Here is a 72089-nt window from a genome sequence, read left to right on the forward strand (position 1 = left end):
CAGAAGCTGAGGCGAGAAAGGATTGGCTGGATTTTGAGGGAAGAAACTACCTGACTTTGATTACCACTTTGCAGTTCAGGCCCAACATAATTTGGGGGCCCAACATAATTTGGGGGCGGCGTGGGGTGGGGGAATAATGTAACCCGTGAGTTAATAAAGTCATTGGTGTGAAAATGTAACTTAGGGTTAAGCATGTACCTGAGGAGGATGAAATTGTACCGTGGAGGGGGGTGAAATTTGATACGTGACGAGAATAAAAATTTGATACGTGTCGGGACTAAAAGACAATAATAACAATGTTTTTAATAAAGATGTTCTGCTGGTTAACAAGCTAAGAAATATATATTAGTCACAATTGCTCTTATTATTAGCCTTGACAGCAGAACGTATTGGGCTTGGAGGTGAAGTTGGTGGAGGTTTACTAATAATACCAATCTTTATTAGTGCCACAAGTAGACTTCCATTAACACTGCAATGATGTTACTGTGAAAATCCCCCAGTTGCCACACTCCGGCGCCTGTTTGGGTAGACAGAGGGAGAATTCACAATGTCCAATTCACCCGACAATCACGTCTTTCGGGACTTGTGGGAGGAAACCAGAGCACCTGTAGGAAACCCATGTAGACCCATGGGGAGAACATGCAGCCTCCGCACATTCAGTGACCCAAACTGGGAATCGAACCTGGGACCCTGGCGCTGTGAAGCAACAGTGCTAACCATACTTGAAGGTAGAGGTGGAGGAAGTGGGTGAGGGGGCAGATGTAGATGTTAATGTGCCAGTGGATTTTAAAAAAACAATCGGGACGATTTTGCACCTCCATTCACCGTGACTGTAAAATCTCACAAGAATCGTTAAAAAAAGTGGTCGGATGGGGTTTCCATGGGAGAGGGGTGGTTATGTGGGGGAGGGGTTGTTGCATGGGGGCAAGGTAATTCCACGGACAGGGATGGCCTGGTTTGGAGTGTTGTTGCTTTGGGGAGAGGGTTCTGTAGGGGGCAGGGTTGGGGGGGGGGTTGTTGGCGAGGGTTCAGGGTGGGGGTGTTCAGAGGTGTTTGTGGGATGTGGCGTTCAATTTTTAATTTTTGTGTATCAGGGCGCCGTTTTTAAAAGTTAAGCTGCTGGCGGGGCAGACTCTGCCACCAGTGTTACATTGTGGGAACCACCCCCTCAACTTTTTTCCACCATTTTTTGGCACTATGGTGGGGAAGTTGCCATTGCGGCTGGTGGCTTCAACAACATTTCTGTTTCCTGCCCACTGCGCCACCCGGCCAAAAAATGGGAAAATTCTGCCCGATATTATTTTTGACTGCTTTGCCTTTTGCGTTTCAATCCTCGAAAGTCCTCAGTAAGTAGCAATAAGCAATGTCAATCACTCTATAAAATACAATGCTGCGTTCCATCTTTGTGTCTGTTGCCATTTAAACAAATGTTCTTCAGCTGCTCATATGAGGTCTGCTATCATCCTCGGTGTGAATTGAACCTTTTTAGGCTCTTTGACCTCTTCCCCTTAACATTCACGTGATTTTATCAGTTCTACCAATTCTTCTGTAGCGAGGTCTGCTCGATGAGACTGAAGCAACTCCTCCACTTCATCTGTGGTCAGGTCTTCAAATTCCTCCTCTCCAACTTCCTTTGTCAACTCAACAGTTTTGGTTACTTCGGCATCCAGATTGGGAAACCCTGCAAAATCATTCACAGCCTCAAGCCAAACGTTTTCCCAGCAGGCATTTGTGGCCGATTCTCAAACTTCATCCCATGTGTCCTTAATTAGCCATACTGATAGAAGAATATTGAATTCCTTCCAACAGTTACAATCCGTGGTTAAAGGGTTTATTTACATAATTCTGAGAATGTGTCCGACAAATCTCAGGGTGTTGTGATTGCAATGATCTCTTAATCCATTGGCTGCATCAGTTAGGTCATATTTGGGTTTAAAAACCAAACGACAGCATCGGAAAGGCTATTTGCCAGAGGACGTGGATGCCCAGGAGCATTATTAAGGATAATTAGGACATTGAAAGACAAGTTGTTTTTCCTCAATTAAGCCCCAATTTTACGCAGAAAGTAAATTCTAAACCGGTCTTTCAACACTGCTGCCGGAACCCAGGCACTGCTGGTAGCCTTCCAAAAAAACTAGTAGATTAAATTTAATTATCCTTAATACACCGAGCATTATTCAAATTAATTTACAGGATGTGGGTGTCGCTGGCTAGGCCAGCATTCATTGCCCATTCCACCACCCTTAGAAGGTGGTGAGCTGCCTTATTGAAACACTACAGTCCATGCAGTGTAGGTACATCCACAGTGCTGTTATGGAGGGAGTTCCAGGAATTTGACCCAGCCACAGTGAAGAAATGTCGATATATTTCCAAGTCAGGATGCTGTGTGACTTGGAGGGGAACTCCCAGGTTGTGGTGTTCCCATGTGTTTCCTGCCCTTGTCCTTCTAGATGGTAGTGCTTGTGGATTTAGACGGTGCTGTCTTAGGAGCCTTGGTGAGTCCCTGGAGTGAATCTTGAAGATGGGACACACGGTAAATCCACAGACAGGGATGGCCCATGTTGGAGTGTTGTTGCTTTGGGGGGGAGGGGAGGGGGGGGTGCGGGGAGAGAGAGGTTGTTGGCGAGGGTGTGTTGTTAGTGGAGGGAGAGAATGTTTGTGGATGGGGTGCCAATCAAATGGGCTGCTTTATCCTGGATGGCGTTGAGCTTCTGGAGTGTTGTTGGAGCTGCACTCATCCCGGCAAGTGGAGAGTATTCCATCACACTCCTGACTTGTGCCTTGTTGAACTGCTGTAGGTGAGCAAGCTTTGGGGAGTCAGGAGGTGAGTTACAGCACTGCAGGATTCCTAGTCTTTGACCTGTTCCAATAGCTATAGTATTTATATGGTTAATCCAGTTCAGCTTCTGGTCAATGGTAACCCCCAAAATGTTGATAGTGGGGGATTGAATGTTAAGGTTTTCTTATATATAAACCAGCATTGGTTAACACTTAATACCAGCCACATTGGCAATTAGTAATAATAATAAGCTTTTTATTGTCACAAGTAGGCTTACATTAACACTGCAATGAAGTTACTGTGAAAAGCCCCTAGACGCCACATTCCGCCGCCTGTTCGGGTACACGGAGGGAGAATTCAGAATTCTCAGCTGTTACGGGAATTGAACCCACGCTGCTGGCCTAGTAAGAGCATTAGCCTGTACTTTGTGGCTTTAAAACCAGGCACTGCCCTTTCTTCTTTGGCTATGCAAGTTATAATTGCTATTTTCTTCCAAAACAGGTCAGTTTCATCTGTGTTAAAGAACTACAGTGGCTGGTACCCTTGTTCCTCATTGCATTTCTGTAGCACCTTGGGAATCTCTCCTGTAACTGAATGGTCAGTTGATGCTGCCTTCCCCAGCAACTTCATATTATGAGGGCCATCATACTTTGCAAAGTCACCAAACCATTTAGTGCTGGCATAGAATCTCCTGGAAACTGAAGTAGAGGCTCTTTCATCTTCATCAGTGCCACCACCCGCCATGACCCTCTTTACTACTTTTGGTAAAATTCAAGTGCCTTATTTCTATTAATTGATTCACTGACTGGTATGTTTATTGATACAAGTTCTCTACCCTCACGTTAATAACTTCTCAGTTTCTTCCAAGTGTAGATCTCTCCTACTTACCGGGCAGTTCATCTGGTGGCACAGCGACCAGAAACATTTAACACTGGACCTTATTTTATCCTCAGACTGGCTACTGTAGATTCATTAACACTGCATTCCCCAGCCAACATAACCACACTGCACCTTATTTCAGCCTAGCTCATGTTGTTACTTTTCCGGCAAGGGTCACCACATTCCGAGGGAATTTCCTGCTGGTTCAGATTTACTCATTTTTCAAAAATGGTGACTTGACGTTTCCCTGGATATTGTGGTGTAGACACAAATTAAATCCTAACAGGGGCGGGCCTCAGCGGTTAGCACTGTTGCCTCACAGTACCAGAGACCCGGGTTAGTTTCTGGCCGTGGATCACTGTCTGTGTGGAGTTTGCACATTCTCCCCGTGTCTGTGTGGGATTCCTCTGGATGCTGCGGTTTCCTCCCACACTCCAAAGTTGTGCCGGTTAGGTGGATTGGCCATGCTAAATTGCCCCTTGGTGTCCAGGGATGTGCAGGTTAGGTTTCAGGGATATGGTGGGGTGGGCATGGGTAGACTGCTCATTCGAAGGGTTGGTGCATACTCAGTGGGCTGAATGGCCTCCTTCTGCACTGTAGGGATTCACTGATTCTATGAATTATGTACACCCACCTTCAAACCCCCTGGCAAGAAACATGGCAGAGGACACACGTGCATGCAGGACTCACCTTCTAGTCCACCAAATCCAACATTGACACCTTCCATTATTATTCATTTAGACACTTTTCTGTTTCATGGCATTTTTCCCCCAACTTTTCTTCCAGTTTTTATTCTCTGAAAACTACAGATAACTGGACCTGCTGTTGGCCAAATGGTGTTCATAATGAAATGAAAATTGCTTATTGTCACGAGTAGGCTTCAATTAAGTTACTGTGAAAAGCCCCTAGTCGCCACATTCCGGCGCCTGTCCGGGGAGGCTGGTACGGGATTGTCTGGTCCCGTCTGTGGTGGGACCTGTCGCAAGTGAGAATGGCTACATTGGCATTCCAGCCAAAACGGCATTCATTTTCTGCGGCACCGGAAAATCCCAGCTGCCAGTGAGGATGGAAAATGTTGTTAAATGTTGTGCACGGATAAGCAAATTGACTGTAATTATCTGGTGTCAAGATTTCCATTCCCAATACTGGCAGCTATGGAATGTTAATTCAGTTTAAATAAATAAATCTGGAACAATTAGCAACGGGCGTGTCCATTTCCCCATTGGGTTGCCATAAACACCCAACTGGCTCACTAGGGAAGTCACTCTGCTGTATTTAATCAGCCTGATTTACATGTGGCTGGAGCACCACAGCAATGCATTAATCCATTACATCGCCATCCCTCTTCAGTTCGGACGAAGCGCCGCGAGGGACTCGAAACGTTCACTCTTGTTTCTCTCTCCACAAATGCTGCAGGACCTGCTGAGTTTACCCAGCATTTTCTGCTTTGTGTGTGTATTCCACAACAGATGTGGCTGCCCCCTCCCTTGACTGTTTTCTGCGAAAACCCAACCAGCAATTAGCAACGGGGCCACGCCCACATCCTGTAAATGAATTGAAATTCAAAAACTCTTGACAGCAGGAGAGCATAAGAAAGGGGCTGGTGAGCTGCACTGCTAGAGTGCTTCCTCACATCAGTAACTGGGAAAGGGGGCTTCCCTGGGAACACCGGGGCTCACACTACATAGAGAGGGACATCTGAACACTTCTAGTCACTCTCCCTGTGTGTGTGTGTTGGATTGTGACTGACGGAATTGACGCTGTCTGATTGAATGCTGCTTCAATGTATAAAAGGTTGATACAGGGGCTGAGCGCAGATGGAAGCCTGAAGCAGCCCGACTCACACTCGGCGTGAAGAAAGCCCGCCAAATCCAACACTGCCGCCGCTTAGAACCGCACCACAGCAAGAGAAGGAAAAGAAAACCCCTCCAACCTCCTGTCTATTTCTACTCTTCCTCAGATCTTGCCACCGGCCAAAGTGAATACCGACGAGGTTTAAAGGATGCCATCTTGTGAAAACCTCACCTATGTACACCAGGATGGCAGGGTAGTGGTCAGCACCTTACTTTTCACCACTGGACTGATCGGCAACATCATCGCCCTGGTCATCCTGGGCAAACACAGGCAGCACAGCAGGCACCAGGTGTCTGCCTTTTATGTTTTAGTCACCGGCCTGGTGCTGACTGACCTCTTCGGGAAATGCCTCATCAGCCCGATGGTATTCGCTTCTTACGCCTCCAACCGCACTCTGACCGCCCTGGCAAAAAACAACACCCTGTGCGGCTATTTCTCCTTCTCCATGTCGTTCTTCGGCTTAGCCTCGATGTTCATCCTGTTCGCCATGGCCCTGGAGTGCTGGCTGTCCATCAGCCACCCTTTCTTTTACCAGCAGCAGTTCACCAAGCGCCGGGTGGTCCTGATCTTTCCCGCCGTTTACAGTTGCTCCCTCTTGGTTTGCTCCATGCCCCTGATGGGCTTCGGGAAGATCAAGCAGTACTGCCCAGGGACATGGTGCTTCCTTGACATGGCCCACGAAGGCGGCACCCTGCCTTTCTCGGTGCTGTACGCCACCCTCATGGTGATCCTGGTCTTTGCCGTGATGCTGTGCAATGGCTCGGTCGCCTTCAGCTTGGCCAGAATGTACCGCAGGCAAAGGCGGATGAGCAACGTCAACCTGAGCGGGGGAACCCACACCCGTAGCCGCTTCACCCACTCCACAGAGGTGGAACATCTCATCCTGCTGATTCTGATGAGCATCATCTTCCTGATCTGTTCGCTACCTCTGACAGTAAGTTCCCCCTTTTCTCTGTTTGGCCTAGTTTATTGTTTTTTGTTTAAAAAAAGCAGTAGCAAAAAAGCAAAACAAACGTTGTTTATACAGGCGAGCGCCTGGTGCTGCTGGTGTTAAGAGTCCGGCTGTTGCCAAACGCGCCTCAGGTAGCTTGCTCCACACCCAGGCGGGAGCTTGACAATAACCAGTGCACGTATTTCGTTTTGAGTTCGTATCGACGCAGGTCTTTGAAAGTGGCAGAATTAAAAAAAAATAAAGTGTATGGGGTCCTGTGTTTTCTAATGGATGCAGATTACAAAAACAAAACGCTAAAACTTTGTAAAAGCTTGGTAAAATCCCAGATGGAATATTGTGGGCAGTTTTACGCATTACACTTTAAGGAGGACGCCAATACTTTGGAGAGGGCGAGGAGCGGGTTTAAATGAACCGGAGTGGTTAAAGGCACAAGAACAGAAAATGCTCGACTACCAGCAGGTCTGGCAGCATCTGTGGAGAGAGAAGGGGGCTCACGGTTCCAGTGTGAATGATTCTTTTTGTTTCAGCATTCGTAGTAATTTGCCTTTTTTTTGCTGGCGATTAAAATCTCCAGTTCAGCGCAGAGGCGAGAGAACTTTCTCTCCAGGAAGCAGGATGGGTGATGGGGGAAATTTGATAAAGGCATTCAAAGCGGGTTTTGATGTAGTAAACGCAGAGAAACTATTTTCAGTGGCAGAAAATTCAGTAACCAAGTTATTGGCTAAATAACTAGAGCGAACCTGAGGTGTATATGTTTATGCAGCGATTTGATTTATTATTGTCACATGTATTAGTATGCAGTGAAAAGTATTGTTTCTTGCATGCTGTACAGACGATGCATACGGTACATAGGGAAGGAAGGAGAGACTGCAGAATATAATGTTACAGTTATAGCAAGATGTAGAGAAAAGATCAACTTAATACGAGGTAGGTCCATTCAAAAGTCTGATGGCAGTAGGGAAGAAGCTGTTCTTGAGTCGGTTGGTACATGACCTCTTTCCTGACGGAAGAAGGTGGAATATAGTATGCCCGGGGTGCGTGGGGTCCTTAATTATGCTGGCTGCCTTTCCGAGGCAGCGGAATTCATTAACCAGATTGCTGGGTAAACTCAGCAGGTCTGGAAGCATCTGTGGTGAGAGAAACCACAGGGTCCGTATGAACCTTCTCTGTTTTCATTTTAGACTTCCAGCACCATCAGTATTTTGTTTTTTATTTGAATGTTTGTTTACGCAGCGAGTTGTTTTCAGATGGATTGCAACTAACGCGTTATGGGAGCAGATGCAATAAAAGGGATTTGAATGAAGATTTGAAGGGGGAGCTTTTGCAGTGAAGCCAGCGAGAACTAATCAACCTGTTAACACCGAACACCTTTACATTTACGCTGTTCCTGATATATGTATTTCTACATGTCACATCATTATAGTGTCGATTTGCCCAACATAATACAAGTTAAATCTTGAATTCAAGGATCCTCCGATGCGATATGTTTTGGCCAGTGAGACACTTTTCAAAACAAAAGCAAATTACTGCGGACACTGGAATCTGAAACAAAAAAAACGAAAATACTGGACAATCTCAGCAGGTGGAGAGAGAAGGGAGCTTTTGGCAAAGAGTCATCCAGACTCGAAACCGGTAGCTCCCTTCCAGTACCACAGATGCTGTCAGTCCTGCTGACATTGTCCAGTGTTTTCGGTTTTTACTTTCAAGGTAATAATAATCATTATTGGTGTCACAAGTAGGCTTACATTAACACTGCAGTGAAGTTACTGTGAAAAGCCCCTCGTCGCCACTTTCCGGCACCTGTTCGGGTACACTGGGGGAGAATTCAGAATGTCCAATTTACCCAACAGCACGTCTTTCGGGAGTTGTGAGAGGAAACCGGAGCACCCGGAGGAAACCCACGCAGACACAGGAAAACGTGCAGACTCCGCACAAATAGTGACCCAAGCTGGGAATCGATCCTGGGACCCTGGAGCTGCGAAGCAACAGTGTTATCCACTGTGCTATCCTGCTGCCCCAACTTGTGATTTCTCAGTAGGAACATTTCCACTATTTCAAAAGTTTTTTCTGCCGTGTCACTTTGTCAGTGCTGTGGAATGGATCACTTGCCTCCTGTATACTAAGGGACTGGGTTGAGTAAAACAGCACAATCTTTACTTTGTGCTCACATCAAACATTTTACATTAAACCTTTGACAGGAGAAATTTGCCCCATTCTATTGGAATCAAATATCAAATCATTTGTAACATAACAAGATAAAGAGTAAAGCTCTCAATGATGTGCCGTAGTTCCAACCTCAGTGTATCTACGAAGCTGATAGAAAGAAGACTTTGATCCAGATAATCTGAGATTAAACATAAATTTCACAAGTAGAAGTACAGTGTGCTAATAAGATTAAAGAGGTGTGAATTGTCTCAAGCCAGTGCAGTCCTGGTTTGAGACAATTCACACCCCTTTATCTAAGCATTGTCTTGCATCTTTGAATTTGTCTATATATATGTTTCTGGAACATACCTCCTCATTCACCTGAGGAAGGAGCAGTGCTCCGAAAGCTAGTGGGCGCGATTCTCCACTCCCCAGGCCGGGTGGGAGAATCGCGGGAGGGCCGCTCTGGCACCCCCCGCGATTCTCCCCCCCCCCCCCCAAAATTCATGTCGACCCGCGATTCTCCGGCCGAATGGGCCGAGCGGCCTGCTGTTCCTGACCTGTTCACGCCGGCAGCAACCACACCTGGTCGCTACCAGGATGAACATAGCGCGAAAGGTAAGTTTGGGGCCTGTGGGGGGCGCAGAGGGGATCGAGCACCACGGCTGGGCTCGGGAGGGGACTGGCCTGCGATCGGTGCTCACCGATCGTCGGGCTGGCGTCTCTAAGAGACGCACTCTTTCCCCTCCGCCGCCCCGCATGATCAAGCCGCCACGTCTTGCGGGGCAGCGGAGGGGAAGACAGCAACCGCGCATGCGTGGGTTGGCGCTGGCCAACCTGCGCATGCACGGCTGACGTCACTATGGCGCCGCCGGCCGCGTCATTATCGGCGTGCCACCTTGATGCCAGCGTCAAGGCCCGGGGCCGAGTTTTACAAAACGCCGCTCCTAGCCCCCCGCCGGGGGGGGGGGGGAATAGGGGGCGAGGAGCGGCCTCTGCTGCCGTCGTGAAACACTCCGGGTTTCACGACGGCGTCGGCCGTTGCGGAGAATTCCGCCCAGTGTTTGAAACAAACCTGTTGGACTTTAACCTGGTGTTGTAAGACTTCTTACTGTAATTTATTCGTGATAGATTGGCTGAGAATTTGGAGAAATATGAACTGGGCTGAGAGAGCTAGCATGGATTTGTAAAGGGTCGATAAGTCCAATGAACCTGGTGGAATTGTTAATGAGGTAACAAACATGGTAAGTAAGGGAGTGCTGACGTTCTTTATAGATTCTGAGCGAGAGTGTTTGCGGTTTTAGCCAGGATATTGAAGGAGGAGGTGGACCCGGACCCTTTGGTGGCGATATTTGGGGTTTCAGAGAAGCCGGAGCTCATGGAGAGGAGGAAGGCCAATGTTGTGGCCTTTGCCTCTCTGATTGCACGGTGGCAAATTTTACTGGAATGGCGGTCGGTATCGCCACCGGGGGTAGCGGCTTGGCTGGGTGCCCTTTACGGCTTCCTGCGGTTGGAGAAAATAAAGTATGAGTTAAGGGGCTCTGCGGGGGGGGGGTTTGAGAAAAGGTGGGGAATGTTTGTGACTGTGTTTGAGGAGCTGTTTGTCGTGGGGAGGGGGGATGAAAAGGGAAAATATTTGTACAGACTGTATAGTTGATTGCTGGGAAGAATGTTTCCCAGGGTTTTTATTTGCTGTAACCTGTTGAATGAAAAAATGAAATGAAAATCGCTTATTGTCACAAGTAGGCTTCAAATGAAGTTACTGTGAAAAGCCCCTAGTCGCCACATTCTGGCACCTGTTCAGGGAGGCTGGAGCGGGAATTGAAACGTGCTGCTAGTCTGCCTTGGTCTGCTTTCAAAGCCAGTGATTTAGCCCTGTGCTAAACCAGCCCCTGTTTTGATACGTTTGTATTAAAATACATTTAAAAAGAAAATGGATTTTCTTCATATGGGTTGCCAAAAAACATTTGACAAAGTTCCACATAAGAAACAGTTAACAAGATTGAGAGCACATTGAATATGGGGATATATTTTTCGCTTGAATAGGAAATTGGTTAGGAACCAGGAAATTGGTTTGGAACCAGGAAAATGGATACATACTCAAATTGGTGGCCCCGAAGAATCTGGAAAGCATCCTATCTGGCCGCATCACAGCCGGGTATGGCAACTGCCCAGGACCGCAAGAAACTTCAGAGTCGTGAACATTGCCCAGTCCATCACACTGCCTCCCATCCATTCTCCATCTACACCTCCCGCTGCCTGGGGAAAGCAGGCAACATAATCAAAGATCCCTCCCACCCGGCTTACTCACTCTTCCAACTTCTTCCATCGGGCAGGAGATACAGAAGTCTGAGAACATGCACGAACAGACTCAAAAACAGCTTCTTTCCCGCTGTTACCAGACTTCTAAATGACCCTCTAATGGACTGACCTCATTAACACTACACCCTGTATGTTCATCCAATGCCGGTGCTTAGGTAGTTACATTATATACCTTGTGTTGCCCTATTATGTATTTTCTTTTATTTCCTTTTCTTCCTATGTACTTAATGATCTGTTGAGCTGCTCGCAGAAAAATACTTTTCACTGTACCTCGGTACACGTGACAATAAACAAACAAATCCAAAACAAATATCAGCTGTTAGCTATATTTAGAAATACTTGGAAGGAGTAGAGAACTGTATATCTAAATTTGCCGAAGTTATCAAGTTAAAAGGTGAAATATCTTGTGGAGATAGGAGCGGTGTAGAAGGTGTGTATGTTATATTATAGCTGAGAAGGCAGACCCCATATCAAGAATTGCAATCACTTCTAGGTATAGCACCTCAGGAAGGGTACTTAAAGGTTATATTACGGGGACAGGTTACATAAGCTAAGATTGTAATCATTTGAATGTCGAAGATTAAGGAGTTATCAAATTGTGCTGTTCAAGATGATTATAGGAGTTGATGGGATAAATAGTGAGAAAATATCTTCTTTAGTAGGGCACTCCAGACCGGAGGAGCATAATCTTAAAATGACTACTGGATCGGTCAGGGGTGAAGTTATTTTTTTATGTTAGGGGATATCAACTTCCATAGAATACCTACAGTGCAGGAGGCCGGATCTCTAAAAATAATGAGTCAGAGTGCAGGGAGGAGATAGAGAACCTAGTGGAGTGGTGTAATGACAACAATCTCTCCCTCAATGTCAGCAAAACTAAGGAGCTGGTCATTGACTTCAGGAAGCAAAGTATCGTACACACCCCTGTCTGCATCAACGGGGCCGAGGTGGAGATGGTTGACAGCTTCAAATTCCTTGGGGTGCACATCACTAATAATCTGTCCTGGACCACCCACGTCGCGCTACGACCAAGAAAGCGCAACAGCGCCTATACTTCCTCAGGAAACGAAGGGAATTCGGCATGTCCACATTGGCTCTCATAAATGTTTATAGATGCACCACAGAAAGCATCCTATCTGGCTGCATCACAGCCTGGTATGGCAACTGCTCGGCCCAAGACCGTAAGAAACTACAGGGAGTCGAGAGTCGTGAACACAGCCCAGTCCATTGCACAAACCCGCCTCCCATCCATTGACTCTGTCTACACCTCCCGCTGCCTTGGGAAAGCGGGCAGAATAATCAAAGACCCCTCCCATCCAGGTTATTCACTCTTCCAACTTCTTCCATTGGACAGGAGATACAAAAGTCTGAGAACACGCACTAACAGATTCAAAAACAGCTTCTTCCCTGCTGTTACCAGACTCCTAAACGACCCTCTTATGGACTGATCTAATCTTTTCACACATCTTCTTTACTAAGTAGTACTACACTCCCGTACACTCCACTTGATGCCTGTGTCTATATTTACTTAGTGTATTTATGTATGCCCGATGATTTTTTTACATGGATGAAACGATCTGTCTGGACTGTACGCAGAATAACACTTTCCACTGTACCTCGGTACACGTGGCAATAAACCCAAATCCAAATCTTTTTGGCTCTTCGGCCTGCACCAAATCTCCAATAGAGCACCCTACCTCAGCCCACTCCCCCTCCATATCCCTGTAACCCCACCTAAACTGCACATCTTTCGACTGTGGGGGTAAACTGAAGCACCCGGACGAAACCCATGCAGATACGGGGATAATGTACAAACTTTGCAGTCAGTTAGCACTATTGCCTCACAACGCCGGGGACCTGGAATTGATTCCGCCCTGGGCCCTGTCTGTGTGGAGTTTTCACTTTCTCCCCATGTGTGTGGGTTTCCTCCGGGTGCCCCGGCTTCCTGCCACAGTCCAAAATGTGCAGGATAGGTGGATTGGTCATGCTAAATTGCCCCTTAGTTTGTTTGAGTGTGAGTGTGGCTATGCTTGAGGTGGTGTAATGCCCCGTAAACTATATGGGCAGCACGCTGGCACAGTGGTTAGCGCTGCTGCTTCACAGAGCCAGGGACCCGGGTTCAATTCTGGCCTTGGGTGACTGTGTGGAGTTTGCACTTTCTCCCCGTGTCTGCGTGGGTTTCCTCTGCGTGCTCCGGTTTTCTCCCGCAGTCCAAAGGTGTGCAGGCTTGGTGGATTAGCCATGAAATAATAGCCCTTTAGCATCCAAAGATGTGCAGGTTAGCTGGGGTTACGAGTGTAGGGTGGTGGAGTGGGCCTAGATAGCGAGCTCATATGGAAGTTGGTGCCAACATGGCGGGCCGAATGGCCTCCTCCTGCACTGTAGGGATTCTGTGGTTCTATAAGTCCCTGATGACAGACTAGCGACCTGTGCCAGGAATAATTAGCTACAGAAACAGAAAAATATCTGGCCTATGCAGCACCAAGCTGCGGGTAAGTTGAGAGAGAGAATTACATCACAGAACGTGAATGCTGACACACAGCGAGATGATGTATAACCTTCCTGGTGACTCAGCTGGCCATAGCTTTGAATGGCCGAGTGGATTATAGTTTTGATTTTTGATCCATGCTTAATTAGTTGATTTAAACAGTATACATGAAAGTTGATCTTGGTGTCCTCCGACAGGAGAAGACTGATCGATTTCCTTGCTCTTGATTGCTCTTCAGTGACACATCCTGGAAGTGAATGAGTGTGAATGTAGGGTGATGACTGGTCGTGCTTGCCGCAATGTACTTCTGGGAATGAGAACTGATGACACTCATTACTTAGGTTCACACATAAACAATGGCTTGAGAGAGTGGAATGGATTCTGCATACTGAGAACCTTACCTCAGTATAAATCAGCATCTCCAACAGAACTGGCAAGTAAAAGAGGAAGAAAAAAAAAATTAGATGTGGATTATCATTCTTGGAATATATGATAACGTGTTAAATTGTTTTCCTGGTTGTCATATACCCTGGATAAGTTCCTGAAGTCCGAACTCATTGATCATTTGATTTGAATATAATGCTAACATTGATTTGAAATAGTTCATTATTCTACAATGTCTTGTGGGTGATGTACGGTGTTTAGCTGTCGACAAGGAGACCTGATTGTGGCTCCCAGTCTCCCTGGCAGTGGTATTCATTTTCCCCTAATGGGGTACGTTTGTCAGCTCCTGTCAAGTCATTGGGGGAAAGAGGAGAAACAGCTTTAGTCTCTTCCTATATTAGGAGCCAAGGTAAGTCCAGGTTCAGGGGTCTGAGTGGGAGCTGGATTCAGGAAGCCGGGGGAGAGTTAAAGTGGGGTGGTGGTGATGCACCATCAATTGGACACGAGACGAAGATGTGATCCAAACAAAAGGCTTTAATGCACAAGATGTGTGCCCGGCAGCAGACGTACAAAAGAATGGCCGACTGCCGGAAAGCACGGGTTCTTATATCCCGCCTTGTAGGCGGAGCTACGTACCTCTCAGCCAATCGGTTGAGAGGCACATGACTTACCCGGGCCAATGGGCAGCGAGTCCTCTGCACCAATAGCAGCTCACTTCTAAGGTACCGTAATACCCCTAGTCATACTACCACATTCACCCCTTGTTGAAAAGGAAGCGGGGGGTGGGAAACGTGGGCATGGGGGGGGGGTGTCGAGAGTATGTGAGACTGGTAGTATGACTAGAGATGTTTAGGCCGTACCGTTGCATCAATGGCTGCCCACTGACCCATAACTAATGTGCAAAAGGAAAAAAACAACAACTATGTATAGTGTGCATAATCGGGGGGGGGGGGGGGGGGGGGGGGGGGGGGAATGGGTGAACAGGTAAAGAACAAACGAAAATCACAAGAGTCCATCCGCAGGCAGAAGTCCACCCGTAGGTCACATCAATTCAATCAGTCGAGTGGGCGCCTTCGATGTCCTGCTTGACCTGCGTAGCGGTGCCGGCGACGTTGGAGCGGTGGCCGTCCGTGACTCCGGGAGCGATGATCTTGTTTCTGTGTCCGTACCCCTGGTCGGAGCTAGCGGGGGCCAGGCCGGGCGAGGGGGTCCCTGTCCGCTGAGCTGTGGGTGTGTCGTTGCTGGGGGCAGTGGGAGGGGGGGGTGGCTGGTGCTGGGTGGCATGGTCGAGATCCGGCGGGTGCCAGGTCCCGGAGGGAGACCGTGTCCCGTCAGCCGTCGGGATACTCCACATACACGTATTGCGGATTCGCATGGAGTAGCTGGACTCTTTCGACCAACGGGTCCGACTTGTGCACCCGCACGTGTTTCCGGAGCAGAATGGGCCCGGGGGTAGCCAGCCAGGTCGGGAGCGGGGTCCCTGAGGAAGACTTCCTGGGAAAAACAAGAAGACGTTTGTGAGGCGTTTGGTTAGTGGAGGTACAGAGAAGTGAACAGATTGAGTGGAGGGCGTCTGTGAGGACCTCTTGCCAGTGGGAGACTGGGAGATTTCTGGACCGTAGGGCCAGCAGGACGGTCTTCCAGACCGTACCGTTCTCCCTCTTGACCTGTCCGTTACCCCTGGGGGTTGTAACTGGTTGTCCTGCTGGAGGCGATGCCCCTGCTGAGCAGGAATTGACGCAGCTCGTCACTCATAAATGAGGACCCCTGATCGCTATGAATGTATGCGGGGTAACCGAACAGGGAGAAGGTGGTATGCAGGGCTTTGATAATGGTGGTTGTGGTCATGTCGGGGCAGGGGATGGTGAAAGGGAAACGGAAATACTCGTCAATCACGTTGAGGAAGTACGTGTTGCGGTTGTTGGAGGGGAGGGGACCTTTGAAGTCCATGCTGAGACGTTCAAAGGGGCGGGAAGCCTTTATCAGATGCGCTTGTTCAGGGCGGTAGAAATGTGGTTTGCACTCCGCGCAGATGTTGCAGTCCCTGGTCACTGTCCTGACCTCCTCGATGGAGTAGGGCAGGTTGCGGGTCTTTATGAAATGGAAAAAGCGGGTGACCCCCGGGTGGCAGAGGTCCGCGTGGAGGGTTCGGAGGCGGTCCACTTGTGCATTGGCACAGGTGCCGCGGGACAGGGCATCGGGAGGCTCGTTTAGCTTCCCAGGATGATACATGATGTGGTAGTTGTACATGGACAACTCAATCCTCCACCGCAAGATTTTATCATTCTTTATCTTGCCCCTCTGTGCATTATCAAACATGAAAGCCACTGACCGTTGGGCTGTGAGGAGGGTAAACCTCCTGCCGGAAGATAGTGCCTCCAATGTCGCACAGCTTCAACTATGGCCTGTGCTTCCTTCTCGACCGAGGAATGGCAGATTTCGGAAGCGTGGAGGGTACGGGAGAATAAGGCAGCCAGAGCAACATCAGACGCGTCGTTCTCGACCTGAAAGGGGAGGGACTCGTCGACAGCGCGCATCATGGCCTTTGCAATGTCTGCTTTGATGCGGCTAAAGGCCTGGTGGGCCTCCATCGACAGGGGAAACGGGTGGACTAGATGAGGGGGCGGGCTTTGTCGGCGTAATTGGGGACCCATTGGGCGTAATATGAAAAGAAGCCCAAACAGCGCTTGAGGGAGTGGGGGAGGGGGAGCTCCATCAGGGGGCGCATGCATTCGAGGTCAGGGCCTATCACTCTGTTACGCATTACGTAGCCGAGCATGGCTAGACGGTCGGTGCTAAACACACATTTATCCTTGTTATAGGTCAGGTTAAGGAGTTTTGCGGTATGGAGGAATTTGTGGAGGTTGGCGTCGTGGTCCTGCTGGTCGTGGCCGCAGATGGTGACATTGTCGAGATACGGGAAGGTTGCCCGTAAACCGTGTTGGTCAACCATTTGGTCCATCTCCCTTTGGAAGACCGAGACCCCATTCGTGACACCGAAAGGAACCCTTAAAAAGTGGTAGAGTCGCCCATCCGCTTCGAACGCAGTGTACTTTCGGTCACTCATGTGGATGGGGAGCTGGTGGTAGGCGGACTTGAGGTCCACCGTGGAAATAACCTTGTACTGCGCGACCCTATTGACCAGGTCGCAGATACGTGGGAGAGGATACTCGTCCAGCTGCGTAAGCCTGTTGATGGTCTTGTTGTATTTTATATTTTCCCCGCGTCTTGACTGTGATAGAGAAATTCAAACAGCATTCATTAGATAAGCAAAACTGAACTTTATTCACTAATTAGAACTGCTAGCAGAAATAGGCTGATACTTGGAGTCGGAAGGCAGTCAATTACAAACTGCGGAGTCCGTCCCAAGTCTGCGCTAGTACAGAAAAGAAGGCGATTCTTATACATTATAGGATCAAGATAACATGAATACAGCTTGGTCAGGAATTTGATTGAAAGTAAAACATAAGTAATAATCGTTACAATGGCGTCACCTTCTGACCTTTAGGGGACTTGAGTTTCATATCATTATCTTGTCTTTGTTTTAAGAAAGGGAAGAAGTTGTTTACATACAGAAAGAGACAGTTGTTCAGCTTGTTATGTATAAAGATTACTTCTAGCTCCAAGCCTTATCTAGACTCTCAGAGTCACCCAGTTCCCAAGACATGCTGACCTCGGCTGTCTCTGTATTCTGGGCCTTAGGTTATATGAAAATCAGTTTAAATTCACTTGTACCAAGAAGACTTGACTAGTTTTCCCATCATGCCATTATTTGCTTCACACAATACTACACTCCCCCCTTTTGTCATATCATGACAACTAGCTAAATAGGTATATCCATGATTCGTTTGAAAATGCATTTACACAAGCAGGAAAGCAATCCTATCCCTAATAGCATTAGTAGCAGTAGAATAAAGACCTTAAAGATCCAGTCAAATAATCCATGACCCAACAACCCTAGCCAACCCGGCGGGTTATAGTCGTGAAATTCACTGCCAATTTCTTGAATTTGAGCAGCCTGTTTCTTAATATGGTCGGCCAGGTTAGTGATATTTTCAGAGCCATCTGGAATGTAAGTACAGCACTCTTGGCCTATGATAGCGCACGTTCCTCCCTGCGAGGCTAACAGATAATCCAAAGCCAGTCGATTTTATAATGCCACGGTCCGGACAGCCACTAGCTCAGCTGAGACCTCGGCCAGTGCCTGTCTAGTGTCCCTGGCTTCTGTTGCCATTACGTTTGCCAGATGTTCCAATGCTGAGGCCATGTAGATCAGTTCGTTCATGCCTTGCCCGTTCCGTTTTAGAAATTGATCTTTTTGCTCGCGAGGGGGAGTGCTTAAGGGTGGATTGGTGATGCATTTGGGGTATGACATATCCCAAAAAGCAGGATCCTGTCCAATCCATGGGGAGCCACGGATATGCTTTAGTGCCACATATGAAATAGGTTCCATTGTAGGCTGTAAAATCATCAGCTGATGTCATCCAGGGGATTGTATTGGTAGGTTGCATCTACTTTGCCCCATTAACTTTCCTTTCCCTGATTTATTAAAACATACGGAACCTTGAACATTATACGAGTGGACAGTGAGGGAGGGTGGAGTCAGGGCATGATTATAGTTAGGTTGATACGAAGCTGAAAATTTAGTCATGTCATAGCCAGCAGATTTCCATATTTTCATATTCCCCCTATCTCCCCTGATCCTTGTTTGATTTTGTCATAAAATCCATTCAACTGTTTGCGGTATGAAAGGGGAGAGATTGGAGAGGTATTCCTTCCCTTGAATGGACAGGGATGTGGGTGCAAACCCAACACTTGCTAATATTCAATTTTTCGGCGTAAAGATATGACATATGTGAATAGGTATTGGAAGGCAGGTCTCGTTTAGTTCGTTTTTTTACTACCGGGTGGCCATCAAGGCTAAGTAGTCCAGAAAGTCCAAAAATTATACTGAAGATCTTCATCCTGTGTTCTCGTCTGGGTTGGAGACTCTCTTCTTGCAATCGGATATATGTATCCAACTTGAACGTCTTTCAAGTTTGACCGAAGTTGGCGTCGTCAGTAGTACGAGAAATGGTCCGCTCCAGCGTTGTCCTTGTTTCTTTCTGTCCCAGTTTTTTTACCAACACGAGGTCTCCGGGTTTGACCACTGGATATCGAGGGACGGCTGTCCCTGTCATTACTGGTAGATGTACCTGTTTTACCTGTGAGTGAAGAAACTTCAAAGAAAGTGTTAATTGATTCAAATAGTTCTGCATTTGTTCCCCCATCACATTGTCTACTCCCTCTAGGGATTTTTCATGGGCATCCCAGGGAGTCCTCATTGGCCGACCATAGACTATCTCTGCAGCTGACAGTCCGGTCCGCGAATGGGGAGTCACTTGCATGTGAAACAGTGCCAAGGGTAATACTTTTAGCCAATTTAACCCAGTTTCTTCAGTTAATTTAGATAATTTTTCTTTTAAAGTCCCGTTGGCTCTTTCCAAAATTCCTGCTGCCTGCGGGTGATACGCGCAGTGCAGTTGCTGTTTAATTACAAGGGCTTTGCACAATTCAGTATTGATCCGAGCTACAAAATGTGGTCCATTGTCTGAGCTCACCATTTTGGGTACCCCAAAACAAGGAATGACTTCCGTTAACAACAACTTCACTACTGTATGTGCCGTACAATTAGTGGTGGGGAATGCTTCAATCCATTTACTAAACACATCGATTATTACTAAACAATATTTATAGCACTGTGCTTTTGGCAATTCAATAAAATCAAGCTGTATACAAGCAAAAAGGATCATCTGGCAAGGGGGTGGTTCCCGGAGGGCATTTAATACCTTTACTCTTATTATGTTTCATGCAAATGACGCATCGATCCAGCCGCGTTTGCGCTGCTGTATTCAAATCTGGGTGCCACCAAGTTTTTAGGAGTAGCTGTACCACTCCCTCCTTGCCAAGATGGGTACAAGAATGCAAATAATCAACAAGTAACGGTAATAAAGAATTCGGAATACAAACTTGACCAACTGGAGTCAGCCAGAGGTCTCGTGTCAAGGAGTGCGAACACCTCATTGACTTCCATAGTGTTCACTCAGAATCAGAGGCGTCCCTCTGTAAATTTTGAACTTCAGCTATCTCTGGCATGCCCTTCGTCCGTAATGCAGGTACCTGGTTTAGAGCCTGATTAGCCCCACTGGGAACAATTAAAGAGGTTGATGAAGCTGCAGTTTTAGCAGCTGAATCAGCACGGGCATTTCCTACTTGAACAGGAGTGTCACCCTTCGTGTGCGCAACGCATTTAATAATTGCCAATTGACGGGGAAGCTGAATAGCATCGAGGAGATTTTTAACCCAAAGTGCATTTTGAATGGGAGTTCCAGCAGAGGTGAGAAAACCTCACTGTTGCCAGAGGCGGCCGAAATCATGGGGTTCCTAGAATCAGTGTAAACATTAGTACTTTTATCTGTGGCTAAAATACATGCTTGAGTAAGGGCGAATAGCTCGGCTTGTTGTGCAGAGACAGGGGTCTGGAAGGCTGCTGCTTCTTGCACATCAGTGTCGGTTACCACGGCATATCCCAACTGTGGGACGGGAAATGGGGAAATGGAAGAACTGCCATCAACATAAAAAATTAGATCTGGATTATCAATAGGCCTGTCTGTTAAATCCGGGCGATGTGTGGAAAGGAAGTGATTCCGAAGTAAACAATCGTGTGGTGGGTCCTCAAGGTTATCGGGGGGCTGTTCAAGGAACACAGCAGGATTTAAGGTTGAACAATAATGAAACGAGAGGTAGGGGTTTTGCAATAGTGAAACATCATAGCGGCTCAATCGCGCTTGAGTCAGATGCTGGGTTTGCTGAGACGTTAAGAGAGCCACAATAGAGTGTGAAGTATGCACTTGTACTGGTTGGTGAAGGGTTAGATTAGAGGCTGCCTGTGCTAACAAATGGACAGCAGTAAGAATTTGGGTGCAGGGAGGTCTGTCATACATAGGTCGTGTGCTGGGGCGGTAGCCAGGGCATTTTTCAGGGTAATAAAAGATAGCTTTGCTGAATCAGGTAGTTCAAACTTAAGAGGAGCATTTTGAGAGGAGTACGGAGTTAATTCTTTAGAATGCACAGTAACATTAGGAATCCATTGTCTGCAAAAGTTCACTAATCCTAAAAAAGCTTGCACCTGCTTGGGCGATGTAGGAAATGGGGTCTGCAGTATAGGAGTAATGCGTTCTTGAGTAAGGGAGCGATCAGTAGCACTAATTAGGACATCCAAAAATTTGACCTGTCGTTGGCCTTTATGAACTTTAGCGGGCGGGATCACATATCCCCATGAATGGAGACGGATGAGCAGGTAAAAAGGTGTCACGCTGGTTAGCGATGGAATCAGGGCTGGCAAGGAGTAAGTCATCAACGTATTGAATGATGGTGGAGCCACCAGGAGGTGCTAATGTCGCTAACTGGGAGTGCAATGCCTGTGAGAAATGGGTTGGAGAATGAATGAAACCGTGTGGAAGTCGAGTCCAAGTGTATTGCGTCTTCTTAAATGTAAAGGCAAACAAATACTGTGATTCAGGGGCGAGGGGTATAGCAAAAAAGGCATGTTGCAAATCAAGAAGGGTAAAAATAGTCGCTTCCGGTGGGACATTGCTAAGGATTGTCGCTGGATTTGGGACAATAGGATGTAAGGGTTCAACTATCTGATTAATAAGCCGGAGGTCTTGGACTAAACGCTATTCGGATGGTCTTCCTATCTTAGGAAGTGGAAGAATCGGGGTGTTACAGGGCGATTGGCACAGTATCAGAATTCCCTGTTGAAGGAACGATTGAATCAGAACCGAGACTTCTTTTTCAGCCTCGGGCCGCAAAGGGTACTGTGAAATAGAGGGTAAGGGCATATCAGGTTTGATTCTAATAACAACAGGAGGGACATTAGTGAGACCAACTTCGTGTTTGGAGGCTGCCTATAAATCTGCGGGTAGTTCAGAAGCCGTAGATTGGGTTGAATGATGATGGTGCAGTGTGCCAATGTGGACAAATGGGCGTTTAAAATATTCTAAAGTGACATGTGGATTGGGAATATCTAAGGGAGGTGAAAAGTGTGAGGGAGCAAAATCAGTCGACCACCACTGTGGAGTAGTGAATAGGGGAAAGTTTCGAAGCTGGGCCTGCAGAATAGGTGATATAGTAATGCGGTTATCAAGGCTTGGGTCACTATATTCTCTCATCTGGACTCTATCGGGTGTTTTAAACAGTGGTACTCAGGGTTAATGTTAGCTGCCAGCATAGAACACAGAGCAATCAGGCGCAGGCACAGAAGTTATTAAATTCTGCAGCTGGTGACCTCGTATTTGAGACAGTTCTATAAACATACCATTATCAATGCACTGTATTACCGCTCCGAATTTGCAGTGTCTGTCTGCCTAATATGGTCAGGTGTCGTTAGTTGAGGTACAGCCTTACTGCGAGAAGGCTATGTGTGGGACATATTTCAGTCAATTTTCAATATTTGCTATTTAACCAGTTTTTTGGAAAGAGACATTACTGGATGTTTATTATTTCTTTTTATTTCAAATGAACTGAACCACCGCCGAGTCTATCTGGATGGCCTGAAGCGATCTGAAGTTATTTTAGACAAGAATCCATTGTTAAGTTCCTAACCGTAATCTTGTTTTGACTTTGCTCCCCTTTTTTTTCATTTTGGGAGATTTGTTATCCTCAGATATTCCTGAACAAAAACTAATGGAGTGTTTTAGCAACTTTCTAATCAAGGTGGATAGCCTAACTTGGTTCTTTTCCATATGAAAAATGCGCATTCCGTTTTCAAGACCTGTCAATTCTATACTCCATTTTAATTCTTTATCCTGCCAGCTGGCTAACAAGGAAGCATCCTTCAATTTTGGGCAATATTCCCTCCATAGAGCAACTAACTTTTTAGCAGTTGACGCCCTATTATTTTCCTAAATCACTTGTTGAGCTTCTATTACTGTTGATAGGTCTTTAGTTGTTCACCCAGCGTTTGCAGTACGCTGCCATTTTAAAAAGTTGTATCTAAAGTTTTACCCATTGCACACTTTGTCTGATGCCAGATGGTCCTTCCGATTACAATTTTAACAATTGATAAAGGAAATTACGTGTGTGATGTTTTATGTCAGGGTCCGCACGCTTTTTGCCCTGTTTATGTGTTGTTAAGCAGAGTTATCCGCATCTGCAGGAGATTATAATTTAAATCACGGAGTAATCGCGCTCCATACAAACTAATTAACAGCTCGAAGGTGACACCGTAAAGATTCTATGCCACCCTCCTTACAAAGTTAACGGGAACCTTTTATCGCGAAGGTTTCAAGTAATAACAAGGACCATGTTGGCATCGATATCTCTTTACCTCTTTCAAATCATCACAGCTTGAAACATAATTTTTAAAGTCAAAGTCTGAAAAATGAAATATGAATTCTTTCCCTCTCTCTCTTATCTATCTCTCTCCCTCTCTACATAACTCTGTCTGTCTTTGGAACTCTTGTTGCTCTTTCTCTTTATCTGTCTACCTCTCCATCTCTGCCTCTCCTGGGCTCGCTCTCTTTCGCTATCTCTAACAGTCTCTGTCGCTGGCTCTCTCTCTCTCCTTCAATCTGTTCCTCTGTCTCTCTTTCTCTCTCTTGGATTCAGCCCTTGTCCTTGCGGAAAAATTTTGAACAAAAATTTTTCATTCTCTTTCGAAAACTTTATCTGTGTTATTCCATTTAAGTCAATTTGCACTGATTAATCTTAGAGGCATTAACTATTCTTTGAGAAGTATTTTTTCTTTGTCAATTCAGAAAAGACCAACTGTCTGTTGAAATGGTTAATGTTTCCTGCAGAATCTAAGGGGCGGAGAACTTGGCGTGATGCCATTTACGTCTTTTCACGCAATCTAAAAACTTATTCATATTTCAATTACTCTTATTCGTAAAGTTACTTTCTTTTAAACTGATATAGTGTGAACTGAACAACTTTGGGAACATTTGCAAGAGGAATTATGAATGTTTTGCCATTAGTTTAAAAACAATTCGAGTGTGCATATTGTTGTCCTTCAGAAGAACCACTTGTTATCATAATAAGGCCAGTACAACATTCCAAGCAGCAGTTAGTTAACATCATCTTATCTACTAAATTTCATTCAAAAGCAATGTTAAAATCCAGTCATTATTGCCAGCATGCTTCTAAATTGGTAACTTATTAACTTCACTTCTATAATTTCCTTATTGTGGATCTTTTAATCAATACCTTTTAGTCAATTATCATGTTTTCCGTAGAGAAGGGTTGTTCGATATTTACAGCTTGCGTCTGTGACCGAGTGCGTGTCGCTAAGGGGGATACGTTAGCAGGAGTTTCATTGGTAATGGGATCAGAAGTGAGAGTCAGGACTTGGGAAAGTGGAATTGTAAAATCGGGGAGTGCAAAATGAGGGTGGGGTCCAGGGTTCAAATTCTCCTCGTCTTCCGTATCGCTTGAATAGGGGAACATCGGCATGCCAGAGCAACTGGGAGGATCCTCCTTTCCTATAATCTGATTAGCCAGTCCTACTTTTCTGCTAACAGGAGGTTTGTTATTGCCAGATTGCTTTTTATCATTTTGATTGTCTTTATCCCAAAGCTCACATTACAATTTTAAAGTCTCCCAATTTTTCGCTTTACCGTTCACACACTCATTAATATCTCTTTTGCGGGCTTTATCTCTCCAACTCATTGTGATTGTTCGTTGCGTTAAGTGGACTGTTTTTTTTTCCACTGTAAAATTAAACAATTTGAAACCGGCATATTTTTTCCAGATTGCTTTTTTTTTCTGCATCAATGTTATTGTCAAAGTTCCAAGTTCCCTGTGTTACCTACTGGCCAGATATCGTTACCTAATTTATTGTTTAAAGCAGCGCTGCAGCCAATCTTCGAATATTACGTTCTTGAGATGGGGTTTCTAAACACATGAAAAATAGAGGGGAGTTGCCGCTAGTTTTGTCTAAAGTTTGTCGCATAATGTCAGTAAAATGTGCCCCAGGCAAAAAAACGCTCAAACTAAATTTCTGGTACCAAATCAAATTGGAGGGTCCCCGACCCCAAAAAATTACTGACAGGGTCCCTGACCCCAAAACATTACTGAGAGGGTCCCTGACCCCAAAACTTATTGACAGCCTGTATAAATCTGATGCGGATGAAAAACGAGATCAACAAGGTCCCTGACCTGCGGCTAATTACACAAAAGAAATGTACTCACAGTCAAATTTAGATTCGAGAACCGTCACCTGTTTAGTTACTTCCGTCAGGGATGAGGGGTCGCAGCACAGATCCGAGAGAGAGAGAGACCAAGGTCAATCTTACCTTGTGCCGGCGTCCGTCTCTTTACTCCGGTCATGGCTTTGATCACTTTTTCTCAGTCCCTCATGGAAGCTCACTTCAGGATATTGGATTTTTTCTCGCAGCGCCAAATGTTGTATTTTATATTTTCCCCGCGTCTTGACTGTGATAGAGAAATTCAAACAGCATTCATTAGATAAGCAAAACTGAACTTTATTCACTAATTAGAACTGCTAGCAGAAATTGGCTGATACTTGGAGTCAGAAGGCAGTCAATTACAAACTGCGGAGTCCGTCCCAAGTCTGCGCTAGTACAGAAAAGAAGGCGATTCTTATACATTATAGGATCAAGATAACATGAATACAGCTTGGTCAGGAATTTGATTGAAAGTAAAACATAAGTAATAATCGTTACAATGGCGTCACCTTCTGACCTTTAGGGGACTTGAGTTTCATATCATTATCTTGTCTTTGTTTTAAGAAAGGGAAGAAGTTGTTTACATACAGAAAGAGACAGTTGTTCAGCTTGTTATGTATAAAGATTACTTCTAGCTCCAAGCCTTATCTAGACTCTCAGAGTCACCCAGTTCCCAAGACATGCTGACCTCGGCTGTCTCTGTATTCTGGGCCTTAGGTTATATGAAAATCAGTTTAAATTCACTTGTACCAAGAAGACTTGACTAGTTTTCCCATCATGCCATTATTTGCTTCACACAATACTACACTCTGACTGTAGTCTATGACCATCCGATTTTTCTCCCCGGTCTGAACCACCAGCACTTGTGCTCGCCAGGGGCTGTTGCTAGCCTCGATGACCCCTTCCTTCAGAAGCCTTTAGACTTCGGACCTGATGACGGTCCTGTCCTGGGCACTGTACTGTCTGCTCCTGGTGGCGACGGGTTTGCAATCCGGGGTGAGGTTTGCAAACAAGGATGGGGGATCGACCTTGAGTGACGCGAGGCTGCAGACAGTAAGGGGGGGGGCATAGAGCCACCAAATTTGAATGTTAAACTCTGGAGGTTGCACTGGAAATCTAACCCCAGGAGAGCCGCCGCACAGAGGTGGGGAAGGACGAAGAGCTTATAGTTTTTAAACTTCCTCCCCTGGACCGTGAGGTCCGCTATGCAGCGCCCTGTGATCTGGACCGAGTGCGAACCGGAGGCCACAGCGATTCTTTGTTTTACCGGGTAAATGGGAAGTGCGCAGCGTCTTACCGTGGCGGGGTGGACAAAACTTTCCATGCACCCGGAGTCCAACAGGCAGCTCATCTCGTGGCCGTTGAGGAAGATCTTTGTGGTTGCCGTGGAAAACATGCGGGGCCGTGACTGATCCAACGTTACTGAGGCGAGTCGTGGCAGGAACTCCGAGTCGTCATCCGGCAGCGAGTGGTCACTTGCGGGGTCCTCGGTGCCGATCCAAGATGGTGGCGCTTGTCGGCCGCAAGTGGTTGGGGGGTGAATAAAATGGCGCCCAGGGATTGCACGTGGCGTCAGGGGCCCAAAATGGTGGCATCTGGTGATCACTCGTGGCGGTGGGGGGTGGGGGCAGAGGTCCGCGGGACACGCGGAGCACGTGAGGAGCGCGGGGGGGACCCGCAGTCGCTGCTCGGGACTGCAGCGACTGCCTTTGACTGGCAAACAACCGCAAAATGGCCCTTTTTGCCGCAGCTTTTACAGGTTGCGGTGCGGGCCGGGCAGCGCTGGCGGGGGTGCTTGGCCTGGCCGCAAAAGTAGCAGCGAGGCCCCGTGGGTTTATCGGGGCGCCCTGCGGCGCAGGCCTGAGGGGGTTCCGAGCCTGCGGAGGTGAGGGGGGTCGTGTTCCATGCTGCCCAGGGGGCCGCCATGCGGTCGGGAGCGTACGCACTGGCGTTGCGGTTAGTGACATCGAGAGAGGAGGCGAGGGCCCGTGCCTCAGCGAGGCTTAAAGTTCCTTTCTCCAAGAGTCTCTGGCGGATCTGCGAAGATTGAATACCCGCAACAAAAGCGTCTCAAATTAAAAGTTCGGTGTGCTCGGCCGCAGAAACCTTTGGGCAGGCGCAGTTTCTCCCCAGAACAAGGAGGATCTGGTAGAATTCGTCTAAAGACTCACCAGGGAATTGCTGTCTCATAGCCAGCAAGTGCCGTGCATAGACCTGGTTCACCGGCCGGATGAAATGTCTCTTTAGCAAGTCCATAGTCATAGTCTGTTGTGTCCTCTATGAGCGTGTACATGGCGGTGCCCATGCACGAGTGGAGGATATGCAGTTTTTGTTCCCTCGTCGGGCGGTTTTTGGCTGTGCTCAAGTAACTATTGAAACACGCCAGCCAGTGTTTAAATGCTGCTGTTGCATTTTCTGCGTGTGGGTGAGTCGAAGGCACTCCGGCTTGATACGAAGCTCCATCTTTTAAAACTTGTGCATTAAATTGATGCACCATCAATTGGACACGAGACGAAGATGTGATCCAAACAAAAGGCTTTAATGCACAAGATGTGTGCCCAGCAGCAGACATACAGGAGAATGGCCGACTGCCGGGAAGCACGGGTTCTTATATCCCGCCTTGTAGGCGGAGCTACCTACCTCTCAGACAATCAGCTGAGAGGCACATGACTTACCCAGGCCAATGGGCAGCGAATCCTCTGCACCAACAGCAGCTCACTTCTAAGGTACCGTAGTACCCCTAGTCATACCACCACAGGTGGTAACTGGTGGGGGGAGGGGGGGAAGGGGGAACACGTTCAGGGAGATGCCTCTAACATGCCCAGGGGGACCACAAATGAGGTAAAACCCCTCTCTCCCCTGCTCCTCTTTGCCTGGCAACAGTGTGCACATCTAATGCTCCCAGGCTTCACCATAGTTAAAATACCAGCAGTGTGCAGATGAGGCCCTTAAGTGGCCATCAATTGTGAGGCATACTGCCCTTGACATCAGCATTTGGCCAAGGAGAACATCCAGGACCCTTGCAAAACTGATGTCAATGGGAGTCAAGGGAAATCACTCCATTGAGTGCTGTAATATTTAGCACAAAGGAGAATGGTTGTAGTTGTTAAAGGTCAATCATCTCAATCTCAAGAAATCACTGCAGGGGTTCTTCAGGGTAGTTCTCGGCCCAATCAGCTTCAACCGATTCATCAATGACCTTCCCTCCATCATAAGGTCAGACATGTTCATGGATGACTGCACAATGTTCAGTATCATGTTTCCTTAGATACTGAAGCAGTGTGTGTCCATATACAACAAGACTTGGGACAATATTCAGGCTTGTGCTGAGAAGTGGTAGGTAACATTCATGCCACACAAGTGTCAGGTAATGACTATAGCCAACAAGAGAGTATCCTAACCCACTCTCCTTTTTTTTAAATAAATATTTTTATTCTCCTCCTTTTTCACATTTTCATTAAAGTTTACAACAGATAATCAACAATAACAACGCAATGGTAATCCCCCAGCCAACAATCCCCTTATCCCACCCACCCTCAAACAGCTCCCAACATTTTGAATACAGAACACCAATGAAAAAGAATCATCAATAATTTATGCATTCCAACCACCCCCGCCTCTCCCCCCCCCCCATGTTGGACGTCATCCAATTCATGAAAATGCTGGATGAACAAGGCCCATGTGTTGTATAACCCTTCCATCGTCCCCCTCAACTTGAACTTTACTTTCTTGAGCCTTGCGAACGCCAGGAGATCCCCCCCCCCCCCCCCCCCGCCACGCTGAGGCACAGGGTGGAGAAGCCGACCTCCACCCCAAAAGAATCTGCCTTTGGGCGATTAGCGAGGTGAAGGCTAAGACATCTGCCCCACTTCCAACCCTGCCCGGTCCGACACCCTGAATATGGCTACTAGGGGACCCGGTGCGAGTCTCACGTGCACGACCTTTCAGATTACCTTAAAGACCTCCCTCCAACACCCCTCCAGTTTTGGACAGGACCAAAACATATGAAGGTGATTACCCCCCCCCCCCCCCCGCAAACACCATTCACAAACATCCTCCACCCCCTCAAAAAGTCGGCTCATCTTCGCCCTTGTGAGATGCGCCCTTTACACCACCTTCAACTGCATCAGCCCCAACCTCCCGCGCAAGGTTGAGGCATTCACCCTCCGGAGCACCTCACACCATGACCCCTCCTCAATATCCTCCCCCAACTCTTCCTCCCACTTCGCCTTAATCCTCTCTAGCGATACGTTATCTTCCCCAAGAATCACCCATAAATCACCGACACCACCCTCTTCTCCATTCCCCCTGTCGTCAATACCTCTTCCAACAGTGTGGGAGCCGGCGCCATCGGAAAGCTCTGTACCTCCTTCCTGGCAAAATTTCAGACCTGTATATACCTAAATATCTCCCCCCACCCCAACCCATATTTCTCCCCCAGCTCCTCCAACTTCGCAAACTGGCCCCCAGAAACAAATCCTTTAATACTCTAACTCCCCTCTCTGAAAATTCCCATCCCATCTTCCTGGCTCGGACCTGTGATTCAATTGAATCGGCATTTCCCTTGACCCCGCCCACAACTGCAGCCGGATCTTCAGCGTCGCCACTATCATCGGGGCCATCGGGCGTGGTGCTGTTGCCAACGTCCTTAACCCCGATCCCCTACACAGACTCGCCTCCATTCTAACCCACTGGGAGTTTCTCCACCCTCTCGAACCCAGCCCCTCACCTTCTCAGCATTCGCCAGCCAGTAATAATACAATAAATTTGGGAGACCCAACCCCCCCCCCCCCGACTGCCGTCCTCTCTGCAACAGTACCTTCCTAATCCTAGCCACATTCCTCCCCCCAAAAAATGAGATCATTGGGGGCGATTCTCCCCACTCACGACGGTGCGGAGAATAGCGGGGATCGTAAATTTTTACGGCCACGCTAGTCTGACGCCCTCCCGCTACTCCCCCCCCCCCCCCCCCTCCACGCCCGCCTCCCGACACGAATCGCTGCCCGCCGTTTTTTTACGGCGAGCAGCGATTCTCAGCTGGCCGATGGGCCGAAGTCCAAGCCCTTTACGACCGTTTTTAGGAACGTCAAACACACCTGGTCTGACCGTTCGTAAAAATGGCCGTAAAGTTTGGATCTTGGGAAACATGGCACCGATTGGCACGGCAGTACCACGGCCGTGCCAAGGGTGCCATGGGCCCGCGATCGCTGGGCACCGATCGCGGGCAGCGGGTACTTACCCCGCGCACTCTTTGTCCTTCCGCCGCCCCGCTATATCCATTCGCGGGGCGGCTGAGGGGCATCCCGGCCCGCGCATGCGCGGGTTTCGCGCAAATGCGCAATGACGTCATCCGCGCATGCGCGGGTTGGAGTCTTCCAATCCGCGCATGCGCGGCTGACGTCATGTGACGCGTCAGCCGGCGCAAACTCTGGCAAGCGGGCTTAACAAAATTCGTTAAGCCTGCGATGCCGGAGTTCACGGCCGCGGCATGCTAGCCCCGACCGGGGACCAGAATCGGTTCCCGGTCGGGGGGGGCGGAGGCTGGCGTCAAACCCGCCCGTTTTTGACGCCAGCCTCACGATTTCTCCCGGTTTGGGAGAATCTCGCCCATTGTCTTTTCTACTTCCTTAAAAAACACCTTTGATAAAAAGATTGGCAGGATTGAAAAATAAACAAAAATCTCAGCAATACATTCATCTTAATTGAAATGAAATGAAAATCGTTTATTGTCACGAGTAGGCTTCAATGAAGTTACTGTGAAAAGCCCCTAGTTGCCACATTCCGGCGCCTATCCGGGGAGGCTGGTACGGGAACACCTGACTTGCTTACGACAGAGGAAGACAATCTAACCCACTTTCCTTAGTGTTCAATTCCATTACCATCACTGAATCCATCACCATCAACCTCCTGGGGGCTGTGACATTATGATAAATATACAGAACTGTGAGGGTTGATGTTATGTCCAAATCAACCACTAGAGGGAGTTAGATGTAAAACTATATAAAGCCTCGAGGCTAAGCCTTCTGGAAGAGTGTTGAGGAGAATGTTAGTAGACAGACTGGAGGAAAGATAGTGCGAACTCCAGGGGTTCCCCCAGCTCTCATCGCGACCAGGGTCTCCATGCACCCGGCCAAGGAGCACAGGGTCTGGACCACCTCCCTCTAGGATTGTGCCACATACCTCAATGACTGCCACCTCCCCCCCCCCCCCCCTCCCCCCCACCCGGGACTGGCGCAGGCCAGACAGCACCCGGCAATGCTGACGAAGCTCTCAGTCATAACTCGTTGTGACTGGTAAAGCTCTGGAGCACCGCTGCAATGTCCAGGTGGTCCTGGAACTTAGCTGCCTCGAATTGATGTGTGACACTTGCATAACCACATGGGAGCAGCTGGTAGCTCCCTCCACCATGGACAAACCAGCTATCCTGCCAAAGCCACTTGCCCACTCTTCCTGCTTCTACCTACCTGGGAGCAGACAAGGAAGACTGCTTTCCATGTGTGGACCTCTGTGACCTCTCTGATGCTGGGATGCTCATAACGTGAAAATGTTAAGGCACATTTTGGCATTGGCACAAACTTGTAAGAAAGTTGGAGGGGGGGGAGGGTGGCACATAGGAGGGGTTCTGTGAGAGCAGAGGTTGCCAGAGCTTATCAGGCTGATGGAGAGAAGATCATAGGGAAGAGCGCAGTGCTCATACACAGGTGTGTGCTGTGCATATGCGAAGCTCAAACATCACATATAAGGATAAAATTGCATTGTGGCCTCAAACAAACCAGAACACGTGGCAACTGGCCCAATTGCAGGACAATCCTGTAAAGTCTAGTTGGTCACCATGCTCACACGTCAACTGAGAAATGTTGGTGCCGGTTCAAAGCCGGAAGGAAGCTCTGTCATAGAAATTGTAGGCCATGGTGACCTTGTTGGCAACTGGCAGAACCATCTTCAGCCTCCTCTGCAACGGCAGGCCTGTTTCAAGGAGGTTACATATTTCATGTGACCACCTCCTTTCACTACTGCTGGCTGAGCTGGAGGTGGGAGACTTGCTCTCTGAAGACACCAGCTTGTTAATGTCTCCTATTAGGGTGGTGTGGTGGCAGGGGGGGAGTGGGGGGGTTGGTGATGAGGGAGGGAGGGCACTGATGTGACTGCGAGGTCCAAAATGGCAAGGCATGTGCCAATTCAGCATTAAATGCTGTTTAACGTCACAATCTGCCTACTCTTGTGCTTCTTTCACACACATGGGATGTCCATGTTATTGTTCTTCTGTGTTGGAAGTCGCCATTAGAGGATCTTCATCTCCTAGCTCCCATAAGTGACACAGAGTTAAACTTTGCAGTCTTTGGTTCTGCTTTTGAGTCTGAACACAAATAAATGAATAGTGTGACATTACAAACTAAACTGTGAATACCAACCAGCAATGGAATCCAGCTTGGAACTGGTTTTTCCTGTAGAGTTTGAATGGTTACAAATTTATTATGTGCAGCCATTCAAGACGTGTTCGTCTAAGATTGAAGCAACAAATTGATTGGGACAGGGCTATTTTCACGTAAACGCATGACTGAACATGTGACACACACAAGGTAATTTTCCGGTTTCAGCTCCTGTTGTGGAAGAAAAGATAGCCGAATATTTTGGCAAGGATCTTTTGTCAGAATGGAATAGAATTGATCTCCTTCATATGACCGAATCAAAACAACAGCAAGACAGAGAGCCACAAGAAAATATCACAAGACAAGGAGTGTGCCCAGTTTTCATTTTAAGTGTACGCTGAAGGTAATGTTAACCCATCTCTCCTGCAGAGCCGTAGGCTACACAGGGGCCTCAGTTACGTGGTGAGACCGGAGAAGCTGAATTTAGAATAATAGAGTTTTACAGCACAGAAAGAGGCCCTACGGCCCATCGTGTGTGCACCAGCCATCACCTATCTATTGCAGATGATACCAAGTTGGGTGCAAGAGTGGACTGTGACGAGGATGCAGAGATCCTACAGCATGATCTAGACAGGTTGGGTGAGTGGGCAAATGAATGCCAGATGCAGTATAATTTGGATAAATGTGACGACATTCACTTTGGAAGCAAAAACAGGAATGCATATTACTACCTGAATGGTTATAAATTGGGAGAGGGGAGTATGCAGTGGGGTCTGAGTGTACTTGTGCACCAGTCACTGAAGGTAAGCATGCAGGTGCAGCAGGCGGTAAAGAAGGCTAATGTGAGAGAACCTTTAAGAAATGGGTGTTTTTACAGAATAACTGTAGTTGGTGTACCTTTAAGAAATGAGTGTTCATTACCGCAGTGGATAGCTTAGGAGTAAAACAATTTAAATCAACTGCGTACCATCCAGAATCGCAGGGAGCGTAAGAAAGGTGGCATTAGACATTAAAGACAATGTTGAGAACTTATTGTCAAGATTATTCAGAGGATTGGGATAAAGGAATTCTATACGGATGTTGTTTGATTGGAACAGCATTTCCCACATCTACATCATGTATAGCCATTTTAGTACTTCCCAATTTATCTCCACAAACTTGCCCATGTGATATCAATAACTCTTTCAGGTCAGCCCGTTTTTCCTCTGGAAGGTAACTCAACAATTTATCCCAATTTTTAAGAACATCCTCGTTTTCCAATTTAATTTGAGGTATGTCAAATTCAGTCATCTGGATTTGTCTCAAGATTTTGTCTCAAGGTTGATGTTGCTGACAAGCAACATTTAAAGCAGAGATCCTCTGTTCATTTAAAGAAATATTGGAACATAGCATTAAAAGTAAATGGGTCAAAACATTTTTAAAAGTTGGATACTGGAGCTCATGCAAATCTGATCATTGAATCAGACATCTCTAAAATACAGTGTCCTCCTTCAACTAAAGCTACTAAATACCAACTAAGGGACTACAATGGCAACATCATTAGCACAAGAGGATTGTGTTGTTTAACAGCAAGCAACAATGAAATCCACCTGCCAGTGCAATTTGAAATAGTTGATGCCAATAAATTGTCTCTGCTAGGTGTTGATGCTTGTTTGATGCTGAATCTTGTGAAAAGGGTTCACAGTGCCAATCGATTTGTTGGTTCACAGCAAGATGACATAGAGGACGACCTGGGCGGGGGCCTCCACGCTGGCCGTTTAAGTTGACCAGTGAATGGGAGTGAGGTGGGGGGAGGGGCTGCAGCCATCGGAGCCTGGTAGAACAGGTTTCGGTGAGCCTAGCCAGGGTGAAAAATTGGGGGAAGGAACCGAGGTTGGGGGGAGGAGTTTACAAGAGGAAGTGGAGGAGAGGAGTCTGGGAGGGGGAGTGGAAATGCTGCACCAGTAATACATCCTCCAAGAACAGGATCAGCCCTTCTCAAAGAACGTCTCAAGCAGGAACTGGATCGAATGCAGAAACTGAATATCATATCCAAGTTAACTGAACCTATGGATTAGGTTGCTTCCATGGCATGTGTACGAAAGCCTAATGGTTATCTCGAATATGCCTAGACCCAAAATATCTGAACAAGAATATCAGAAGAGAGCACTACTCAATTCCTAAGCGTGAAGAGATTACAGGAGAGATGACACATCTGGGCTAAATCGCTGGCTTTGAAAGCAGACCAAGGCAGGCCAGCAGCACAGTTCGATTCCCGTAACAGCCTCCCCGAACAGGCGCCGGAATGTGGCGACTAGGGGCTTTTCACAGTAACTTCATTGAAGCCTACTCGTGACAATAAGCGATTTTCATTTCACATGCAAAAACCTTCTCTAAGTTAGATGCCTCAAAAGGATTTTGGCAGCTACAACTTGATAAGCCCAGCAGAAAGCTCTGTACATATAACACGCCATATGGAAGATATTATTTCAACCACATGCCTTTTGGAATTATCTCTGCCTCAGAAATTTTCCATAGAGCAATGGAAACCATAGCAGAAGGTATTGATGGGATAACACCAGAAGAGCTGAATTCCAGACTATTACAAGCGCAACGGCGCATTGATTCGTATGGATTGAAGCTCAACAAATCCACTGACAATTTGGGATTTCCAAACTGAAGTTTGTGAGCGATCTCGGGCTGGATTCTCCGATCCCCGACGTCGAAATCGCATTTGGCAACGAGGCGGTGAATCCCCGATGACGACAAAGTTGGGGGCGGCGCAGCTTTCATGATGCTCCGCCCCCTGAAAAGCGGCGGTACTCCGAACGTTGGCTGAGGCCAGCCCCGCATGCTCCGTCCCCAACCAAGTTCCCGACGGCGTGGGTCTCTCATGGTCTCACCCGTCGGGTACTGAGTCTCCAGAATGGAGAATACAGCCCCACATATCTGAAAATGGTGCACGAAAGTGATAAAGTAAAAGCGAAACACAAAATGCCTGTTCCGACAGACAAGAAAGCAGCAAAGAGAATGCTTGGGTTGACACCTTCCTGGGAAAATTTATTCCGAATCTTTCGTCTAGGACAGGCATTTTCAAAGCAGGGGTCGGAAACCGCGGGTGGGTTGCGGACGGGTGGCGGGAGGGTTGTAGAGCCGTCTGTCACGGTGCTCCCGATCGCACAAATTCATGCACAACAGCCGCAGCAGCCAGCCTTTAACAATGCCGCTGGGAACGGCTTTGAAAATGACCGCCGCAACCTATGAAAAAATGCGGGAGCACTGCATGTGTGCCCGGTCATCGGTGCGCATGCGCAGAACCACGCGAGAAGCACCGCCTCCTCCTGACATCAACGTGCTGACGCAGGAGAAGATTTTTTTAAAAATGCATTATAATCTTCCTGCCTGAAACGAGGCCGAGAGCAGGTCATGTGCCCCGAACGCTGACGTGCTTTGAGGGTGATTGCGAATCCTCCATTTTGTCAGCAGCAAAGTAGTAAATGAGGACCAAGCAGGCTCACCTCTCTCATTAAAGGTAAGAGAAAATGGTGGGTAGCAAAATTGGTCGGCGTGGGTCGCGAAGGTCAGCCCGTGAGAGTCGAAAAGGGCGGTCGGCATGGGTCACGAAAGTCGGCCGGCGTGGGTCCCGAAAGTCGGCCGGCGTGGGTCCCGAATGTTGGCCGGTTCGTAAAAATAGGTCCCCAGAGAAAAAGTTTGAAAAATATTGGTCCAGGACGACAGCTCAGACAATTGATCAAAAAAATGTTTCTTTTTCTTGGACTTCACAACATGAAAAGGAACGGTCCGACCTCAAATCCGCACTGACCATAGCCCCAGTTCTCACATTTTTCGATCCGTCAAAGGAGACACCGGTCTTGACGGATGCGAGTGAAGACAGGATAGGAGCTATTCTTCTACAGAAGATCTCAGCTGATCTGTGGAGTTCGGTAGAATATGCTTCGTGAACCATGACACCCACAGAACAACGCTACGCACAAATTGAAAAGGAATGTTTTGGTCTGGTGACGGATGTTGAAAAATGTCACGATTATGTTTGTGGTCAACACACATTTGTGATAGAGACTGATAGAGATAGAGATTGTGATAGAGATAGGCCGCTTGTGCACACAATTCACAAGAGTCTCAGTGACATGTTGCCCAGACTGGAAATAATGCTAATGAGATTAAGAAGGTATGATATTTGTCTAGTATATACTCCAGGAAAAGATCTGACCCTTGCAGATACCTTATCACGTGCTACTGAACATGAAGATTGTCATAATATACACCAGTACATCATGGTGCAGACACACACTGATGGACATACACTAGGACCAATCAACATGCACAAACACCACAGCCAATCAGCAGTTAGAACACACGCACTATAAAGGCAGAGGGCACCACTTTTCCCGCTGATTCTGGATGCTGCCTCTCAGAAGCACAAGAGCTCATCAAGTTTAGTACAGACTCACACCACGTGCTGAGAGATTCAACTGGTTCGGACAGGCACAGGTCTCTAGTTAAACTAGCATTGTGTAAACCCACAGTTATAGTATATGTAGTATTTTATAAGAGTTAATAAAATAGTGTTGACCCTTCTTCAGTCCTTCTTCAGCCCGATCAGGACAAGGTTGCTGTTATCCCATCCATGAAAACACCCGAGGACAAGAAAGCGGTCCTCCGGTTCTTGGGCATGGTAAATTTCCTAGGAACGTTTGTTCCCAACCTCGTCTCGCATACCATGGTTCTCAGAAACCTGGTCCGAAAGACAACGGACTTCCAGTGGCTCCCTGCCCACGAACTCGAGTGGAGGGAACTGAAGGCCAAGCTATCCACGGCCCCAGTGCTGGCTTTTTTCGATCCGGCCAAGGAAACGAAAATCTCTACGGACGCCAGTCAGTCTGGCATTGGAGCCGTGCTTCTGCAGCGTGATGAGGCCTCGTCATGGGCCCCCGTTGCGTATGCATCACGGGCAATGACCCCCACGAACAGCGCTACGCGAAAATTGAGAAGGAGTGCCTCGGCCTTTTCACCGGTGTCGTGAAGTTCCACGACTATGTTTATGGGCTTCCCCAGTTCACTGTTGAGACCGACCATCGTCCGCTCGTCAACATAATACAAAAGAACTTGAATGATATGACGCCTCGCCTCCAGCGCATCCTGCTCAAGCTCTGAGGTATGATTTCCAACTCGTTTATACCCCTCATGCTGATGCCCTCTCGAGGTCAGTCACCACTCCATGCGATCACAAAGGGTTTTTTTGCCAGGTCGACGCTCAAGTTCAGTTCACAGCCTCCCACTTGCCAGCATCGGATACACGCCTGGTACAAATTCGCCGCGAGACAGCGGCTGACCCCCTTCTACAGCGTGTCATGCGCCTAATGACGGACGGCTGGCTCAAGGGCCAATGCCCACAGTTTTACCACGTTCGTGACGATCTGGTGGTCGTTGATGGGGTTCTCCTGAAGCTAGACCACATTGTGATCCCGCACAGCATGCGCCAGCTGGTCCTAGAGCAACTGCATGAAGGCCATCTAGGTGTTGAAAAATGTCGCCCCAGGGCCAGGGAAGCTGTCTATTGGCCGGGCATTAACGATGGCATTGCCAATGCGGTACTCAACTGCCCCACCTGCCAGTGTTTTCAACCTGCCCAACCAAGGGAGACCCTGATGCCCCATGTGTTGGTCACATCGCCCTGGACCAAGGTGGGCATTGACCTGTTCCATGCATTGGGCAGGGACTATGTCCTAATGATTGATTACTTCTCCAACTACCCGGAGGTCATCAGGTTGCACGACCTCACTTCTTCTGCTGTCATTCAGGCGTGCAAAGAGACGTTTGCCCGGCATGGCATCCCCCTCACAGTGATGTCGGACAATGGCCCTGTTTCACAAGCCAGGAATGGGCCAGCTTCGCCCGGCAGTACAACTTCGCACACATCACATCCAGTCCCCTGTACCCTCAGTCCAATGGCAAGGCAGAAAAGAGGGTTCATATAGTCAAGAGGCTACTCTGCAAGGCTGCCGATGCTGGCTTGACTTCCATCTTGCTTTGTTGGCCTATCGCTCCGCCCCGCTCTCCACTGGGCTGTCGCCTGCACAGTTGCTGATGAACCGCACCCTGAGGATGATGGTGCCGTCGATTCACACCCCGAATCTCGATCATGTCCCCGTGCTTCACAAGATGCAGACGTCTCAGGCGCAGCAAAAGGCGACACACGACTCACCGTGCTGCTGATCTTGTTCCACAGTCGTCACGGGATCCTCCAAACAGTTCCTCTGCTGACCCTGCCATGGACCGTGCAGAGTTTCCGGTCACTCTGCCTCCCCCTGACTGTGCTGCAGCCCACCCAGCTCCTGACCTGGTGCCTATTGACCCACCCTTGAGGCAGTCAACCAGAATTCGTCGCCCACCTCAGAGACTGAATTTATGAACTTTGATAATGTGTGGACTCTCTGAGATGTTTCCTTCCTTGTTAGATCGTTTTCTATTGGTTTGTATATAGCACTGTTCTTGTTCAATTTGTTGCATACAAATGATCTGCACGAGGTACCTTCCCTTGTCTATAGTTTGTTTTCCTGTATATAGATTTGTACATATGTCTGTGCACCTCACATGTAGTTAGGAACATTCTTCACACACCCACACTATTTATTGTCACACATTCACATCAAATTTTTTTTTAAAAGGGGGGATGTCATAATATACACCAGTATGTCATGGTGCAGACACACACTGATGGACATACACTATGGCCAATCAGCATGCACAAACACCGCAGCCAATCACCAGTTAGAACACACGCACTATAAAGACAGAGAGCATCACTTTTCCAGCTCATTCTGGATGCTGTCTCTCAGAAACACAAGAGCTCATCAAGTATAGTACAGACTCACACCACGTGCTGAGAGATTTAACTGGTTCGGACAGACGCAGGTCTCTAGTTAAACTAGCATCGTGTAAACCCACAGTTAGAGTATGTCTAGTATTTTATAAGAGTTAATAAAATAGTGTTGAACCTTCTTCAGTGTTAGAACATAGAACATAGAACAGTACAGCACAGAACAGGCCCTTCGGCCCTCAATGTTGTGCCGAGCCATGATCACCCCACTTAAACCCACGTAACCCACATACCCGTAACCCAACAATCCCCCCATTAACCTTACACTACGGGCAATTTAGCATGGCCAATCCACCTAACCCGCACATCTTTGGACTGTGGGAGGAAACCGGAGCCCCCGGAGGAAACCCACGCACACACGGGGAGGACGTGCAGACTCCACACAGACAGTGACCCAGCCGGGAATCGAACCTGGGACCCTGGAGCTGTGAAGCATTGATGCTAACCACCATGCTACCGTGAGGCCCCTATTGTTGGTGGCGTATGTCTGCTTCACAAATCCACAGTGCCCAGCACTTCAAAAATAAGAATCCAGATCTTGAACAGGTAATCGAAGCTTAAGCTGACATGCTAGACGACGCACCACCTGTTTCTGATGTCAAATTACGACTCATTAAATAATAAACTGCAACGGATGAAGTTTTGCAGCGAGTGATTCGCCACATGACTGGTGGATGGCCAAATGCAGCTGTTCCAGCTTCAGAAGTGTTAAAGATGACCTCTCTGTGGTGAATGGATTTTTACTCAAACTGGATAGAATAGTAATTCCTACGAAATTGAGAAGACAGATTCTTACCCAGTTCCATGAAGGACACCAGGATATTGAGAAATGTAAGCAACACGCGAGTCAATCCGTGTATTGGCCTGGCATAAATTCTAATATTGAAAATATGTGTCTGAATGTGACATTTGTCAAAGAAACCAGTCTGCTCAACAGAAAGAAAAATTCACAATGATGGATGTTGTCACAATTCCATGGTCTAAAGTGGGAATAGATGAATAGATGTTTTCTACTTTAAGGCAAAGACTACCTCACCATTATTAACTATTACTCGAATTATCCAGAAGTGATGAAACTTAAAAATTCAAGTTCGTAGGGCAGCACGGTGGCTCAGTGGGTTAGCCCTGAGCCTCACGGCGCCGAGGTCCCAGGTTCGATCCCGGCCCTAGGTCACTGTCCGTGTGGAGTTTGCACATTCTCCCCGTGTTTGCGTGGGTGTCGCCCCCACAACCCAAAGATGTGCAGGGTCGGTGGATTGGCCACGCTAAATTGCCCCTTAATTGGAAAAAATGAATTGGGTACACTAAATTTTTTTTTAAAAATTCAAGTTCGTAATCAGTCATGAAGGCAATTGAAGATGTTTTTTCTAGACATGGGATACCATTGACGGTGGTAACAGACAATGGACCTTGTTTCGACAATTGGGAATGGACTGAATTTTCTACATGCTACAATTTTAATCACGTCACGTCAAGCCCCCTATATTACCAGTCCAATGGGAAGGCTGAGAAAGGTGTGGGTATCATGAAGAAATTGTTAAAGAAAGCATATGAGGCGTGACAAGAATTTATACTAGCTTTAATAAGTTATAGAGCTACTGCTTTATCGACAGGTCTTTCGCCAGCGCAACATCTGGTGAACAGACAGCTGTGTACCACATTGCCAAGTCTAACTGCACCAAATCTTGATGACACACCAATCATTAACAAGATCAGACAGCAGCAGCAAACTCAAAGCTTGCATTACAAGTCAGCCAAACAGCTGGGTCCGCGAGCTCCAGGAGATTGTGTACGTTTACAAGACCCAAACGGTGGATGGACCTGCATTGCTCATGTTTTGAGTCAGGCAGCTCCACATTCATAGCTTGTAAATGCCCTACGAACTTGTAAAGAAGGTTCAGGAGAAATCGTCGTGCATTGCTGAAGATGATGCAACCTCCAATGCCAATTCAACCTCCAATTAAGCCTCAACAATTGTTCGAAAACAGCAGGTTTCCACGACATATGTTGAAATTGAGTTCTTCCCCATCTGAGACGCAACTGATTGATACAAGTATCGATCAGAAGAAAGAGAATTCTGATTCAATGACAGTGGGGATTGAGAAGATCAAAGAGATCAAGAAAGAAACCTGATCGTCTCAATCTATGAACTGTAAAAACACTGATTTAACTCATGTATAACTTCTAATAATGTTCATTATTGTACATTGCCCATAAACTGCCTGTATGTAAATTTGAAAGCGAAATTCATTTTTTTCAAAGAAAGGGGGAATATCTCAATATGTGGATATTGTAAGGAGCATAAAGGGTTAATGTAATGTTACTCCACTAGTCACTAGATGGTGCCATAGGGGAACCATGAGCGGGATTCTCCCAACGGGCGGCTAAGTGCCAACGGCAGAGTAAAAATGGGAGAGTTTTACTCCGGCGTCGGCGCCCGTTCCGGCACCCCATTCTGCAGCCCACAGGGGGCTAGGATGGTGCTGGAGCGGCATCCGCTGGGTCGGAGAATTGCACCATGCCGCCCCGACACCGGGACGCAATTCTCCGCAACGTGGAGAATCGCGTCATCGGTGTGGTCGGCGCGGCGCCGGTCGGGGTATTCGCGACTCTCCGGCCTGGGCCGGCACGGGCCAGTGCGTCGATTCTCCGGGCCGGATGGGCTGAGTGCCCGTCAGCAAAAAGCCGAGACCCGCCGATGCCGTTCTAACATCCTCTGAGCCGGCGGGACCTCGGCGTTGAAGGGTCCGGGTGCGGCCTGTGGGGAGGGGAGGGGGGTCCGACCCCGGGGGTGGTCGGGGGGAGCCTCCGTAGTAGCCTGGCCCATGATTGGGGCCCACCAATCAGCGGGCTGGCCTCTCTGCCCCCGGCCTCCTTTCTTCCGCGCTGGCTCCTGTAGCCCTGCGCCATTTGGCGTCGGGGCCGCCGCAGGGAAGAAGGCCACTGCGTATGTGCTAGTTGGCACCGGCTCAACTGCGCATGCGTGGACCCCACGGCGCTGGGTTCAGGCCAGGAACGGCAGCTGGGGCGGCGAAGGCCGCCTAGCCCCCTGTGGGCCGCAGAATGGGGTCCCGGAACGGGCGCCGATGCCAGAGTAAAACACTCCCGTTTTTACTCCGGTGTCGGCACTTAGCCACCCGTTGGGAGAATCCCGCTTTACATCTCCTTGAAAGACAGGAGAGAGACTGGAGAGAGTGGATGGAAGTCAGACTGAGTAGATGTGAGATACTTCAGCTGATAGCATAGTTTAGTATTATCGAAGCGTCGTGTATTCTTTACTTATCTAATTTCTTAGTAAGTGCTTGTATCTAATGAAATGAAATGAAAATCGCTTATTGTCACGAGTAGGCTTCAATGAAGTTACTGTGAAAAGCCCCTAGTCGCCACATTCCGGCGCCTGTCCGGGGAGGCTGGTACGGGAATCGAACCGTGCTGCTGGCCTGCTTGGTCTGCTTTAAAAGCCAGCGATTTAGCCGAGTGAGCTAAACCAGCCCCTCATTAAGTGGAGTGTAATAAATTGGCTTTGTTTGTTAAACACAGCATGCTGTTCTTTGTCAACATTACAACCTTTACCATCCTGAAGAACAATATAAAGAGCATAAGGCCCATGTCAGAGTTCATAGTCCAATGCAGCATTGAGGGAGAACTCCACCCTGTGAGGTGCCATCATTCAGTTAAACATTAATCTATCTGCCTCTCAGATAGATGGTGGGACCTGCTCTATGCAAATTGATCTCAGTAACTTCCACCATTGCAACAGTGCCTACACTCCTTAAAAGTACTTTCTTGACTGTAAAGTGCTTCGAGACATCTGAAGCTATGAAAGGCACTAAACAAAAGCCTTGTTTTCTTGAGTATGCTTGCATGTTTAGCTAATGATAGAACAGCTAGTCTGATAGGTATTCAAACTGTATTCCTAAAAGCTTTTCCATGTGTGATAGAGCAGCCCCTTTAGGGGGAGGAGGGGGGGCTTTGTCGTCCACGTGACCGGCTTGGGACCAATCACGCTGAAGCACATGAAACCCCACCAATAGAGAGAAAGTGTGGGGCCCTAGGAGCAGGAGCCTGGCCAGTGAGAACCCTGGAGCTGGAAAGTCAAGACGTTTCCAGCATTGCTCTGTGCCTGTATATAGTTGCCTTTGCTGACTGTTAATAAACCCCCGTTGTTGTTAGTGGAAGTCTCCAATGTATTATCTCGAGCCAGCACACTATGCAAGGGCAGGAAATAGCCAGGATATTGGAGAATATCAAGAACCACATTGGAACTGCCCCTCCGATTCTTGCAAATAGGATGTTGTTACATTTCAGTGGATATAAAACATTTTGACAGGCATTCCAAACAAATATCATAGGATCTGTTTCTTAGTACCTGATAAATATGATACCGGGCTATAGTGGTGTTCCTGAAGCCTCATGATTTGCCCTTGACATGTTCCTGCAGTTGTCACTTTTGCTCTTGAATTTCAAGTTCTTGTACAATTCACGGCTTAATATTGTATTGCAAATTACTTTTTGAAGTACTCGCGCATGATTGTTTTGCTCTCAATATTTATTAATTGGGTAGCAGTGGTATTTCGAGCAAGCTCCTCATTGCACAGCTGGCTAGTCAACTGCAAAGTTGAACAGTAGTTTGCTCATTTAAATAGTTGCATTATAACCTGAGATGGAAGGAACATGTTTGTACTGCAAACTTTAAACAAAATGTTGCATCCCAACCTGCCAGCTTTGATGAAGCAACACTGAAACTGATGAACCAGAAAGTGAGGGATCGATGACCTAGAAACATATTTTGATCAAGTAAAGCCTTATGTAGTAAATTATTCTGTTCTCTTTTGGGTGGCACAGAGGTTAGCATTGCTGCCTCACAGCGTCAGGGACCCAGCTTCAATTCCAGCCTCGGGAAACAGTGTGGAGTTTGCACATTCTCCCCGTGTCTACATGGGTTTCCTCCGGGTTTCCTCCCACAGTCCAAAAATGTGAAGGTTAGGTGGATTGGCCATGATAAATTGCCCCTTTGTGTCATGGGGATGTGCAGGTTGGGTTATGGGGATAGGGTGGTGGTGGCGGGGGAAGGGCGTGGAGGATCTGGGTAGAGTGCTCTTTTGGAGGGTCGGTGCAGACTCGATGGGCTGAATGACCTTCCGCACTGTAGGGATCCTATGATTCTATGAAGGGCCAAACACTCGTTGCGCAAAATCGTAATTTGTTCCAATTTTGTGTAATGTGATCCTCCCGACAAGACTTCCTAATATCTAAACTAGCATTAATAAGATCTTTCCCAAACTAATAAATGGAAATAATTTATCAATGTGAATATAATTTAGTCTGTTGCTTTATACGCCGCTATCAAATCAGGGCCGGAATTCTCCCCTACCCGGCGGGGCGGGGGGTCCCGGCGGGATGGAGTGGCGTGAACCACTCTGGCGTCGGGCCGCCCCAAAGGTGCAGAATTCTCCGCACCTTTAGGGGCCAAGCACTCACATTGAGGGGCTAGGCCCGTGCCGGAGTGGCTCCCGCTCCGCCGGCCAGCGTGAATGGCCTTTGGTGCCCCGCCAGCCGGGGCCGAAAGGCCTTTGCCGGCCGGCGGAAGTCCGTGCATGCGCCGGTGCGTCAGCGGCTGCTGACGCCATACCGGCACATGCGCAGGGGAGGGGGGTCTCTTCCACCCCCGCCATGGTGAAGACCATGGCGAAGGCGGAAGAAAACGAGTGCCCCCCCCAGCACAGGCCCGCCCGCTGATCGGTGGGCCCCGATCGCGGGCCAGGCCACCATGGTGGCACCCCCCAGGGTCAGATCACCCCGCGCCCCCCCCCCCCCAGGACCCCAGAGCCCGCCTATGCCGCCAATCCCGCTGGTCAGGTTGGTGTTTTAATTCCCGCCGGCGGGAGAGGCCTGTCAACGGCGGGACTTCGGCCCATCGCGGGCTGGAGAATTGTCGCGGGGGGGCCGCCGACCGGCGTGGCATGATTCCCGCCCCCGCCGAATTTCGGCGGCCCCGGGCGATTCTCCGACCCCCCGGGGTGTCGGAGAATTCCGCCCCTGATCTCTGTCTAAGTCAATGCAGTCCTAAAGTGAACAACCCAGCTTCTTATGCCTCTCTGAAGGTTTTTTTAAGTATTATTTTTGTAGCGCTCCTCTGAACATTTTCCAAAGCCCCTAAGCCACCCATCTGGATGCAGTATTTGAAGTCTTGTCTAACCCAGTTCTTGTTTGTAAAAAGCATTTGGCTGAAGCGTTTGTACAATAGGGGTAGAGAAAGAAAGGCAAAAACAGACAGTAAAGAGGAAGACAGTTTATAAATTCTTGAACTGTTCTAGAAAGTCAACTTGCCTCATCCGCCGTGTTACATTTGTAGAATGGAGAGCAATTTCAAGACTGGTTGACTAAAAAGTGAAATCCTCAATCCTGCTCTGACCAGAAATCACTGCGAGTACGTCCTGAGTCTATGGCCTTTCTCTGTTAGTGATTTGCATTCTGCTCAGTTATTTTCATAAGTGTCTCAGAATCCAGCTTCTTATAAGATCTGAAAGGCGGCAATAGCAAAGGTATTTTCTCTGAACAAACATATTTAAGTTTGATGCATAATAAAGTCTGAAAACTATCTTAAATAATACCTTTCTTAATCTTTTCAGATCCGTGCTTATATTGGTGCACTTTCTCCTGACAACAGAGATAATGAAGATTTGAAAGCCCTCAGGCTGGCATCAGTGAACTCAATTGTTGACCCATGGGTTTTCATCATTTTCAGAACCTCTGTATTTCGGAAAATAATTTCGATGTGTTGCAAAATGTTGTGTTCCAACATTGAACCTGGAATTTTGGCCTGTTGAAAAGTATTGGCTGATCTGGACAAAATATTTTTCTGTCCGGTGGTCCTTCCTGTGATTTCGACCGATCAAAAGAGGAACGACAAAACCCGATAATGATGGCATCGCTTTTGACGTTGTTTAAAGACATTCAGGTTAACAGTTTTTTTTTTAAAAACACCCATCTTGACTCTGAATGGTACTTATCCTACTGGAAGTGGAACAGAGAAACATAAGCAGATTAATTTATATTTTCATTGCACATCACTTGGAAATCACAAGCTACGTCATGCTCCCTGACATGTTTATATGAATGTTAAATTTATGATTGTTGCCATCATCTGCATGGAGTTAGATAATTTCTGACCAGAAAAACTATTTAAGGATGAATGTTTTCTCAGTTTCCGTCAGCTCCGAATTTGTTAGTATCGCTTTAAGTTGTCAGGACCAATTTTCTGGTCTAAGCTCATTTACATAATTATTCATACTCTATACAAAATTGAAGCTCTTGCCTGTTTCTAACTCCTGAAGGAACTGTTCATGGCAGGAGCCGCCAAGGCGAACAATGGAAATACTTCAGGGATGTCCTCAAAATGTCCCTCAAGAGGCCAAACATCCCAACCAACTCAAGGGAGACCCTGGTTTCTGACCGAGCAAAATGGAGAAGATTCATTCGACAAGGCACTGAACACATGGAGAGACTTTGTCAGAAACACACGGAGGTGAATTCGCGGCGTTGGAGAGAGCTCACAAACCTTCCAATGACCCGACCCACCAAGCACCACCTGCCCCACATTTGGAAGTTTGCCGATCACACGTTGGATTTATCAGCCGTCTCCCATCACAGCAGAGTGAAAGCAAGTTGCCCTGAATCCCAAGGAACTGCCTAAGACGGAATAGTTTTCTATGCCCATCTAGAAGATTCACTGGGGACGAAAAACAGCGAGATTTCAACAAAACAAGTTTCGGCAAAATTTCTCCGCCCTTTACGGCCCCAGCTGAACCTCAAATCGGGGTGCAAAGAGAATAAGACCCAGCTTCCCGGTGTTGTCACAAGAACTTCAATTTTCAGTGACCATAGTCAGATATCTGGATATCTTCAATCTTCCCAGTGTTCAAAATATTTGCACAAGTTACCTTATTATTGAATGCATTTATGTAGTCCCGAAAGACGTGCTGTTAGGTAATTTGGACATTCTGAATTCTCCATCAGTGTACCCAAACAGGTGCCAGAGTGTGGCGACTAGGGGATTTTCATGGTAACTTCATCGCAGTGTTAATGTAAGCCTACTTGCGACATTAATAAAGATTGATGTTTAAATTGTTCATTTAGACAAATCTGTGAACTTGACATTTTGTGAATTAATAACAATGAACTTATTTGCATTTAAAGATCCCATTATATCTTATCTCAAAATATTCCAAACTTCAGTAGAACTTTTGCCTGTATTATGCACACAATGCACTATGCATGTACATTTGTTTTCTGTCTCAAATTTCCCTGCCCTTATCTTGCCTTCCTGAAGACTTTGAGTCATGCTGGGGTAAAATTGGATACTGTTAACATTTCAGTATCTTACCAAAGTGGTCATTCTTCATGTGTCCAAGTCATGGGGGATTGCAGCGGGAGACATACATCAAACAACATTGACATTTTCCAACACTGAGCACTATTTTGTGAACAGATGAGGGACCCTGGGATAGATACAGTGAGGAATATCGGATATTCCCTATCATCACTTCAGCTGAGATAGTCTAACTGGGCACAAGACCAAGGACTGAACACTATGTTGTAGAACGTGGTAAATTTAGAACACTCCACTGAGGCACTTGGAAATCTCCTAACCAATAGTTTTAGAAATGAAAATCTGACAGCATGCTTCAAGTGACCGCAATGATTTTAAGATATTTTTAGCGTGTGAAACCCAGTCAGAAACCAGAATGTGTTCACTTCTTTCATGCTACAAAATTAGTTTGGAAGAAGTATCTTGATGTAAACATGCCACCTTTCTCTCCAGATATGTATTTCTCAGCCTTTGAAATATTTCAGAGTGAACACAGATTTGCTTCAAGGTTTACTTGTTCATTTCTTAATAATATGTATAATAATATGCATGTTTATTGCATGTTATATGAACTGTGTAATATAGATAATCTTTGATTCAGAATTGAGTTTGCTGGTAAATTGAACAATTCAGATGTGCCAAACAAATGTATAATTATGAACTTGAATAAATGCACATACATGTTCAAATAACTTCTTGTGTGTAAACCTGAGGTGCAATACAAAAAACATTTTAAACTCACAGCCATCTGCCTATCACAGCTACAATGCGTGTCAGGGAAGCAGATGGTCTATGGTAATCTCTTACACCCACTGGTTATTCTACATACATATGTACTTATGAATTAGGAGCAGGAGTAGGCCACTCGGCCTCTCGAGCCTGTTCCACCATTCAATAATATCATGGTTAATATGATTGTAACCTCAATTCCACATTCTTACCTACCTCTGATAACCTTTCACCCGTTGTTAATCAAGAATCTATCTATGAAATGAAATGAAAATCGCTTATTGTCACGAGTAGGCTTCAATGAAGTTACTGTGAAAAGCCCCTAGTCGCCACATTCCGGCGCCTGTTCGGGGAGGCTGTTACGGGAATGCTATCATAAATGCTTCACAGCTCCAGGGTCCCAGGTTCGATTCCCGGCTGGGTCACTGTCTGTGTGGAGTCTGCACGTCCTCCCCGTGTGTGCGTGGGTTTCCTCCGGGTGCTCCGGTTTCCTCCCACAGTCCAAAGATGTGCTGGTTAGGTGGATTGGCCATGCTAAATTGCCCGTAGTGTAAGGTTAATGGGGGGATTGTTGGGTTACGGGTATAGGGTGGATACGTGGGTTTGAGTAGGGTGATCATTGCTCGGCACAACATCGAGGGCCGAAGGGCCTGTTCTGTGCTGTACTGTTCTATGTTCTATCTAGCTCAGCCTTAAAAATATTCAAAGACTGCTTCCCCTGCCTCTTGTGGAAGGGAGTTCCAGAGACTCACGACCCTCAGAGAGAAAATATTCTCCTCCTCTCTGTCTTAAATGAGCGGCACACATTTTTAAAACCGTGACTCCTAGCTCAAGATTCTCCCACAAGAGGAAACATCCTCTCCACATCCACCCTGTCAAGACCCCTCAGGATCTTAAAGGTTTCAATCAAGTTGCCTCTTACTCTTCTAAACTCCAGCAGATGTAGGACCAGTCTGTCCAGCCTTTCCTCATAAGACAACCTGCCTATTCCAGGTATTAGTCTAGTAAACCTTCTCTGAGCTGCTTCTAATGCATTTGCATCTTTCCTTAAATAAGGAGACCAAAACTGGGCGAAATTTTCCACCTCATAACGCCGCAAATGTGAAACAAAATCGGGCGGAGAATTGGGCAACCATCCAAAATCAATGTCTGCACCAGCATCAATTCGAATGCCATGCTCCGGTCCCTCGCTGGTGGCGATAACAAGGTTTGTGGCCCATGCCAAGATACAAAACCGGCATCTTCATACATTTAAATGTGATTGGCGGGTTGGACACAGTACGCTCAGCCCTTCCGCGATGCGCTGCTCTTCTCAGGTGGAAGTATCGCGGGCGCGAATTACTACAAGTATTTACAAATGTGAATTGGGCGTCATGGCCGCGGAGGCGGAGCAGGGTGCTGAAAAAAGCTCTGAAAAACCATTGAAAACTGTCGGGCTTGCTGGAGGATGGCTGCCCGGGCTGGGGGCAGTAGCGGGTAATGACTTGGTGCCAAGTCCATGGACCTGAGGTGTTCCTCTTGGGATCGGGTAGCCTGGCTCAGACCGTCATTGCTGCAGTCTGTCTTTTAAATGCATCCCTCTGGTGCTACTTGCAGACTCCTGGCTGCTCACATTGCTGAGTGCTACCTGTGACCGTTAAATGCTCAGAAAGCCTCTGGTCATCTGGGAGCCCACCCAGGCTGCCCCTCTAGACACTCTCTGTATCATCAAGGGCTAAGCTCAATCAGGATCCGCCACATGTTGGCACTCCTCAGAAGCGCTGCCCCATTGCAGGGGAAACAAAAGATCATCAGAGCTCATCCCAACCTGAGGTCACCTACAATGCAGCCTTCAGAGCCCTCCATGATTCTCTGCCCCTCTCAGGGCCGAGGACCCGCCAATGACCCCCACCCCTCCAGATCACCAGCTGTCTCCTCCTGGTGAGACTAGCAGTTCTGACTGTCTCTTCCACCACCTCCCAGGCAATGTTCAGGAAGGCAGGCTTGAGACTGCGCCACACGCTGAGGAAAAGGTGTTAATCCACTACTCACTAGCATGGAGCTGTGGGTCCACTTCAGACTCCCGACCTCGGGTGGCAGATCTTCTCTGAGCCATCTCTAAGCCTGCAGTGAGTGCGTGGTAAGTGGAGCGATCAAGAATAGCTCCAGCTGCCAGGCTCTCTGGCACTAACTAAGGTCCCAGCAATTAGAATGCCTGCTGAGCTGGGGATTGCTCAGAATTGGCACCAGCAGAGTGTTGGCCCATTGGCATGTCCTGAATTGCTCCACTAATAGCGCCCTCATCGGGAACATGAACCGCACGCAATTCAGTCCCGCCATCAACACTTAGGGCGCGATTCAGTGCCCTCGTTTCGCTCGAGCGAGAGCACGATGAGGTTAGTGAATAGCGGGAGAGACCAAATAACGAGAAGCGTGCCGGGCGCAATACCGTTGACGATGTTACATGGCCCACTCCCCTCGGTGAAATCGGGATCTTGCTTTAGCGTGGCGAGAAACCAATAATCACTACTTAATCCTTATTTCCATACAATGAACGAGAGCCACCAGCCTCCCATGATCCAGCGACCTCCCCAGTGAAGCTGGCGTTGATTAGTACTCCTTTTGCAAAATGTGAACCTGGCGGAAGGGTTGCTGTGGGCCTCCTGGGAGGTGAGTAGCCATCTTTGCTCACAGGCAATGAGTCTGGGGGCACTGGGCTGCTGCCCTTGTGCTTGGAGGGGATTGTTAAGCTAACTGGCCTGTATCTTCCCACTTTCTGTCTCTGTCCCTTTTTAAATAACGGAGTTACATTTACTATCTTCCAATCTAATGGGACCGTCCCTGAATCTAGGGAGTTTTGGAAAATTATAACCAATGCACCAACTATTAAGACCCGAAGATGAAGTCCACCAGGACATGGGCTCTTGCCAGTCCACAGCTCCTACAGTCTCCACGGCTCCTACAGTCTCCACGGCTCCTACAGCCTCCACAGCTCCTACAGTCTCCACAGCTCCTGCAGTCTCCACAGCTCCTAAAGTCTCCACAGCTCCTACAGTCTCCACAGCTCCTACAGTCTCCACAGCTCCTACAGTCTCCACAGCTCCTACAGTCTGCTCAGTACCACTTCTCTGGTGATTGTAATTTTCCTGAGTACCACCCTCCCATTTCCTGCTTATAACTACTTCTAGGATGTTACCTGTGTCCTCCACATTGAAGGCTGATGCAAAATACCGGTTTAATTCATCTGCCACCTCCTTGTTTTCCATTATCAATTATAGAGACTCACTTTCTATGGGACCAATGCTCACTTTGTTAACTTTTTAAAAAATATTTATAAAACTCTTACTATCTGTTTTTATATTTCTGGCTAGCTTTCTCTTGTACTCTAATTTCCCTGCCTTATTAATCTTTCAGACATCCTTTGTTGTTCTTTATATTCTGTCCAATTTCTGATCTGCCACCTGACTGTGCACAATTATATGCCATCTTGGGCACCACCTTCCTCACCGCCCGCCACGTGCGATCAACGGGGGCTGTGGTGATCACAAGTTAACTAGATGCAATACAACTGAGCAAACACTAGAAGGGGCACGGGAGAGCCATATAAATAGACGGGGACAGGAAGTGAGGACACACTTCACGAAGGGCAGAACTTGGAGCAGGACACAGATACACACCAGCAAGTAGCACTGAAGGTAGCCGTAGGTAACAGCTCTGAAGAGAGAACGAATTCACAATAAAGCATCTTCTCCACATTTGAGACTACGAGCTTTATTAAGACACGAGTAACAACACATGGTACCCAGGAGTGGCTTCAGACGCTTACTACAGGACAACTCAGTGGCAGATACAGAAAGCTCAAAATGGCATGGAAATCTCCTACTGGACATTTGACTTGGGAAGACATCGCTAATTCGAGGATGTGGATTGGATACCCAGATCAGCTGGACCAGACTGGTGTTGTAAGAAATGTCTGGAAAAGGTTTAAACAAATGTTTGATATTTATCTCACAGCTAATGATGTACAAGAAGCCTCAGACAACATAAAAATAGCAATTCTCACCGCAGGGCCTGTAAATAGGAAAGTGTATAATGGATTTAAATACTCAAAAGATGAAGACAGAAACAGCTTACAAACGTTACTAAACAAATTTGAAGAGTACTGTGAGAAATCTGAACAGCAAGGCATGCTCAGAGTCCAAACTGCACAGAGACTGAGTGATGCAAAACTTAAAAAATCACGAAAAGAACAAGAAATCGCGAATGAAAAGTACAGATCAAAAAGAAGAAATAACAAGAATTTCTCACAAAGCCAAAACGCTGAAACCCTGTCCAGATCGGGAAGAGAAGATAACTTACAACTTTTAGAAATCCAGTCCTGGTGGGAAAGAAAAATCCCTGAAGTCCGCGGAAAAATGGCGTCGGCGCACATTTTGCAGTCTCCGGTAAGCAAAGAACTACAAATCGCGTCTGCGCATGTGCCGGAACCGGAAGCCGCGCATGCGCAGTTTAAAAAAGATCGCGGTGCCGATCGTTATGCGCATGCGCAAGCCGCGCATGCGCAGTCAAAAAAAGTCTTGGTCGCGGATCGTCATGCGCATGCGCAAGCCGCCCATGCGCAATGGACACAGAACCGCACAGGGAAGGAAAGCTGATTTGCGCATGCGCAATTCATTCCTACGCATGACGTCTGAGCATCCCGACCACGCCCACTTAAAAGGGAAATGCCCGAAAATTGAAAATAAGACACTTAAAGTGGTAAACACAAATTTTCTTGCCTCAGAACACAGAAAAACGCCTGAACTTAAACCAACAGTTAAAAACAACTTGCACAACACCCTGAAAAAAGCAGTCTGCACCACCCAAAGTGAAGAGAACAAAAAGAATTCCGAAACAACAAAAGATGATTTGTTTTTCGAAGATTACCTCTCAGACATGGCTGAGTCAGTCGGATATGCTTATCACAGCATCAGCGACACGGTCGCAAAGTTCAACACGAATCAACTCGTGGTAGAAGAATCCAACCAGGATGATTTGGTTTTCAAAGAATACTACTCAGACACAGCTGAGTCAGTCGGATATGCTTATCACAGCATCAGCGACACGGTCGCAAAGTTCAACACAAATCAACTCGTGGTAGAAGAAGCCAACGAAGATGAAATGGGTATCAAAGAATACTACTCAGACATGGAGGAGTTATTTGGATATGCTGATCACAGCATCAGCGACACCGTTGCAAAGCTCAACACGACTCTACTCATGGTAGATGAATCCAACACCATGATGCCATGGCAGCTCGTCGATACATTGGATGACAGCAATACCCTAGACGAAGACGACGCCACACAGAGAGCACAGGAAGACTCCACAGAGCGAGCGATGACAGGCTCCACAGTGCGAGTGATGAAAGACTCCAAAAGGGATGCAAGCAAACACTCCCTGGCGAACACCATGCATGAACAAGACCATGCAGGTAAACCCGCTGTATCTGAGCAACCATAAGCAGACTATGAAAGTCTACCAAGCTCACAGGAACAAGAAGAAGACAACGTACATCTAACCACTGACACCATGCATGCACAAGACCATGAAGGTCAACCTGCCGTATCTGAGCAACCACAAGCAGACTATGAAAGTCTAACAAGCTCACATGAACAAGAAGAAGACAATGCACCTCTACCCACTGCATGCGAAGACAGTGACAAGGTGATCACACTCGACGTACAGGATCACAGCGAGACTGACAGTTCTCAGCTTGTCTGTACCGAAGCACGGAGCGAAAACAGTAACAAGGTGATCGCACTCGACGTACAGGATCACAGCGAGACTGACAGTTCTCAGCTTGTCTGTACAGAAGCACAGAGTCGGGCCACCCAACAGTCCAGAGAGACGATGCCGAAAGAAAACATGCAGATTTTGACTCCAGAAGAGGAGCACCTGGAGTCCAGAGAGACAACGCCGAAAGAAACCATGCAGATTCTGACTCCAGAAGAGGAGCACCTGGAGTCCAGAGAGACCAAGCCAAAAGAAACCATGCAGGTTTTGACTCCAGAAGAGGAGCACCTGGAGTCCAGTGAGACAACATCAACAGAAATCATGAAGATTTCAACTCCAGAAGCGGAGCACCAAGAGTCCGGAGACACCACGTCAATTGTAATCATGGAGGTATTGACTCCAGAAGAGGAGCGCCAAGAATCCAGAGACACCGGGACAGGATGTACAATTTTCTTTAACGATGTACAGAAAATATGTAAAGAGAAAAAGGGGGATGTGGTGATCACAAGTTAACTAGATGCAATACAACTGAGCAAACACTAGAGGGGGCACGGGAGAGCCATATAAATAGACGGGGACAGGAAGTGAGGACATACTTCACGAAGGGCAGAACTTGGAGCAGGACACAGATACACACCAGCAAGTAGCACTGAAGGTAGCCGTAGGTAACAGCTCTGAAGAGAGAACGAATTCACAATAAAGCATCTTCTCCACATTTGAGACTACGAGCTTTATTAAGACACGAGTAACAACACAGGGGCCACCAACTTGGATGCCATCTTCCTCATCGCCCGCCACGTGCGATCAACGGGGGCCACCACCTTGGCCATCACCCGATGTTCATGTCGACGACTACGATCTCCGCGGACAGTCATCATGGGGCCATTTCAGCACTGCTGATCAAGCCACCGACTACCCGCAACTCAACGCAGTCACTTTGGACCAGTCGCGGCCAAAGCATATCAGAAGCTCAATGATGTCCGTTCAGGTCAACGGATACAAGACACTGTGCCTCTTCCAACTCCGGGAGCACCGAGAGCTTCGTTCATCCAGACCTGGTAAGATGCTGCTCGCTCCCTATCTTCCCTGCGCGGCAAACTATCTCCCTCGCCTCGGGTTCGCACTCGGTTCAAATACAATGGCGCACTGTTGCGACATTAACGATACAGGGTGCCAACTACTCCAACTTCCAGTTGTATGTACTCCCAGACCTCTGCGCCCCTCTCCTACTCGGGCTCGATTTTCAATGCAATCTTAGAAGCTTCACACTCAGGTTCAGTGGACCCCTACCCCCTCTCACTATATGCAGCTTAGCAACTCTTAAAATCGACCCTCCTCCACTCTTCGCTAATCTCACCGCTAACTGCAAACCAGTGGCCACTCGCAGTAGGCGGTATAGCCTGCAGGACAGGGTATTTATCAGATCCGAAGTCCAGCGGCTCCTATGTGAGGGAGTCATAGAGGCCAGTAACAGCCCCTGGAGAGCTCAGGTGGTGGTCGGCAAGACCGGGGAAAAGTTCGGGATGGTGGTTGATTACTGCCAGACCATTAACCGGTTCACGCACCTCGATGTGTACCCCCTCCCCCGGATTGCAGACATGGTAAATCAGATCGCCCAGTATCGCATCTTCTCCACGGTGGATCTGAAGTCTGCTTATCACCAGCTCCCAATCCGCCCAGAGGACCGCCACTACACGGCGTTCGAGGCAGATGGCCGCCTCTTCCATTTCCTCCGGGTCCCCTTTGGCGTCACAAATGGGGTCTCGGTGTTCCAACGAGCAATGGACCGAATGGTGGACCAGTACGGGCTGCGGGCCATGTTTCCGTACTTGGATAACATCACCATCTGCGGCCATGACCAGCAGGACCACGACGCCAACCTCCACCGATTTCTCCAAACCGCCCAGAAACTCAACCTCACATACAACAAGGAGAAATGCGTTTTCCGCACAACCAGGCTAGCCATCCTCGGCTACGACGTGGAAAACGGGGTTCTGGGGCCTGACCCGGACTGTACGCCCCCCCCCCCCTCTTACAACTCCCTCTCCCTTACTGTTCCAGGGCCCTCAAGAGGTGCTTTGGATTCTTCTCCTATTACGTCCAGTGGGTCCCCCAGTATGCGGACAAAGCCCGCCCACTATTTGAGACCACACTCTTCCCACTGTCAGCCGAGGCCCGCCAGGCCTTCACTGCATCAAGGAGGACATCGCCAAAGCCACCATGCGGGTGGTGGATGAATCTGTCCCCTTTCAGGTGGAGAGCGACGCCTCAGAGGTCGCCCTCGCTGCCACTCTGAACCAGACAGGTAGACCAGTACCTTTCTTCTCCCGAACCCTCTCCGCTTCAGAACTTCGACACTCCTCAGTCGAAAAAGAAGCTCAAGCCATTGTGAAAGCCGTACGGCACTGGAGGCACTACCTCGCAGGTAGGAGGTTTACCCTCATTACCGACCAGAGATCGGTTGCCTTCATGTTCGACAACTCGCAACGGGGCAAAATAAAAAACGATAAAATCTTGAGGTGGAGGATCGAACTCTCCACCTATAATTATGACATCATATATCAGCCGGGGAAGCTCAACGAGCCCCCAGATGCCCTGTCCCGCGGCACATGCGCCAGCGCGCAAGACGACCGATTACAGGCCATCCACAATGACCTCTGCCACCCGGGGGTCACCCGGCTCGCCCACTACATCAAAGCCCGCCATCTGCCTTTCTCCACCGAGGAGGTAAAAGCCGTCACCAGGAATTGCCCGATCTGCGCGGAGTGCAAACCGCACTTCTATAGACCAGACAAGGCCCACCTGGTAAAGGCTTCCCGGCCCTTTGAACGACTGCGCATCGATTTCAAAGGGCCCCTCCCCGCAACCAACCATAATGTGTACTTCCTCAACATCATAGACGAATTCTCCCGTTTCCCGTTTGCTATCCCTTGCCCCGATATGACCTCCCATACAGTTATCAGAGCCCTGCACAGTGTCTTCACTCTATTCGGTTTCCCCAGCTACGTCCACAGCAACAGGGGTTCGTCCTTCATGAGCGACGAGCTGCTTCAGTACCTGCTCGACAAGGGCATTGCCTCGAGCAGGACTACCAGCTATAGCCCCAGGAGGAACGGGCAGGTGGAGAGGGAGAACGCGACGGTCTGGAAGACCGTCCTACTGACCCTACGGTCCAGGAATCTCCCGACCTCCCACTGGCAGGAGGTCCTCCCCGACACGCTCCAGGCAATTAGGTCCCTCCTGTGTACGGCCACTAATCAGACACCTCACGAGCGATTATTTGTCTTCCCTAGGGGCACTACCACGGGGGCCTCGCTCCCATCCTGGTTGAGGACACCGGGCCTGGTTCTCCTCCGGAAGCATGTCCGGATACATAAAACGGACCCACTGGTAGAGAGGGTATTACTGCTACACTCGAACCCACACTACGCCTTTATAGAACACCCCGACGGCCGGCAGGACAGCATTTCCCTCCGGGACCTGGCGCCTGCAGGATCCACCACCACCACCACCACCGAGGTACCCCTCACACTACACCCCACCTGACCCCCCACGCCCTGCGCCCCCACGCCTACAGGTGCCCTGCGCCCCCTTTTGCCCGTCGCACTGGTTAGTAACGAAGCTCTGAATGAGCCACCCCGGAGTCCACCCTCAGATCCACACCGCCCGTCAGCACACAGCCATCCGATGCGGCTGCAACCCCGGTGCTCCGCCGATCCCAGTGGACGACTCGGCCAGCGGACCGACTCAATCTGCAGACCCGTCACACCCGCTGGATTTGATTTTTTTTGCAGGGGGCGAATGTGGTGAATGTATAATGCATAATTCACACTGTGTATCACTGTGTCCTGTGGGCTCCATCTGCGAGCTGTTGCGCGGCTCTGCCCACAGGGGAGATGAGGAGCTTGTATAGGGCTCCACCCTTGGCTCCGCCCATGGCCCCTCCCACTACTGGAAGTATAAAGCGCTGCGGTCTTGTGAGTCTGCCCTCAGTTCTTCTGGTCGCAGGCAGGCTTAGTTGTAAGTCGATTAAAGCCACAGTTTACTTCCTCTCATGTCTTGAGTGAATTGATGGTCGCATCAGGGGCTTTACCCAATTGTACCGCCTCCAACCCCCCCCCCCCCCCACTACTTCTACAAACCCGATTGGGGCCCCCAAGCCCTACAGCAATTCCTCGTCTATCTTCAGGAACTCCAACCCTCCTCCCGGGGGTTCCGACTTATACAATTTACCGTAACACTCCCTAAACACCCCATTTACCTCCCCACCCCCCCCCCCCCCCCCCCCCCCCCCCCCCCCAGCCTTCCGTGTCCTTCACTTTCCCAATTTCTCTTGCTGTCTCCTGCTTCCTCAACTGGTGCGCTAACATCCAACTCGCTTTCTCCCCGTACTTTTATACCACCCCTCTCACCCTTCGCAGCTGCCCTACCGACTTCCCTGTGGTTACCAACCCAAATTCCATTTGCAGCCTCTGGCGTTCCTTTAGCAGCCCTTCTTCCGGGGTCTCTGCATATCTCCGGTCCACTTGCAGGATTCCCTCCACTAGCCTTTCTAGCTCCACCTGCTCCGCCTTTCCCCTATGTGCCCAGATCGAAATGAACTCCCCCCTGGCCACTGCTTTCAGTGCCTCCTAAACCACTCCCATGTCAATAATCTCCGCATACCCCTGGGTAGCCTTTCTCACTCGCTCACACACCTCCTCCTCCGCTAACAGTCCCACATCTAACCTCCATTGCGGGTGCTGGTACTATTTGCATATTTCTTTTATGTCTTTTGGCATATATAGTAAAATGTCCCGAGATTTGTTGGTCAATATTTTAGCACAATATTGAGTGGAGACAAAATGCTTAATTCCTGGTGATTCGTGGTGGCTGGAAGGAGTTGGGGTGAAGTCTCATTCGTGACACAGATGTTTTGGGAGGCTTCCTGCCTTGACGGCGCGGTGTGTTCCACTGGATGATGGCTGCTAGCAATGATGTTGATCCATCCGAATGTCTCAGCTCTGCAGTGCAGGTTGTCAAAACCCCATTTCAAGAGTTGCGAGGTGGTTTTATGGAGGCGTTGGAGGCCCATGAGGAGGATCTTGTATCAGAAAGACCACTGTCCTTCATTGATCAAGAGAGCACATTTAATCCTGTCTCCGAGGCCTGGGGTCAGGTTGGCCTGCCAACCCCTGGACCTATGTTGCTGCTCCTGATGTTGTTTGAGAGGGGTTGGGGATGGCTGAGCTTGCCAGGTCATATCCCCCTCTGACGAAGCCTGGGTTATTGGACGCCTGGGTTCGGGTGACATGGTAGGTTAAAAGCAATGAGAATTCGTGCTTCGATCATTGGAATCCTTGGAAGATCCTGAAGCGAGCTCACAGTCTTTGATCCTGCTTTATCCTTGATTTCTGCTTTATTTGTGTGTCAGTGGCGACGTCTTTATCCTGATAACTGCCTCACATCTCAGTTGTTTCCTGAACTTTGCTCCCTGATAATTATGTTGTTCATCTGTTGATGTTGTCGATTTATTTGTTTGTAGGGAAGTGAATAATTTGGGTGTGATGTCCTGTACCGTTGGTTATCCTGATTTAATAAGTTGATATCATGTTGAGCTGAATGTTGAATTCATGATTTGTGCAAAGTACCTTTATCCTAATATATCCTGGGTTAAAGACAAGCAGAGCCGGAGCAGGAGGTGGGGTTTGTGTTGGTATGATGAGTTCTGTCCTCGCTGTGTTCAAGGAAGGCCCCCCAGTGAGAGCGAATCTTTTTTTTTTTGTCTAGCGTCACTGCCTTTCTTGGACCCAGGCATACTGTGTGTTATCCTATTGAGGACTGCGATTTGCTTGGCTGGAATTGGGATGCTTGGCGGTGCCTGGTCCTCTCCTTGTCTTTCTGTAGTTATACTATGGCTATCTGTCCTGGCCTGGGCCTGGGTCTGGAGAAAAATGTAATTTGCGCTGATTGTTTGTCGATTTGCCGTTAGTTCTGGGGTTCTCAGGAAAATGTTTTCTTCCTTCTGTGATTTTATTTCGAAGCTATGGGTGTGATGTAGGTCTGCAATGCGTCTGTATCCTGTTTTGGTGCAGACGGGTCCTATATCCGTGAAGAGTATGTGTTGGGGATTTTGCACCTGATTCATCTGGTCTTATTTGTTCCCATTCCTGCGATGACTGCTGTTTGACGCTGTACCTGTCATACATTGTTACCTACCGCTAGCTTTCTACCTCTTGTTGGTTTTGAGGCAAGTTTTGTAAAACTGGAAAATTCCAATAAAAATGGCAACAACTCGTTCATCATGCTGCGCCATCATGACAGAGCCTCCATGGCCTCCCATTGACAGAGAGGTTGGCGTTGATGGTACATGGCTTCCCCATGACAGAGAGGTTGGTGCCGATGGTACATGGCCTCCCCATGACAGAGAGGTTGGCGCCGATGGTACATGGCTTCCCCATGACAGAGAGGTTGGTGTCGATGGTACATGGCTTCCCCGTGACAGAGAGTTTGGCGCCGATGGTACATGGCTTCCCATTGAGAAAGAGGTTGGCGCCGATGTTACATGGCCTCCCATTGACAGAGAGGTTGGCGCCGATGGTACATGGCTTCCTCGTGACAGAGAGGTTGGTGTCGATGGTACATGGCCTCCCATTGACAGAGAGGTTGGCGCCGATGGTACATGGCCTCCCATTGACAGAGAGGTTGGCGCCGATGGTACATGGCCTCCCATTGACAGAGAGGTTGGTGTCAATGGTACATGGCCTCCCATTGACAGAGAGGTTGGTGCCGATGTTACATGGCTTCTCATTGACAGAGAGGTTGGTGCTGATGGTACATAGCCTCCCATTGACAGAGAGGTTGGCGCCGATGGTACATGGCTTCCCCATGACAGAGAGGTTGGCACCGATGGTACATGGCTTCCCCGTGACAGAGAGGTTGGCGCCGATGGTACATGGCTTCCCATTGACAGAGAGGTTGGCGCCGATGGTACATGGCCTCCCATTGACAGAGAGGTTGGCGCCGATGGTACATGGCTTCCTCGTGACAGAGAGGTTGGCGCCGATGGTACATGGCTTCCCCGTGACAGAGAGTTTGGCGCCGATGGTACATGGCTTCCCATTGAGAAAGAGGTTGGCGCCGATGGTACATGGCCTCCCATTGACAGAGAGGTTGGCGCCGATGGTACATGGCTTCCTCGTGACAGAGAGGTTGGTGTCGATGGTACATGGCTTCCCATTGACAGAGAGGTTGGCGCCGATGGTACATGGCCTCCCATTGACAGAGAGGTTGGCGCCGATGGTACATGGCTTCCTCGTGACAGAGAGGTTGGCGCCGATGGTACATGGCTTCCCCGTGACAGAGAGTTTGGCGCCGATGGTACATGGCTTCCCATTGAGAAAGAGGTTGGCGCCGATGGTACATGGCCTCCCATTGACAGAGAGGTTGGCGCCGATGGTACATGGCTTCCCGTGACAGAGAGGTTGGCGCCGATGGTACATGGCTTCCCATTGACAGAGAGGTTGGCGCCGATGGTACATGGCTTCCCATTGACAGAGAGGTTGGCGCCGATGGTACATGGCCTCCCATTGACAGAGAGGTTGGAGTCGATGGTACATGGCCTCCCATTGACAGAGAGGTTGGAGTCGATGGTACATGGCCTCCCATTGACAGAGAGGTTGGTGCCGATGTTACATGGCTTCTCATTGACAGAGAGGTTGGTGCTGATGGTACATAGCCTCCCATTGACAGAGAGGTTGGCGCCGATGGTACATGGCTTCCCCGTGACAGAGAGGTTGGCACCGATGGTACATGGCTTCCCATTGACAGAGAGGTTGGCGCCGATGGTACATGGCCTCCCATTGACAGAGAGGTTGGCGCCGATGGTACATGGCTTCCTCGTGACAGAGAGGTTGGCGCCGATGGTACATGGCTTCCCATTGAGAAAGAGGTTGGCGCCGATGGTACATGGCCTCCCATTGACAGAGAGGTTGGCGCCGATGGTACATGGCTTCCTCGTGACAGAGAGGTTGGTGTCGATGGTACATGGCATCCCCGTGACAGAGAGGTTGGTGTTGATGGTACATGGCTTCTCATTGACAGAGAGGTTGGTGCTGATGGTACATAGCCTCCCATTGACAGAGAGGTTGGTGCCGATGGTACATGGCTTCCCTATGACAGAGAGGTTGGCGCCGATGGTACATGGCTTCCCCATGACAGAGAGGTTGGCGCCGATGGTACATGGCTTCCCCATTGACAGAGAGGTTAGAGTCGATGGTACATGGCTTCCCCATTGACAGAGAGGTTAGAGTCGATGGTACATGGCTTCCCCATTGACAGAGAGGTTGGTGCCGATGGTACATGGCTTCCCCATGACAGAGAGGTTGGCGCCGATGGTACATGGCTTCCCCATGACAGAGAGGTTGGCGCCGATGGTACATGGCATGGTGAAGGAAGGATTAGGTGATTGACAGCAAGAGCAGGGGGTAGTCCTCAGTGGCCCCTCCTTCCTGATGCTGGGTCCCTGGCTCAGGCACGGAATGCCTTTGACCGAGGGATTTCCCTGGGAGTGGGCAACCGTGTACGGTTGCTGCATGGCCCCTTGACTGCTGCTGGGTTAATATCAACTGTAGAGGGATGAGACCCTTGTGTTGGTATTAATTTCCCCTTCAGGGCCTCAATTCGTGGCGAGGTGGGAAAGCTGTCCACAGGACTTCCCACCATGGGCTTAACGGGGGTGGAATCCAGAAGGTAATGGGATCCCCACCCATCACCCACTTGCCTTAATAAATGCTCCCCTGACACAAATCTGGCACAGTGGAGGACATTAAATTCTGCCCATCGAACTTTTCACAAGTTTTCCGAGAACTCGTCATTCTCTGCTCTGTAATTGCCACTGACCAATGAATTGGGGCCCGTGCTTGTTTCTAGAGGCTGTGAAATTGAAGGTCATGACAAAATTAGCATAAACATCCATGTGGTTCACACTCTGATACCCTTCCTGCTCAGTCAGTTTCATACCTTGGCGATGTGGGCAGCAATGTTGAATTCAGACCCCGTTTACTGTGAGTTCTTAAACTTTAAAATGATTACTTAAAATTTTAGATACTTAATATCATCAAGACAATAAGTAGATTCAATTACCTTTTACCATATTATAGAAATAATAACGGTAAGACCTCTAAGTTGATAGGAATTGTTTACAAACCACTTCCTTTTTTAAAATATATACATATAGTTCTTGATTTGACCTAGATTGATCACTGTGAGGTTAAGCTCACCTCACATAGCAGAAGAGTTAAAAATAATATTGTTAACACCACCTTGTATACAATTGAGGAAAAATTACATTTACCACAAATAGAATAAAACATTAACCAGCTGTACATTTTTGCACATGGTGTTAGCACACATTGAATGCAGTTCCATCCATTTCTCAAGTAATGTACACTTAAGTCTTGGGTTAAATTATATGTAAGTTATGTTGGCAGTTATAATAAACCGGGAAACCTAGCCACTGACATCCTGTTACTTTCCTGCAGTTTTCAATTTTAAATTGCTCTTCTGAGCAGATAGAAAGGTTACCAACCGGAAACCAGAAACACAATCGGCTCCAAAGGCATCATTGGGGCCCCAACTCTTTTTTTTTTGACTTGCGAAAGGAAGACATTGTGGCCTTGTGAATGTGAAGTTATTCACTTTGGTGTGAAGAGGATTATTTACAAGCTGCGAAACGAACTAGTAAATGTTGGCATTCAGAAGGATTTTTGTGTAATTGTAGACAAGACTTAGAAAGTTAACATCCAGGTGAGGCAAGCAATAGGAAGGTAAATGTTATGTTCTCCTTTATTGCAGAGAGGTAGGAGAATGAGAGTAAGGAGGCCTTACCGAGATTATCAAGGGCTGTGGTGAGACCTTTTCCTTACCTAAAGAAGGATATTTGCCTTTTAGTGGAAATGTAACAAAGGTTCGCTGGATATTGATTCCAGGGATGAGAAGATTGTTCTATGATGCAAGACTAAGCAGAATGGGCCTATATTCTCCAGTACTTTTATAAATTAAAGCTGATCTCATTGAAATCAATAAAATTCCTAGAGGGTTTCATGAGGAAATGCTGACTGGAGAGTCTAGAACTAGGAACCGCAGTTCCCGGAAAAGCAATCAGCTATTTACCACTCAAATGAGGAAAGATTTCTTCACCTTGAGGAATATGAGTACTTGGAATTCTCTACCCAGAAGGTGGTAAATGCTCTTTTGTTTTTATAATCAAGATGATCAATGTTGGACAAGCTATTAAAGAATCTGGGGATAGAGTGTGAAAGTCAAATAGACTTTATGACCAGGATTCCCCGGAGCTGCCCGTCAGTGGAGGGAATACCGATGGCCCGGTGAGTCGCGTGTCAGGCCTAAATCGGATTTCATGCTGGTCGTGAAGTCCGTTGCGAGTCTCCCAGCCTGCCCTGCTGGCCCCGACGAGTTACCTGATGTCCCCGATGAAGTTCTTGCCCACTCCCAGTGAGAACATGTAAATAGCTCATTAGAGCTGATTTGAATCTTATTTACAGGTTGGATGCTGGATACACATTCCTCCCGGGATGCCTAAAAGTTTTGTACTGCATTGTTCACTCTGTATGAATGCTGCCCCCACACTTGCTCTTTCTCAGAAGCTCTTGGAAACAAAGAAGCAGCCTCTTAAAAAAATCTGCAGTGTGAAAAACAGCTGCTCTTCTGAGTTAATGGAACCCCTGCAGAGCTATATAAATAAACAATCTTAATCTTCCCTTTGAAACTGCCTGATCCTGTCAATCAAGTAGCTTTTAAAAGGCAATGATCTGTGAAATTGAATGTAAACAATACAGTTCAAAGCTTTTAGGCACACAAACAGGCTCCAATACTTTCAAGGGCAGTGAAATTGACTATTAAAAAAAACACTTCAAAGGTTTCCAACACATTAAAGGGAATACTTTTACCTTCATCTCACAGATCATTGAACTTGACATGTTGGGAGACAGTTTAAAGGATTTAGGGATACAGATGGGACAATTTACACTTTATTATCAGAGAACTGTATTTTTGAGACACTGATAGACTGTTGAAAAGGATTTAAGGCTGCAGATGGGAAGAGCAGCAATACAACTAACATTGCAGGAAAGACCCCTAACGTGAGCTCCTCCAGGCCAACACAAGCCCCTCTGACTTCCTACCTCCCAAGAAGGACCTTCCCCCATGGAACTGTGGAGGCATATGTAGGTACTTACTCCCTTACCACCACTCAGACTGCAAGGTGTTAGGTTGGCACTGCCAAGGGGTGGGGCATGAAGGGGAAGAAATCAGGGATGTTTGAAGGGGGGGACTGGGGAGGGTATGGGGGGAATGAGGGGGACTAAATGGAGGCATTGGGTGGATCTGGGGGGCATTGCCGGCAATCCGGGGGGGGGGGGTGTAGTGGCTGGACTGGCATTCTGAGATTGGGGTGCCCTTTAAAAAGGACGCTCTGAATTTCAAGTTTAATACACATCTCAAAAAGGAACAAGAAAAAACACAGCATGAAACATACGACAAATATCACCGACAATGCCTGAGGATTAACTTCATTGCCTGTAGCTCACCCTCAATGCCCACAGCTTTCTTGGACAAAGTGCCCAACCACATTCAGTCTAAGGTGGTGGGGGGTGGTGGTGGGGTGCAGGTTGGGGGGGGGGGGGGGGGTGCAGTCATTTTGAAAGGCTGGAGCGGGTGGGGGGGGGGGGGGGGGAACATACAAATACAAAAATAATCAATGTTTGACCAGCAAATGTCAGGCAAACGCTTGCTGCTGTCATGAGGAGTGCGAGCTGTCAGAGAGATTAGGTCCCGCCACTCTCAGGTCCAGCAATAACCCTGATGTGCCACTGAATGGCATTGAAAACCCGATTCTGGGTAAAACTGTTCCAAGTGCCCAATGGCACGTCAATGTCGCTCCGAGTGCCAGCAGGAATCACTCTGGTTTCCCACTGGCGGGAGCACTTATTCTCCTATCTGGAGTATCGCACCCTATATATCTACTCTGCCCACTTTATATATCCAGTCTACAGAGACCTTTCTCTTTAAGTCACTGCTTAGAGCTGTGTTCGATGGGTTATCGCTTCCCCATGACAGAGAGGTTGGCGCCGATGGTACATGGCTTCCCCATGACAGAGAGGTTGGCACCAATGTTACATGGCCTCCAATTGACAGAGAGGTTGGCATCGATGTTACATGGCCTCCCATTGACAGAGAGGTTGGCGCCGATGGTACATGGCTTCCCCGTAACAGAGAGGTTGGTGTCGATGGTACATGGCTTCCCCGTGACAGAGAGGTTGGCACCGATGGTACATGGCCTCCCATTGACAGAGAGGATGGTGCCGATGGTACATGGCTTCCCCATTGACTGAGAGGTTGGAGTCGATGGTACATGGCTTCCCCATTGACAGAGAGGTTGGAGTCGATGGTACATGGCTTCCCCATTGACAGAGAGGTTGGAGTCGATGGTACATGGCTTCCCCATTGACAGAGATGTTGGTGCCGATGTTACATGGCTTCCCCATTGATAGAGAGGTTGGTGCCGATGGTACATGGCCTCCCATTGACAGAGAGGTTGGTGCCGATGGTACATGGCCTCCCATTGACAGAGAGGTTGGTGTCAATGGTACATGGCTTCCCCGTGAGAGAGAGGTTGGCGTCGATGGTACATGGCCTCCCATTGACAGAGAGGTTGGCGTCGATGGTACATGGCTTCCCCGTGACAGAGAGGTTGGTGTTGATGGTACATGGCTTCCCCATTGACAGAGAGATTGGCGTCGATGGTACATGGACTCCCATTGACAGAGAGGTTGGTGCCGATGGTACATGGCTTAAAATGGCAAAGAGGTTGGCGTCGATGGTACATGGCTTCCCCATTGACAGAGAGGTTGGCACCGATGGTACATGGCCTCCCATTGACAGAGAGGTTGGCGCCGATGGTACATGGCCTCCCATTGACAGAGAGGTTGGCACCGATGGTACATGGCTTCCCCATGACAGAGAGGTTGGCACCGATGGTACATGGCCTCCCATTGACAGAGAGGTTGGCGCCGATGGTACATGGCCTCCCATTGATAGAGAGGTTGGCGTCGATGTTACATGGCCTCCCATTGACAGAAAGGTTGGCGCCGATGGTACATGGCTTCCCCGTAACAGAGAGGTTGGTGTCGATGGTACATGGCTTCCCCGTGACAGAGAGGTTGGCACCGATGGTACATGGCCTCCCATTGACAGAGAGGTTGGTGCCGATGGTACATGGCCTCCCATTGACAGAGAGGTTGGTGCCGATGGTACATGGCTTCCCCATTGACAGAGAGGTTGGAGTCGAAATGAAAATGAAAATCGCTTATTGTCACGAGTAGGCTTCAAATGAAGTTACTGTGAAAAGCCCCTAGTCGCCACATTCCGGCGCCTGTTCGGGGAGGCTGGTACGGGAATCGAACCGTGCTGCTGGCCTGCCTTGGTCTGCTTTCAAAGCCAGCGATTTAGCCCAGTGAGCTAAACCAGCCCCGATGGTACATGGCTTCCCCATTGACAGAGAGGTTGGTGCCGATGGTACATGGCCTCCCATTGACAGAGAGGTTGGTGTCAATGGTACATGGCTTCCCCGTGAGAGAGAGGTTGGCGTCGATGGTACATGGCCTCCCATTGACAGAGAGGTTGGTGCCGATGGTACATGGCCTCCCATTGACAGAGAGGTTGGTGCCGATGGTACATGGCCTCCCATTGACAGAGAGGTTGGTGTCAATGGTACATGGCTTCCCCGTGAGAGAGAGGTTGGCGTCGATGGTACATGGCCTCCCATTGACAGAGAGGTTGGCGTCGATGGTACATGGCTTCCCCGTGACAGAGAGGTTGGTGTTGATGGTACATGGCTTCCCCATTGACAGAGAGATTGGCGTCGATGGTACATGGACTCCCATTGACAGAGAGGTTGGTGCCGATGGTACATGGCTTAAAATGGCAAAGAGGTTGGCGTCGATGGTACATGGCTTCCCCATTGACAGAGAGGTTGGCACCGATGGTACATGGCCTCCCATTGACAGAGAGGCTGGCGTCGATGTTACATGGCCTCCCATTGACAGAAAGGTTGGCGCCGATGGTACATGGCTTCCCCGTAACAGAGAGGTTGGTGTCGATGGTACATGGCTTCCCCGTGACAGAGAGGTTGGCACCGATGGTACATGGCCTCCCATTGACAGAGAGGTTGGTGCCAATGGTACATGGCCTCCCATTGACAGAGAGGTTGGTGCCGATGGTACATGGCTTCCCCATTGACAGAGAGGTTGGAGTCGAAATGAAAATGAAAATCGCTTATTGTCACGAGTAGGCTTCAAATGAAGTTACTGTGAAAAGCCCCTAGTCGCCACATTCCGGCGCCTGTTCGGGGAGGCTGGTACGGGAATCGAACCGTGCTGCTGGCCTGCCTTGGTCTGCTTTCAAAGCCAGCGATTTAGCCCAGTGAGCTAAACCAGCCCCGATGGTACATGGCTTCCCCATTGACAGAGAGGTTGGTGCCGATGGTACATGGCCTCCCATTGACAGAGAGGTTGGTGTCAATGGTACATGGCTTCCCCGTGAGAGAGAGGTTGGCGTCGATGGTACATGGCCTCCCATTGACAGAGAGGTTCGCGTCGATGGTACATGGCTTCCCCATTGACAGAGAGATTGGCGTCGATGGTACATGGCCTCCCATTGACAGAGAGGTTGGCGTCGATGGTACATGGCCTCCCATTGACAGAGAGGTTGGCGCCGATGGTACATGGCTTCCCAGTGGCAAAGAGGTTGGCACCGATGGTACATGGCCTCCCATTGACAGAGAGGTTGGTGCCGATGGTACATGGCTTCCCCGTGACAGAGAGGTTGGCACCGATGGTACATGGCCTCCCATTGACAGAGAGGTTGGTGCCAATGGTACATGGCCTCCCATTGACAGAGAGGTTGGAGTCGACGGTACATGGCTTCCCATTGACAGAGAGGTTGGCATCGATGGTACATGGCCTCCCATTGACAGAGAGGTTGGTGTCGATGGTACATGGCCTCCCATTGACAGAGAGGTTGGCGTCGATGGTACATGACCTCCCATTGACAGAGAGGTTGGCACCGATGGTACATGGCCTCCCATTGACAGAGAGGTTGGTGTCGATGGTACATGGCCTCACATTGACAGAGAGGTTGGTGTCGATGGTACATGGCCTCACATTGACAGAGAGGTTGGTGTCGATGGTACATGGCCTCCCATTGACAGAGAGGTTGGCACCGATGGTACATGGCCTCACATTGACAGAGAGGTTGGTGTCGATGGTACATGGCCTCACATTGACAGAGAGGTTGGCACCGATGGTACATGGCTTCCCCGTGACAGAGAGGTTGGTGCCGATGGTACATGGCTTCCCCATTGACAGAGAGGTTGGAGTCGATGGTACATGGCTTCCCCGTGACAGAGAGGTTGGCACCGATGGTACATGGCCTCCCATTGACAGGGAGGTTGGTGCCAATGGTACATGGCCTCCCATTGACAGAGAGGTTGGTGTCGATGGTACATGGCTTCCCCGTGACAGAGAGGTTGGTGTCGATGGTACATGACCTCCCATTGACAGAGAGGTTGGCACCGATGGTACATGGCTTCCCCATTGACAGAGAGGTTGGCACCGATGGTACATGGCCTCCCATTGACAGAGAGGTTGGCGTCGATGTTACATGGCCTCCCATTGACAGAGAGGTTGGCGCCGATGGTACATGGCTTCCCCGTAACAGAGAGGTTGGTGTCGATGGTACATGGCTTCCCCGTGACAGAGAGGTTGGCACCGATGGTACATGGCCTCCCATTGACAGAGAGGTTGGTGCCGATGGTACATGGCTTCCCCATTGACAGAGAGGTTGGAGTCGATGGTACATGGCTTCCCCATTGACAGAGATGTTGGTGCCGATGTTACATGGCTTCCCCATTGAAAGAGAGGTTGGTGCCGATGGTACATGGCCTCCCATTGACAGAGAGGTTGGTGTCAATGGTACATGGCTTCCCCGTGAGAGAGAGGTTGGCGTCGATGGTACATGGCCTCCCATTGACAGAGAGGTTGGCGTCGATGGTACATGGCTTCCCCATTGACAGAGAGATTGGCGTCGATGGTACATGGCCTCCCATTGACAGAGAGGTTGGCGTCGATGGTACATGGCCTCCCATTGACAGAGAGGTTGGCGCCGATGGTACATGGCTTCCCAGTGGCAAAGAGGTTGGCACCGATGGTACATGGCCTCCCATTGACAGAGAGGTTGGTGCCGATGGTACATGGCTTCCCCGTGACAGAGAGGTTGGCACCGATGGTACATGGCCTCCCATTGACAGAGAGGTTGGTACCAATGGTACATGGCCTCCCATTGACAGAGAGGTTGGAGTCGACGGTACATGGCTTCCCATTGACAGAGAGGTTGGCATCGATGGTACATGGCCTCCCATTGACAGAGAGGTTGGTGTCGATGGTACATGGCCTCCCATTGACAGAGAGGTTGGCGTCGATGGTACATGACCTCCCATTGACAGAGAGGTTGGCACCGATGGTACATGGCCTCCCATTGACAGAGAGGTTGGTGTCGATGGTACATGGCCTCACATTGACAGAGAGGTTGGTGTCGATGGTACATGGCCTCACATTGACAGAGAGGTTGGTGTCGATGGTACATGGCCTCCCATTGACAGAGAGGTTGGCACCGATGGCACATGGCCTCACATTGACAGAGAGGTTGGTGTCGATGGTACATGGCCTCACATTGACAGAGAGGTTGGCGTCGATGGTACATGGCCTCCCATTGACAGAGAGGTTGGCGTCGATGGTACATGGCCTCCCATTGACAGAGAGGTTGGCGCCGATGGTACATGGCTTCCCAGTGGCAAAGAGGTTGGCACCGATGGTACATGGCCTCCCATTGACAGAGAGGTTGGTGCCGATGGTACATGGCTTCCCCGTGACAGAGAGGTTGGCACCGATGGTACATGGCCTCCCATTGACAGAGAGGTTGGTGCCAATGGTACATGGCCTCCCATTGACAGAGAGGTTGGAGTCGACGGTACATGGCTTCCCATTGACAGAGAGGTTGGCATCGATGGTACATGGCCTCCCATTGACAGAGAGGTTGGCATCGATGGTACATGGCCTCCCATTGACAGAGAGGTTGGTGTCGATGGTACATGGCCTCCCATTGACAGAGAGGTTGGCGTCGATGGTACATGACCTCCCATTGACAGAGAGGTTGGCACCGATGGTACATGGCCTCCCATTGACAGAGAGGTTGGTGTCGATGGTACATGGCCTCACATTGACAGAGAGGTTGGTGTCGATGGTACATGGCCTCACATTGACAGAGAGGTTGGTGTCGATGGTACATGGCCTCCCATTGACAGAGAGGTTGGCACCGATGGCACATGGCCTCACATTGACAGAGAGGTTGGTGTCGATGGTACATGGCCTCACATTGACAGAGAGGTTGGCACCGATGGTACATGGCTTCCCCGTGACAGAGAGGTTGGTGCCGATGGTACATGGCTTCCCCATTGACAGAGAGGTTGGAGTCGATGGTACATGGCTTCCCCGTGACAGAGAGGTTGGCACCGATGGTACATGGCCTCCCATTGACAGAGAGGTTGGTGCCAATGGTACATGGCCTCCCATTGACAGAGAGGTTGGTGTCGATGGTACATGGCTTCCCCGTGACAGAGAGGTTGGTGTCGATGGTACATGACCTCCCATTGACAGAGAGGTTGGCACCGATGTACATGGCCTCCCATTGACAGAGAGGTTGGTGTCGATGGTACATGGCCTCCCATTGACAGAGAGGTTGGTGTCGATGGTACATGGCTTCCCCGTGACAGAGAGGTTGGCACCGATGGTACATGGCCTCCCATTGACAGAGAGGTTGGTGTCGATGGTACATGGCCT

The 72089-nt window shown here is 48.6% G+C and overlaps 1 protein-coding gene across 1 annotated transcript; it reads left to right on the forward strand.

Annotated features, from left to right (window-relative positions):
* The first annotated feature begins 5177 nt into the window (after positions 1–5177).
* On the forward strand, positions 5178–48344 carry LOC119954023 (prostaglandin D2 receptor-like). Its single transcript, XM_038778800.1, has 2 exons — positions 5178–6446; positions 45914–48344. Exons 1-2 carry the CDS (start codon positions 5661–5663, stop codon positions 46109–46111), a joined length of 984 nt encoding a protein of 327 aa, XP_038634728.1. The 5' UTR covers positions 5178–5660; the 3' UTR covers positions 46112–48344.
* The last annotated feature ends 23745 nt before the right edge of the window (positions 48345–72089 follow it).

This window comes from Scyliorhinus canicula, chromosome 2 (assembly GCF_902713615.1).
Source record: "Scyliorhinus canicula chromosome 2, sScyCan1.1, whole genome shotgun sequence".
Classification (NCBI taxonomy): Eukaryota; Metazoa; Chordata; class Chondrichthyes; order Carcharhiniformes; family Scyliorhinidae; genus Scyliorhinus; species Scyliorhinus canicula.

Excerpts from the sequence above, each read along its gene's own strand:
- LOC119954023 (XM_038778800.1), top strand. The coding sequence starts at position 5,661 with ATGCCATCTTGTGAAAACCTCACCTATGTACACCAGGATGGCAGGGTA. Across the intron at positions 6,447-45,913 it reads TCTGTTCGCTACCTCTGACA|ATCCGTGCTTATATTGGTGC; the intron begins GTAAGTTCCCCC and ends TAATCTTTTCAG.